Consider the following 72,089-nt stretch of genomic DNA (forward strand, 5'->3'; position numbering starts at 1 on the left):
ATTCTAAGATAGCATACTCCTGTTTCAACCTGTTGTTAAGTCTCTTAACAGGTTCAACCTGAAGCTTATAAGTTCCTTCGAGAGAACAAACCATAAGAGACCACTGATTTCCAACACCCATTCCAGACAGGCGACTATGTCAACAGCACAAAGGTGTCTGCTAAAAAATAAATTAATTAATAAATAAAACAAGAAAAAGAAGAAAGATAGGAAAAAAAAGAGAGAGAGAGAGAAAAGAGAAAATAGATCTCAGAGGCCCCAGCCATCCTCTAAATATAAAAATAAAACATGTTGCTCATGTTTTGTCTATTACTCAGACTGTTTTATAAAGCCCTAGCTGCTACAATAACATACTTTGTCAGTCAAATTATTATATATGCTGGGCAATTACAAACTCTTACTGGATTCAAAAGGTAAGTCAAGGGTTTGATTGTTTCTATATAAAATTGGAATATTATGGGCAAAACTACATGTGTCTTGATCAGAAAAACTTCATTGTAACTTTAGACTCCATATAAGAGAGATTTATCCCATGAGAAACCTCTGCCTCTACCACTTCCTACCAACCACACACTGTGTGGAAAAACCATGGTGGTTACAAAATGTTTTTATTATTCTTATACAATGTATTATCAAGACATACAATTGTAAGATACTGTCTTTTAGTTGATATTTCTCATGAGAAGTATACTGTACCCTGAACTGGGTCATTCTGACCTACTTCCTACATTGCTATGGTTTTGAATTACTGGTAGTTTGCAGGTTTGGTCTACAAAAGAGATATCCTACTTTCTGCAAGGGGTTGAAATATGCAGAGGCAATGTGGTCAGTGGCCGTTGACCAGCCAGTGAATAAATGTCCATGTCTTCCTTCAAACCTAATCCAGTGATTTATCTAGAATATGCCACAACACAGGCTCCACTATTCACTAAATCAGTACCAGAGGCCATGAGCCTCATTAGTGACCTAAGAAAGCCCTGAATTCCAGTGATACACTGGGAAAAGCTCTGAACACCAATTAGACACCAGTAAAGGCCTGAATGCCAAGAGACATATTTGAAGGCCTTTAAATCACATGAAATTATGAAAAGCATTTGAGTATCCCTGAAATAATTTGGACAACATTGAATCATAGACAAATCCTGGAGAGAACTACTGATATACCACTGAAGGTAATGAGTCCCACTAAAGAATATGGAAAAGCCTTGAGTTTTCTTGTTGAACAGCAAAAACAAAGAGGAATCAGGAAAATGTCCACAATCACATTTAGAGCTGGTGGAATCCCAAAAACCCACTGAAAGTTACTAAAGGTTTTTACTCTCACAGAAGCCCTGGGGGAAATCTAAGTCCAAATAATATCTGAGATTAAAAAAAAAAAAAAAAAAAAAAAAAAAAAACAGAAAAAACAAACCTAGAAAATACTCTGAGAGAAAGCCCTCAGCTTACACTAAGAAACATGGAGTAGCCCTGAGTATCACTGACAAGAGTGGGTAGGCCCCAAACAAAATATGACAATGTGAATATCCCTGAGTTTCAGTTGCACACTAGGCAAGGAACTAATCCCTATTTAGACACTAATGAATGCCAAAATTTTCCAAGAAATTGGGGAAAAAAATCTAAGCATTACTAGATATTGTGAAGCATCCTAATGACACTGAGCTTCACAGAAACACAGGAAAAATCCCAAGGATTCAGTAAAAAATACTGAAATGTCCTGAACCCAATGTTTCCATTAGGAAGATTCAGTGTCACTCTGATGCTGGAAGAAACACTGAACATCAACTGATACTCTGAGAATAGCACTGAGCCTATGGAGAAACTCTATAAAACCAAGTAAAAAAGAGACACTGTGGATGGCTCTGAAGTCCAGGGAGGTCTATAAAAGGCAATGAGACCTATTAAGACCCTAGCAAAGAACCTGAGGAAAAGGTGATCATGGGAATGGTGCTCATCATTACACCATTACAACCTGTGAAGGTCATGAGACCACAAAGACTCCTAGGAAGGCAGGGAATATATCCATCAACCTAAGGAAGGCCTTTAGCATTCTTAAGACTATGAAGAAATTTTAATACCATTGAGCAAACAGTGATCAAAACACTGAGACATTTATTGAGGCCATCAGCCTCGTCTAAGCACTGGGCAATAATCTGGGCACCATGAAGAACATGTGGAGGTCTCTAAACATGACTGAACTTTTGAGGAAGGCCTTGAGCCCTCCTGAGACCCTAGAATAGGTCATGAAACAAACTGACAAAAACAAAACAAAACAAATTAAAACAAAAGCCCCTGAGCTCCTCTAATATCATGAAGAAGGCCCTGAGTGTCAGGTAGACAATGGGGTAAACCCTGGTCATCAGTGTAACCTAGAAAAACTATAGCATCACTGACTGCTTGGAAAGGCAATGTCATCAATATGACTGTGAAGAAGGCCCTGGGAACAACTGTGACCCTGGGAATGGCAATGAACTGCACCGAGGGCCTGGAAAAGGGGCTGAGATTTACTGACACAAAGTCTACCTTTGGGGAAATATTTAAGCCGAGGTGAGACTCTGGAAAATAGCACTGAACATAACTGAGACACTACAAAGTATTCTGAGAAAAACTGAGGGCCTGGTAATGATAATGAGTTCCACTGAAGATTTGGGCAATGCTTTTGGCTCTGTGAAGATTTAGGGAACATACTGAACCACACTGAGATTCTGGGAATGTTCAAGAAATCCACTGAACACCTGAGGAATGGAAGGAGAACACTGAAATTCTGGGAGAACACCCTGAACATGACTGTGAAAATAGAGGAGACCATAAAACTCATTGAGATTCTGGGCAAGGCCAGAATCACACTCCATTGAATGCATATGAAAGGTCATGAGTCTCATAGTGACCTGGAGAAGTTTTAAATTCCAGTGATTCACTGAAAGAATCCCTGAATCCCATTTAGACATCAATGAATGACTGAATTCTAAGAAACACTTTTAAAGGCTTTTAAATGACACACTTGTTAAAAGCATCTGAACATCCTTGAAATACTGTGGACAGCCTTCTGTCTCTCTGAGACTCTGGAGATGATTATAAGAACTACTGATATACTGTGGAAGGCATGGAGGCCCAGTAAAGAACAGAAGAGAGCCATGAGCTTTCTTGTTGAGTATGAAAAGCACTGAGACACAAAGATATCCTGGGAGAGGTCCACAAACCCACTTAGACCCTGGTGGAAGCCATAAACCCCACTGAGAAGGTATTTCACAGCTTTAGGCATACAGAAGATCTTAGGGAAAATCTGAAAACCAATTATACTTGTGAACTCAAAATAAACAAACAAAACACCCCTAGAGAATTCTCTGCACCCAGTAAGTCATTGAGGAAAGCACTGAGTGAGAGTTAAACTTTGAAGAAAGCCCTGAGCTTACACTCAGAAAAATGGAGTGGCCCAAATGCCACTGACACAGTGGGGAGGGAACTGAGCACAACTGTGACAATGGAAATATTTCTCTGTTACAATAACACACTGGGCATGGAAGTATTCCCCTTGGAGACCCTAGTAAGAGCCATTATGTTTCCAGAACACTGAGGAACAGTCTAAGCAATACTATATATTGTGTACAGTTTCTAAACCTGCTGAAAGAAGAGCGTAGATCCTATGCCTCATCATGACACTTAGGAATGCCCTGACACAATTAATCAAACTGTTGGAAAGTTTGATTAATTGCTGAGCACCACTGCAATGCTGGGAATGACACTTAGCTTCACAGAGACCTTGGGTAGTGCTCTGGCTTTATTGAGAAATCCTGAATGGCACTAAACCCAGTGTTTCCTTGGAGAAAACCCAGAACCTCATTCTGATCCTGGAAGAAGCACTGAACATCATTGAGACTCTGAGACTAGAACTGAGCCTCATGGGGAATTTGTAAATACACAGGAAAAAAAGGAGACTCTGGGGATGGCTCTGAAACTCAGTGAGCCCTGGAAAATGTGATGAGAACTATTGAGACCCTCAGTAAGGCCATGAGCACATGGTGACCTTCGGAAGATTGCTGAGCTCAGTGAGAGCCTGGGAAGGCAATGGGACCACTAAGACTCTTGGGAAGGTTGTGAATACATCTGTCACCCTAAGAATGGCTCTTAGCCTTCCAAAGACTTTGAAAAACATTTTGAACACCATTGAGACAACCATGAATAAATTTGTCAACTCTGTGAATCTTGTTGAGACCTTTGCCTTTCTAAACACTGGGAAATTATCTGAGCACCATGAAATCCATGTGGACCTCTCTGCTGCAGTCCAGCTGGGCAAATAACCAGGAGGTGACAAGCAACTTGAAGGTTGAAATGGGAACTACTTTATCGCAAGTGAACTCAGCGGGAACTGAGCGAGAACTCAAAGTAGCGGTCTTCTAAGGTAGTGGAACCGCTTCTCTGCCGGACAGCAGAGGTGTATATACCTAACTAATTACACACAGCTTGACTTAATTAACATCATATAGACACAGCAGCCTGCCAATAAGGAATTCTCACCATCTTAATGGTTCACTGGCATTGCCTCACAAACCACTCCTCCTGGCAAACTGCCAGGTGACATCTTGACTTAATTTGCATCCCCAACATCTCCTCCCTTTTGTTTTATTAAACAACAAGTATGTGGCTTAGGGACTGTGCCTGTTTTAGGTTGTCCAATACTACATATGGTTCTTACCCATCATTGGATGGTCTGACCTCAAATTGTCAGTCTCCTGTCTTAGGTTGGTACCATTGTAATTGGATCCTACCCGTCTTTGACTACCAGCCCAACACACTTAGCCATACTTGTGGATACTGACCATAGTGGTTTTTAAACAACCTGCTGCAAACAGAAGGAGGAGGATACAAAATGCCACGATATAAAGCCATTGATGGCTGCAAGTGAGAAATCCCTGGAAAAACTGTACCACCAATGACACCATCAGCAAAGATACCGGGTACTATTACAATTTGTTGTATCAGTTCATAATGCATATAAGTGATACACAGTCCAGGTAAGTTCTTTAAGCAGCTCAAAGCAGATAATCCATTAATATGTCTATTTCTTCTCAAAGCAAATCAACTCTTTGAGCATTACTTGTTGGGCTACATTATTCATTGCTGCATCAGTTTACACAGTTTGTGTGATAGTTTTCTCAGAAGCTGTAGTGGCAGCAGCAGAAACAGCAACAACTGTGATGATGGTAGCTGTAATTCCGAAGTCTCATTTAGTTTTTCAGTAATACTGGAAATTCTTCTATTTTTGTCTTAAGGTAGGAATTCTGGCAATAATGGCTAAAGAAAATTCTGCAGCATTCCAGCAAGCACTAAAAAAACAATTTTCTGAACAATTTAGTACATTATTCTGAACAGAATTATTAGATATAATGAAAAGGAAAGGTGAAAGAAAACAAACAGATCTGTTAACCTCCTTTTTTTGTTCACATATCAAAACAATACCCAATTTAAATTAAACTGTTTAAATCACGTGAATAGAAGATATTTGGATCCATTTTTTCATGAGTGCTCCTGATATATGGACATACGCACATACAGACATGCAACACATAACACAAGTGTGCACACATAACATAATAATAAAGGCCTTGTAGCTTTTAACAGGTGAAATCTCCATTGCAATGTTTAAAAACTCTACAGTTGATTAAAAAATGAAACTGCTGGGGATGTGGCTCAAGTGGTGGCGCGCTCGCCTGGCATGCGTGCAGCCTGGGTTCGATCCTCAGCACCACGTACAAAGATGTTGTGTCTGCCAAATACTAAAAAAAATAAATGTTAAAAAATTCTCTCTCTCTCTCCCTCTCTCTCTCTTTCTTTAAAAAAAAATGAAACGGATCAGAAAAACATTAACCTAGGTCTTTATGAGCTCAAAAAATAAAATAGAAAAAAGCATCCTGGCTACCACCTGGATTTGACTCTTCTTTTGACATCCATCCTTCTTCCTGTAACTTGCATATGGGTTTGAAAGTATTTCCACAAGTAAGCCTCAAGGTTTTTTTATATTTGAAATAGGCCTTAATGGTGCTCATTAGCCTCCAGGGGTATGAGAACCATTGTCGCAGATGTAAGGATAGCTGAACTGGAGTTCTGGATATCAGCTGTTATGGATTTGAGCCAAATCATCTTCTTTTTGTTCTGTAAAAATTGCTTTAGTTAGTCTCTCTGGAATCCAAATCAGCTGCTGTTCTCCCTGTGGAAACACACAAACAGACCCCTGACTCCAGAAAATCACTGGGTCAGGACCTTTCCATTGTCCAGTTAGAATATCCTTCCAAAGTACCTTTGGCTTATGTACATTTTTTGGACACATGTGCCTTTCCGCAGCACTAAGACCTGATGAATCCAAATTTAAAAAGTTTAATGTAAAAAGGGTTATGTTAAGTTTATCTTTGGGGGATTTATATCCCCTCCCAATTCCCTCTTTTTGTTTTAATAAGTACATTTTAATAGTTTGATGATCTCTTTCAACTATGCCTTATCCCTATGGATTATACGGGATTCCTATTATGTGAATAATCCCAAATGATGAGCAAAATTGCTTGAAAGAAGTAGAAGTATAGCCAGGGCCATTATCTGTTTTTAACAGTTTTGTAATGCCCACAGTGGTGAAATTTTGTAAACAATGAGATATAATATCTTTAATTTTTTCTCAAGTTTGAAGGGAGCCCATCAAATATCCGGAAGAAGTATCAACTGTAACATGCAAATATTTTAATTTTCCAAATTCTGGCAAATGTGTGACATCCATCTCCTAGATATGATTAGACCTCTAGGATTAATTCCAAGATTAACTTGTGGTAAAAAGGTCACACAATTTTGACATTGTTTTATTATATGTCTAGCTTGTTCCTTAGTTATTCTAAAACACTTTTGCAAGGTATTAGCATTGACATGGAAGGATTTGTGAAAATTTGTAGCTTCTTCTACTATAGAGAGAATATGTATGTCATGTGTGGTTTTATCTGCTAAATCGTTGCCGAAACTAAGGGCTCCAGGCAATCCTGTATGTGCCCTGATATGACCTATAAAGAATGGATCTTTTCTGTCCCAAATTAAACTTTGTATAGCAGAGAACAAAGAGAAAACAGTAGAGAAATGGGAAATCCTACCAGCATCTTCAAGGGAATTTATAGCATTAACTATATATAAACTGTCAGAAAATAAATTAAATACGGAATCTTTAAACATCACAAAAGCTTGTAATACTGCATTAAGCTCTACCTTTTGAGCTGATAGTTCAGGTACTAAAAATATAAAAGCTTGATCAGGGGTAATTACTGCTGCTGTACCATTATTTGACCCATCAGTGAATATATTTGGAGCATTCATGATAGGTGTTTTTCTGGACATTTTTGAAAAACTACAGGTTGTGAGGACCAAAAAGACAACAAAGGATTAGATGGTAAGTGGTTATCAAATGAACAAATAGATTTGCACGTAATTATTGCCCAAGTATTTAACTCATTGTTAGACCAGGATGCAAGAAAAGACCACAGACTCCAATTAAAATCAAATTAAAGCAAGCTTATTATTTCGACCGGCCGGGCTTCCTCTCCCACTCAAAACCATAGAAACAAGACAGCAGCAGCAGCTTTCCTGTAGCCCAGCTTTATAGCCCAGAAAGTTACACAAAGTGGGGGGAGTTACAGATAACAGGACTCTGATGAGTATCACACGAATGGTAGTTTACATTTTTTTGCTGGCCCTGACATCAGAATTTATGAAGCTCATTAGAGCCTCAGAGAGGGTTGGTATCTTGCCAGGGAAGGCCAAGATTTGTGAGGTGTCACTAAGGTTTCAGAGAGGGCTGCTATCTGGTTACAGAGCCAGGCATGGGTGAGTTCAAGACACCGGCAGGCATTCCAAGCAGGTTCAGAGTTTGCAGTAATTTATAGTAAAGCCGAAATTATCTTTTCATAGCTTTGGGGTGAGATGGCTCCCAATTTTAAGAAAAGATCAGGTTGGGTCTATCATTCATTAGCTAACTCGTTAATTTGATCCATAGTATATGCAGTGATAATTTTGTTAGGAGAAATTCCAAACACTCCCTTTGCTGCTTTTATTCCTTTGAGTATTAATTGTCCTACAGCCTCAGGATACCTAGTAAGAATAGTGATAGGAGAATAAGATAAATGTATCCATCATAATGAACCTTCTTGCCAAAATACTCCTGTAGGAATATTTTTTTGTTGGTAGTACAATAAATAATAAAGGCAAACATATCAATTCTATCCAAATGCATATTTTCCATATATATTTCAATGAGTTTTAATGACTTTCTTGCTTCAGATGTTAACATGCAGGGTGAATTTGGATCAGATGGACCTTTTAGGATATCAAATAAAGGTCCCAACTCTCCTGTTGGTATGCATAGATAAGGTCTTATCCAATTTATGTGTCCTAACAACTTTTGAAAGTCATTAAGTGTTTTAAATTGATCTACTCGTATTTGAATTTTTGGTGGGTGGACAATGGTCGAGGATAATAGAACTCCTAAATAATTAATTGGAAAATTCAATTGTACTTTATCTATTGCTATCTCTAGATTATAATTTTTAATAAGTTTACAAGTGTGGCATAACATTCTAGCAATGTGTTTTTATCTTTGTGTGCTAATAATACATCGTCCATATAGTGAAATATTTGTAACTCAGGATTTTGATTTCTAAGTGGCTGGATTACTTTGTTAACATAAATTTGACACATAGTTGGGCTGTTAGCCATCCCTTGAGGGAGTACTTTCCATTCATATCTCTGATCAGGACCTTCATAATTCAATGCAGGGACAGTAAAATGCAAAACGTGGACTATCCTCAGGATGAATTGGAATGGAAAAAAAACAAACTTTAATATCTATAACTAAAACATACCAGGTTTTTGGCAAAGCAGACAATTGAGGAATCCCCAAATGAGCAGGCCCCATGATAACCATCTCCATATTAATAGCTCTTAATCTTGCAATAATCTCCATTTACCAGATTTCTTTTTGATGACAAAAATGGGAGTATTATGGGGAGACACAGAAGGTTGTATATGTCCCTCCACTAATTGTTGTCTGACCAGATCATGGGCTGCTTGTATCTTTTTTTTAGTCAGGGGCCACTGAGGAACCCATACTGGTCTTTCTGATTTCCAAGTAATTTTTATTGTCTCAGTGACCCCTCCCGAAAACCCAATCCATGTTTATCTGTTTATTGATCTATTTGTATTGGTGCCACTATACCTTGTCCTTGTTCTCCTAATCCTTTTTCTTTCCGCCTGGGCAAATAACCGGGAGGTGACAAGCAACTTGAAGGTTGAAGCGGGAACTACTTTATTGCAAGTGAACTCAGCGGGAACTACTTTATTGCAAGTGAACTCAGCGGGAACTGAGCGAGAACTCAAAGTAGCAGGCTCCTAAGGTAGCAGAACCGCTTCTCTGCTGGACAGCAGAGGTATATATATCTAACTAATTACACACAGTTTGACTCGATTAATTAACATCATCTAGATACAGCAGTCAGCAATAAGGAATCCTCATCATCTTAATGGCTCGCTGGCATTGCTTCACAAACCACTCCTCCTGGCAAACTGCCAGGCACGATCTTGACTTGACTTACATCCCCAACACCTCTAAAACAAGGTTGAAATTCTGAAGAACACATTGAGTCCTCCTGAAACTCTAGGGTAGGTCCTGGGGTCCATTGGCACTGGGAAAGACCCTGAACTCCTCTGATACCCTGAAGAAGGTCCTTAGCATTATTGTAACCTAGGAAGACTCTAGCTTCACTGAGAGCCTGGAAAGAAAATGGCACCCCTCACACTCTGGAGAAGTTTCTGTGCACCACTGTAACCCTGGGAAATGCCATGAGACTTAAAAAGATTCTGAACTGGCCTGAGCAACCCTGTGACCCTGGGAATAACACTGAACTCTACTGAGGACCTAGTAAAGGTGCTGAGATTTTCTGAGATCCTGGCAGAAGCCCTGAACACGATACCCTTGAGGAACTACCTAATTCCAGCTGACATCCTGGGAATAGCACTTAATATGACTCAGACACTTCAAAAGGCCCTGAAAAACACTGAGAGCATGGTAAGGGCCATGAGATTCCCCAGAGGCCCTAAGCAGGGCTTTTGGTTCTTGAATTACCTGGGGAATATTCTGAACTGCATTGGAACACTGGGAATGTCTAAGATCACTCCTGAATACCCAAGGAAGGGAAAGACAACATTAAGACCCTGGGGAAAACACCCTGAGCATGTTTGTGAAACTGGAGGAGACCATGAAACACACTGATGCCCTGGGCAAGGTGCCACACTCCATTGAATCAGTATGAAATGCTGTGAGGCTCTTTAGAGATCTACAAAATCAATTCCAGTGATACACTGGGAAGAGTCCTGCGCCCGAATTAGATACCCGTGGAGACACTGAATGCCAAGAGACACTTTTGAAGGCCTTTGAATCACACTAATGGAAAACATATGAACATTCCTGAAATACTAAGGACAGATATGAGTCACACTGAATTTCTACAAATGGCCCTGAGCACTATGGATATTCTGTAAAAGGCATTGAGGACAGCTAATGAGCATGAGAAAGCCATGAGCTTCATTGTTGATCTCAACAAGCTCTGAGACACAAGGAGACCCTGTGTAATTGTATAACTCTTGTTATAATTTTGATGTAAGGTATACTCCAAACCTTTACACATGAGACAATGCAAGAAAGTTCAGAGAAGAAATGATTGTGTCTTAAGAGCCTTAAAATATTCAGTGATTCAGTCCCCTCATTTGGATTAACTGAGTGGTCACTGAAGACTGTTGGGGTGTGGCTGGAGGAGTTGGGACTTTTGGGACATAATTTTCTGGTATACATTTTGTATATAGTGAACGGAGTTATCTTCTGCTTTATGTTGGCAATGTGAGTTACTTCCCTCTGCCACACCCTTTAACCATTGTCACGCGGGGAAAAAATTGAGATATATGCAGTCGAGGGGAGAAATAAAGGATGCCCATGCACTTTTGCCCATTTCAATGCTTTATTCACTCAAATTACTCACCACAATTTTATTCTATAGGTTTTTAATCAAGAAAACAACAATCTGTAGTGCTAGACACTGCAATACACATAATCAATTCACAGCAAACAATTCTAGATTAATTAATTCCCAGCAAACAATTCTAGATTAATTCTAAGAATTGCAAAACACACTTAATCATGATAGTCTAATGACAGACATTTCCTCTACAAGCCTTAGGCTTTAATTCCAACAGATGCACTCTCACTCAGACCCAGTGATCAGGTCCAGAACCAAGGCAGGCTTTTCCTGGCATGGAGTGGATGACCAGTTGAGGAGAAGGGTCGTAGAGAGAAGTTGTGGCTCTCACCAAGGTCCTGATGAGGTGGTAGAGTTTGAGAGTGGTGAGGATCACACAGACGCTCAGGAAATGATGACAAGTGATGGGATGACAGGTCCTCATCAGGCTCTCCAGTCTGATTGCATCCTTGTTTTGGCTGGCTGAATTCCTGTTCATTTGTTCTATTATTTCTACAAAATTTGGGGGCTTTTAACTACCCTTTCAATCCTTATCAGTTACCACCAGATTTCTCAGTGAAATCATTTACCTTGGGGTCAGAAACATCTGGTCTGGTGGTCTCCACCCTGATGATCTCCCAGATTTCTCTTATCAGGACAGCCTGCCAGGGGCTTCACTCTGTTTATCAGGGTGAGAAATGTAACTTGTTTGTGGCCATACTGCAGTGTTCTGTAGGTGTGCCTGGTGAAACTGTAGGTTTCAAACATGAGTTTTTAAAATGATGTTGCTTAGGCTCAGGCCTAAGGCCATCCTAACAACCAAGATGCCCTGCCTTGCCTTAGTTATGAAGTCTGGAGCCAGCCTTCTATAGACTAAGACCTCTGAAACCATGAGCCCTCAAATAAACTTTTCCTTCCCTGAGATTGTTCTGGTGGGTTATTTTAGTCACAGGAGTGAAAAAGCTGACTAAAACAGACATTGGTACCAAGAAGTAGGGTAATTTATGTGACTAAGTACTTATAAAACTCATGATTAATAAGCATTGGCTTTTTGTAATTGGTGGGAGGAATTTTGAGAAGTTTAGCAGTGCAAATGGAAATGTTTTGTTGTAAGCAGAGATTAATGGCTGATTCTGGTGGGAGCTCAGAAGACCAGAATGGCAACAGGACACCAGTCAGTGAAGACCAGGCTCAAGAGGGTTTAGAAATGGAGGACATTATTGAAATTTGGAGTCAAGGCCATTCTTGTTATGCTTGGCTGAGAAGTGTCTACATTTTGCCCAGGTCCTGAGACTTTCAGTGGGGGTGATCTTAGAAGTGGTGGACTTTTTTTTTTCTTAGTTGTAGATGAAGACAATACCTTTACTTTTATTTATTTATTTATTATTTACTATTATTAATGCGATGCGGAGGATTGAATCTAGTTCCTCACACATGCTAGGTGAATGATCTACCACTGAGCCACAACCCTAGTCCCAGAAGTGACTTCCTTATGTGGTGGAAGAAATGTCTAGGCAGCATAGCATTCAGCCCATGACATAGATATTGCTGGCACCTTTTAGCAAAATTTATTTTAAGATTCAGAGGCAGAAAGCATGGAAGAAATATTTGGAAAAATTTAACTTGAAAGTGCATAAAACTAAGGCTAAGGATGTTGCAGTTGTTAAAATTATTACCACCACTACAAAAATGCTAAAGACTTTGAACAGAGACAATTAAAAGATGGCTTAAGGGCTTCTCAAAATCTGGCAAGTCTACACTTATCTCAAGATCCTGGGAGTAAAGGTGAGAATTTCCTTAACAAGAGACCAGAGGGAAACCTTCTCACCCAAGGGGGCCTAGAAAGTGTTTTCCACAGGCTCCACTACACAAACACTCAGAGGCTGCTGAAGCCAGTGTCCCTTGAGGCTTGGTTGTTGCTCAACCTGGTGCCAGTCCTTGGGACCAATCATGAGGTTCTTGTTCTGCATTAATGAAGGATGCTGGAGTTAGGGATTTATGGAGGGTTCTTCCATGAGCAAAGGAAGGCCTGGGAAACCAAACAAAGTGAAACAGGATTGGAATCCCTGTGGGCACCTTAGAAGTCAAAGTCTTCAGATATGAGGAGGAAACTGAATCTGCAGTGGAGACAAACCCTTCTCATTAAGAAATGCCAGTAACATGGATGTCATTGTTGGAAAGCTGCAGGAATTGAGTAGAGACAAATGAACAGAACAACCACTTGAGCTACAAGCAACAAGGCCACAGGGGCAGGGATAACTAAGACCTTTGGGAAGAACATCATGATGCCATGTGTTTCAGATGTGGACACAGAACTAGAGGACCTGTTCGACCAGTTGGATTTTGGTCTTGCTCTGATCCTATCCCTTCTTTCTATGCCCCTAATTTTGTGAATGAAAATGTTTACTTTGTACCTATTATATATTGGGTAATTGTAAATTGCTTTTAATTTTATAGAAGCTCAGGATGAAAGATTGTATTGAGCCTCAGAGAAGACTTTGGACATGAACTTTGAGCAGTCTTGGAACTCTTGAGACCATGGAGACTCTTGGAAATGGACAAAATGTACTTTGCATTGTGAGATGGTTGTGAGCTTTTGGGGGCCAGGTGTGCAATGTTATGTTTAGGATGTGGGGTGTTCCCCAAAAGCTCACATGTGAGACAATGTAAAAGGTTCAGAGAAGAAATGATTGGGTCCTAAGAGCATTAATTCAATAAGTGAGTTAATTCCCTGATTGGAATTAACTGAGTGATAACTGAAGTCTGATAGGGTGTGACTGGAGAGGTAGGACATTGGGGGCATTTATTTGGGGTATATATTTAATTTAATTTTTATTTTTTTGTAGTTGTAGATGGACAGCATGTCTTTCTTTAATTTTATGTGGTGTTAAAGGTCGAACTCAGTACCTCATGTGTGCAAGACAAGCACTCTGCCACTGAGCTACAACCCCAGCCCAGGGTATATATTTTATACCTTGTGAATGGAGTTTCCTCTCTCTACTTCCTTTTCATCCTGTGAGCTGCTTCACTCTTCAATCATGATTTCTGCTTCACCTCAAGCCCTGAGGAGTGGAGCCAGTCTTCTATGCACCAAGACCTCTAACTATGCACCTTCAAATAATCTTTTCCTCCTCCACAGTTTTTTTGTTCAGGTCCTTATATTAAACCAGCAAAAAATCTGACTAAAACAACTCAACTTAGATGCTAAAGAAGTCCCCAAACCCCACTGAGAAACTGTTGAAGGCCTTTAGCCTGGGAAGACCCAGGGACAAAAAAATAAATAAATATAAATAAATAAATAAATAAATAAACAAACAAAGATTCATAGATTCCCTGAGCCCCTATAAGCCATTGGGGTAAGCACTGAGCAACACTGAGACCCCAGAGAAAGCCCTGAGCTCACACTAAGAAACATGTGGTGACCCTGACATCCACTGACACTGCAGAAGGCCCGGAGCACCACAGTGACAATGGGAATCTCTCTGAGGTTCAGTGACACACTGGGCAAGAAATTATTCCCCACTGAGACACTGGTGAAGGCTATTCTTAACTCAGGATACTGTGGAAGAATCTAAGTACCACTAGATAATGTGCAGAGTTCATTAAGCAACTGAATCAGTAGGATAAGCCCTAGGCCTCACTAAGACTCTTGGGAAGGCCTTGACACACAGTCAACCTCTAGGGAAGATGCTGAGCACCACTGTGAAGCTGGGAATAAAACTTAGCTCCCTAGAGACCCTGGGCAATGCCAGGATTTATTGAGGAATCCCTAAAGAGCCTGAACCCAGTAATTCCTTTGGGAAGATTCAGAGACTTGCTCTGAGCCTGAAAGAAGCACTGAGCAAAACTGACACTCTGAGAACAGCACTGAGCCTCATGCAGAACATGTAAAAGATCCTGAAGACAAAGAGGACTCTGAGGATGGCTCTGAAACTCCATGAGTCCCAGGAAAAATCAATAAGACCTATTGAAACCCTGTGAAGTCCCCGAGTATAGTGGTGCCCCCTCCTCCACCAATGAATCTTAATTAAGCTTCTCCAGATACCTTAAACATATGTGTTCTTATTAAGAGAATATCAGAAAAAAATTTCTGAAAAAAAACCCAAATGTGGTTAGATTTCCTATTTCCTGTTACTTAACACTTGCAAAAGGCTTGAACACTAGTGAAGGCCCTGACTATCAAGAGACACTTGAGTAGGTTTTTGAATCACACAAACTCATGAAAAGCATTGGAACACCCTGAAATGCTATATAACACTTTAGTTACAATGAAACCCTGGAGATTCTCCTGAGAACTGAAGATGCCCTGTGGAAGTCACTGAGGCCCAATAGAAAACATGAGAGGGCAATTACCTTTATTGTTGAGCTGGAAAAGCACTGACAAACAAGGAGAGCACGAGCAAGACCCCAATGCCAATGACCCTGGTGGAGGACATGACACCATTGTAATGCTATTTATTGAAGAGAATTAGTCTGAGATCCAAGTATACCTGAGATCTTAGAAAAGACCAAGAGAATCCCCTGAACCTGAGGAAGTCATTGGGGAAAGCACTGAGCCAGACTGAGACCCTGCAGAAAGTCCTGAGCTTATCCTAAGAAACAGAGTACCCTGAGTGCCACTGACACAGTGGGGAAGTCCCTGAGCAATGGGAATGACAATGACAATGACAATGGGAATATGTCTCAGTTATAATGACACACTGGCAAGCTCTATTCCCCAATAAGACACTAGGGAAGGCCATTATTTCCCAAAACATGGTGGAAGAATCTGAGCAGTAATAGATATTGCACAGAGTACTTAAATCCACTGAAAGAGTTCTGTAGGCTATACACCACACTACTGTACTTGGAAAGTCCTAACAAAAAATTAAACACCTTGGAGGATGCAGAGCACAAATATGATGCTGGGAATGGCACTTAGCTTCACAGAGACTCTGGTCAAGGTCCTAAGAAAATTGAGAAAACCCGTGTGGCAGTAAACAGTGTTTTGTTTGAGAAGATTTAGAGCTTCTCTCCAAGGCTAGAAGAAGCACTGAGCATCATGAAGACACTGAGAATAGCACTGAGTCTCAAGAACAACCTGTAAAAGACTTAAATAATTGGATACTGAGCTTGGTTCTGAAACTTAGTGTTCCACAGCAAATGGCAATAAGACCTGTTGAAAAACTTGGGAAGGCCCTGAGCACAAGGTAAAATTGTGAAAGATGCAGATCTGCACTGAACATCTGGAACAGAAATGAGACAGGTAACACTCTTGGGAAGGTTGTGCACACATCTGTAAAATTTAAAAGGACTTAGGCCTTCCAAAAATTCTGAAGATCATTTTAAACACAAGTGACACCATAAAGAAGAAAATTAACAAATCTGAGACTCTTGTGGAAGCTTTGAGCCTCTTCTAAATATTGGGCAATATTACATACACCATGAATAATATGTAGACCTTTCTAAACAATATTTTAATTTTGGGGAAGGCCTGGAGCCCTCCTCAGACTCTAGGTTAGGACCTGAAGCCCACTGATGCTGAGAAAGATGCTGAGTCCCTGTCAGTGAGAATTTGGCATAAGCCATGATCATCAGTATTTCCTGGGAAAACTATACCATCACTGAGTGCCTAGGAAGGCAATGACACCATTAATATTCTGAAAAATGGCCTGGAGATCACTGTAATCCTGGGGAATGCCCTGAGACAAAGACTCTGGGGAGGACCTGAGCAACACTGTGACCCAGAGAATGGCAATGAACTCCACTAAAAACCTGAAAAAAGTGCTGAGATTTACTGAGACACTGACAAAAACTCTGAATGCCAGAGACTCTTTTTTTTAATGCTTTTGAATCACACAAACTTCTGGAACACCCCTGAAATTCTATGGATAGTTGTGAGTCATGCTGAAATCCTAGAGATTTTCCTGAAAACTGAACAGCCATGAAAACTGTATTTTTATTGGAAAGATTTAGAGCATCACAACAAGGCTTGACTAAGCATGAGCATCACTGAGACTTTTAGGAGAGCACTGGGATTCTTAAACAGGAGACTCTGAAGTTAGCTCTGAAACTGAGTATTCCTCTACAAAAGGAAATGTCACCTATTGAGGCCTTGTGAAGGCCCTGAGAAAATGATGAAATTGTGGATGGTGCTGATCTGCACTGAGAGCTTGGAAGGCAATGAGAACACTAAGTCCTTGGAAAGTTGTGCAGACACCTGCCAATGTACGGTGGGTCCTTTCCCTCCTTAAAAATCTAATGAATATTTTTAACACCACTCAGACAACAGTAAATACAATTAACAAACCTGAAATCCTTGTTGAAACCTTGAACATCGTCTAAAAACTAGGCAATATTCCAAGCACCATGAAGACAATGTGGAACTTTCTAAACAAGATTGAAATTCTGGGCAAGGCCTTAAGCCCTCCTGATACTCTAGGGTAGGCCCTGAGGAACACTGACACAGAAAAGATATTCAACTCCTCTACACCATGACTGTTACTGAAACATCGAAATAGGCCCCGATCATCAGGATAACCTGGGAACAGTATAGTTTCACTGAGTGCCTGAGAAAAAAATGGCAGGCACTGAGACTGGAGAAGGCCCTGGGCACCATTGTGACTGTGGGGAATGCCTGGAGTCTCAGTAAGACTCAAGGCTGACCCTGAGCAACACTGTGACCCTGAGAATGGCAATGAACTTCACTGACAAATTGGAAAAGTTGCTGAGATTTTTCTGAGACCTGGGCAGAAACTCTAGAATAGTGTGTCTCTAGGGAACAATAGAAGCCATGGAAACACTTTTTGAAACAATACTGAACATGACTGAGGCACTCTAAGGCACTGAGGAAAATCTGAGAGCCTAGTAATGGCCATGAGTTCCACAGGAACTGGCAAGGCCTTTGTTGCTTTGACTAACTGGGGAATATTTTGAATCACACTGAGCTGTGGGGAATGTCCAAGAGCTCAACTGGATGCATGAGGAAAAGAAAGAGAACACTAAGACTCTGGAGGAATGTGCTAATCATGACTCTGACAATGGAGGAGACTATGAAACCCACTGAGATCCTGGGCAAAAACCTACAATCCACTGAATCACTGCCAGACTCAATGAGACTCCTTGATGACCTGCAAATACACTGAATTCCAGTGATATACTGGGCAAAGCCAATTAGGATACCAATTAGACTGAATAAAGGCTCTTAATGCCAAGAGACACTTTTGAAGGACTTTGAGTCACACAAATTCATGGAATGCATCTGACCATGCCTGAAATTTTATGGGTTGCCCAGAGTCACACTAAAATCTTGAGATTGACCTGAGAACTACAGGCACATTGTGTAAGGTTGAGGCCCTCTACAGAGTGTGGGAAAGACAGGAGCATTGTTGTTGAGCTGGAAAAGCACTGAGGCACAAGGACACCATGGAAAAGATTCACAATCTCACTGAGACCCTGGTAGAGGGCCTGAAGCCCACTGTCAACTGCTCATTCAAAGCTTTTACTCTCACAGAAATTCTGAAGAAGAAAAAAAAAAAAAAAGATGCAATCATACCTGAGCTCTCCAAAAATATTCCAGAGAATTCCCTGAGCTGCTATATTTATTGGAGAAAGAAGTGAACCAGACTAAGACACTGCAGAAAGCCAAGAGCTTCCACTAAGAGACATTGGGTAGCCCTGAGTGCCACTGACACAGTGGGGAAAGTCTGAGCACCACTATGACAGTGGGAATATCTCTGTTACAAGAACACACTGAGTAAGGCTCTATTCATCAATACCACACTGGACAAGTTCATTATTTTCCCAGAATACTAGGGAAGAACTGGAGCACAATTAGATATTGTGCAGAGTTCTTAAATCCACTGAAATAGTAGGGTAGGCCCTGGATCTCACTATAATATTTTGGAAGGCTCTAACACACAAACTGTTAGGAAGATGCTGAGCACAACTGTGATGCTGGGAATGACATTTGCTCCACAGAGACCCTGGGCAAGGTCCTTGGACTCAATAAGAAACCCTGAGAGGTCCTGAACACTGTTTATCCTTTGGGAATATTCAGAGCCTTACTCCAAGGTAGGAAGAATAACTAAGTATCACTGAGACTCTTAGAATAGCACTGGGTGTATTGAAAACCTGTAAAAGACCTGGAAATACTAGGAGCCTCTATGTTTGGCTATGAAACTCGGTGTTCCCCTGAAAAAAAGAAATGAGACATATTGAACCGTCTGGAAAGGCCCTGAGCATGTGAGGAAATTGTGAATCATGCTGATCTGCACTGAGAGCCTGAGAAAACAGTAAGAATACTAAGACACTTGGAAGGGTGTGCACAACTATGTCTACATAAGGAAGGTCCATTCATCTTCCTAAGATTCTGAAGAATATTTTAATACCATTGAGATTACAGGAAATAAAATTAATGAATTTGAGACTGTTGTTGAAGCCTTGAGCCTCTTTTTTAAAAAGGGATAATACTTGAAACACCATAAAGACCATATGGATCTTTCTATACAAGATTGAAATAATGGGAAAGACTTTGAGCCATCCTGAGACTTTAGTGTAGGTCCTGAGGCCCACTAACACTGGAATAGTCCATGACCACATCTGATATCCAAAGTGTCTCTAAGCCTCTGAGATAGGCACTGATTGTCAGTGTAACCTAGGAAGAATGTAGCTTTACTGAGTGCCTGGGAAGGAATGACACCACAATGACTCTGCAGAAGGCCCTGGATATCACTATCACACTGCAGAGAATGCCTTAAGAATCAGTGAGATTGTGTCCTGGCCCTGAGTACCACTCTGATCCTGGAAATGGCAATGAACTCCACTGAGAACCTGGGGAAAGTGCTGAGATTCATTGAACCCTGGCAAAAACTCTGAAACCATTGCATCTTTAGGTAACTATATAAGTCATAAAGAGACTCTGGGTATAGTACTGAACATAACTGAGACAGTGGAAAAGGCCCTGCAAGAAACTGAGAGCCTGGTCATTGTCATGATTTCCACAGAGGCCTAGGTAAGGCATTTGGCTATACATGGGGAATATCCTGAATCACATTGAGATACTACAAATGTCCATGAGCTGAACTGAATGCATGAGGGAGGGAAGGAGAACACTAGGATTCTGGAAAAACACCCTGAGCTAAACTGTGAGACTGTAGAAGATAATGACATCCATTGAGACCCTGGGCAAGAACCTACAATCCACTGAGTCATTACCAGAATCTGTGAGCTTCCTTAGTGACCTGCAAAAAACCTGAAATCCAGTGAAACAGTGGGAAAGCTCAATTAAAATATCATAAATGTTCTGAACGCCAAGAGACACTTTTAAAAGCCTTTGAGTCTCACAAACACAAGGAAACCATCTGAATACCCCTGAAATTCCATGAACAGCTCTGAGTCACAATAAAACTTTGGAGATTTTCCTGACACCTACACATACACTGGGAAATGCATTGACATCAATTATATAGCATGGGGAAATCATGAGCTTCATTGTTGAGCTTAAAAAACACTGAAACAAGGGAACCCTAGGAAATATCAATAACCCCACCTTGACCCTGGTGGAAGCCCTGAAAAAAGGTGTGAAACTATGTATTCAAGGCCTTTAGCCCACATAAGTTCTGGGGGGAAACTCAGAGACCCAATCATACCTGGCATCTCAAAAAAAAGACCCAAGAGAATTCCCTGAGCACCTGTAAGTCATGAGAAAAGCACTGAGCCAGACTGAGACCCTGGAGAAAGCCCTGAGCTTACACATGTGATCATGGGGTAGCCCTCAGTGCTGCTGACACATTGGGAAAGACCCTGAGCACTGCTACAGTAATGGGAATGTCTCTCTGTTATAGTGACACACTTGGCAAGGATCTATTCCCCAATTAGACACTAGGGAAGGCCATTTATTTTGTCAAATACTGTGGAAGATTCTGAGCACCACTAGATATTTTGTATCCACTGAAATAGTACTGTGAGCCCTAGACCTCACTACAACACTTGGAAAAGCCCTTACACACAATTAAACACTGATAAATATGGTAAGCACCACTGTGATGCTGCAAATGATACTTAGCTCTAGAAAGAACCTGTGGAAGTCCCTGGGATCCATTGAGAAACTCTGGTCAACCCTGAACTCAATGTTTCCTTTTAGAAGATTTAGAAACCTGCTCTGAAACTGGTAAAACATTGAGCATCACTGAGACTCTGAGAATAAAAATGAGCCTCAGGGACAACATGTAATAGACCTGAAATAAAAAGATAACCTGAGGTTGGCTCTGAAACTCAGTCTTTACCCACAAAGTGCAATGAGACCCATAAACCCTTGGGAAGGCTTGGATTAAATGGTGAATTCATGAATGGTCCTCACCTGTACTGAGAGCCTGGAAAGGCAATGAGACCCCTAAGATTTTTAGGAAAATTGTGCACAAATCTGTCAAAATAAGGAAGGACCCTCTCCTTCCTAAGAATCTGAAGATTATTTTGAACCCAACTGAGACAATAATGAATAAAATTAATGGAGCTGAGACTCTTGTTTAAGGCTTAGGCCTCCTCTACACACTGGGAAATATTCCAAGCACCAGGAAGACCATTTGGACCTTTCTAAACATGACTGAAAATGTGGGGAATGCCTGGAGCCCTCTGAGACTCTAGGTTAGACTCTGAGGCCCACTGACATTGGGAAAGACCAGATTCTCTCTGATACTCTGAGTGTCACTAAGACTGTGGGGTAGGAACTGATCAATACTGTTACCTGGCAAGGCTATAGCTTCTGTGAGGCCTTGTGAAGGCAAAGATACCATTAAGATTCTACAGAAAGTCCTGGGCACAATTGTTACCAAGGGGAATGCCCTGAGACTCAGTAAGACTCTGGTCTGACCATGAGCAACCCTGTGATGCTGGAAATGACAATAAATTCCACTGGCAAACTGGGAAATGTGCTGAGATTTATCTGGCAAAAACTCTAAGTTTATTGTCTCCTTTGGGAATTATCTAAGCCCTGGTGAAACTCTGGGATAAGCAGTAAACATGACTGAGAGACTGCAAAATGTCCTGAGTAAAACTGAGTACCTGATAATGACCATGAGTTCCACTGAGACAATAGAAAAAGCCTTTGGCTCTTTGAAAACCTAGGAAGCATCCTAAACCACACTAATATTATGGGAATGTTCAGTAGCTCAACTGAATGCATGAGGAAGGGAAAGAGAACACTAAGACTCTGGGGGAGTACTCAGACACAGCACTAAGCCTGAAAGAGACCATGAAGCCCACAGAGAACCTGGGCAAGACCCATAATCCAATGAATCAGAACCAGAGTCCATAAGCCTCCTTAGTATCTTGAAAAGGCCTGAATTTCAGTGATTCACTAGGAAGGCCCTGAACACCATATAGGAACCAGTGATTGCCCTGAATTACAAGAGACACTTCTAAAGGCTTTTAAATCACAAACACATGGAAAGCACCTGAACATCCGTTAAATGCTGTAGACAGGCCTGAGTCCCACGGAAAACATGGAGATGGACCTGAGAACTACACATACACAATGAGAAACAATGAGGCCCACTACAGAACATGGGGAGACATGAGCTTCATGGATGAGCTGGGCAAGCACTGAGACACAGGAGACCCTGGAAGAGATCCACAAGCCAACATTAACCCTGGTGGAGGCACTGAACAAAACTGTAAAACTATTTGCAGAATGCCTTTAGCCTTACAGAATCCCTTGGAAAAAACTGTTACACCCAATGTACCTGTACCTGACATCACAATAAAGATGCTAGAGAATTCCTAGGCCCCTGTAAGTCATTGCAGGAAAACACTGAGCCAAAATGAGACCCTGCAGATAGTCCTGAGCTTATATTAAGAAACATGTCATGGCCCTGATTACTGCTGACACATTGGGAAAACTATGAACATTGCGAGGGAATGTCTCCCTGATACAACGACACACTGGGGAAAACTCTATTCCCCAATGAGACACTACAAAGGCCATTATTGACCCAGAGTACTGTGGAAGAATCTGAGCACCACTAGATATTGTTCCACATTCTTAAAACTACTGAAAATTTTGGTAGGCCCTAGGTCTCACTACAATACTTGGGAAGGCCCTGAGAAACAATCAAATTCTAGGGAAGTTTCTGAGCACAACTGGGATGCTTGGAATGGCACTTAGCTCCACAGACAAGCAGGGCAAAACCCTGGGATTCATTAAGAAACCCTCAATGACCCTGAACATACTGTTTCCTTTGGAAAGATTCAGAGCCTCATTCCAATAATGATAGAAGCACTGAGAATAGCACTGAGCCTCATGAACACCTTACAAAAGACCCTGAAATTATACTATGCTCTGACATTGGCTCTGAAACTTAGTGTTCTCTACAAAAGGCAATGAGACCTACTGGGATGCTTGGGGAGGCCGTGGGCACATGATGTGTTTGTGGATGGTGCTGATCTGCATTGAGAGCTTGGAAGGCAATGAGATCACTAAGTCTTGGGAAAGTTGTGCCTACATCTGTCAATGTAAGAAGGGCCCTTTTTCTTCTTAAAACTCTGGTGAATATTTTGAACAGAACTGAGTCAACAGTGAATGAAATTAATGAACCTGAAACTTTTTTGAAGACTTGAGCCCTTCTAAACACTGGGCAATATTACAGGCACCATGAAGACCATGTGAAACTTTCTAAACAAGATTGAAATTCTGAGGAAGTCCATGAGCCCTCCTGAGACAGTGGGGTTGGCCCTGTGGCTCACTGACACTGGAAAAGACACTAAATTCCTCTGATACCCTGAGTCTCACTATGATTCTGTGGTAGGCACTGATAATCAGTTTAAGCTCAGAAAACTCACTGAGTGCCTAGGAGGACAATAACACCATTAACTCCATGGAGAAGAGCCTGGCCACCACTGTGACTCCTGTAATGTACTGAAACTCAGTAATACACTGACTTGCACTGAACAACACTTTTACCCTAGGAATGGCAATGAATTCCACTGACAAATGGGGATAAGCACAGAGAGTTTCTGAGACCCTGGCAAGAACTCTAAACCCAATGTGTCTTTAGGGAAAAATGTAACCCTATTTAGTCTCTGCAAATAGCACTCAAAGTAACTGAGACATTGTAAATGGCCCTGAGGAAAAAATGAGAGTGTAGTAATGGCTAAGAGTTCCATTGAAGCCCGTGGAAAGACCTTTGGCTCCTTGAAAACCTGGGAAATGTCATTTCCCATGCTGGGAATGTCAAAGAGCTAAACTGAATGCACAAGGAATGGAAGCAGAGCACTAAGACTTTGAGGGAGCATCCTGAGAATGACTATGAGCAGGAGGAGACCAAGAAACCCCATGAGCCCCAGGGCAAGGACCCACATCCCACTGAGTCAGTACCAGGGTCCATGATACTCCTTTGTGACCTTCAAAAGCTCATAATGTCACAGATACACTGAGAAAATGCTGAACACCAATTAAAAACCAGTGAAGGCCCTGAATGCCCAGAGATAATTTTGAAGACCCATGAATCACACAAACTCATGGAACATCTCTGAACAGACCTGAAACTCTGTGGACAGTCTTGAGTCACACTAACATGCTAGAGATTGTCCTGAGGACCACATGTACACTGTGGAAGGCATGAAATTATTCAAGAAAATATGGGAAAGCCATGAACTTTGTTGTTGAGCTGCGAAAAAAAACAACAACAACAACAACAAAAAAAAAAAAAACACTGAAATCCAAAAAGTTCCTGGGAAAGATCCACAACCCTGCTAAGAGCCTCATGTGCCCTGTGCACAACTCTCAGCCTGTTCATTGACAGCCTTTAGCCTCATAAAAGCTCTGGGGAATAATCTGAGACCAAATAATATCCAAGATCTCAAAAAGCACACTAGAGAATTCCTTGAGCCCATGTACATGAGCAGGGAAAGGACAGACCAAGACTGAGACCCTGGAGAAAACTCTGAGCTTACACTAGCACGGGGTAGCCCTGAGTTCTGCTGACATGGGGAAGTAGGTCCTGAGCACCACTATGACAAAGGGAATATCTCTGAGTTTCAATAATACACTTGGTAAGGCTGTATTTTTCAATGAGATACTATGGAAGGCGACCAGAATGCTGTGGAAGAATTTAACACTACAAGATGTACCCCAGAGTTTGGAAATCCACTGAAATGGTGCATAGGTCTCAATACAATACTTGAGAAAACCCTCACACACAATCAAACATTGGAGAGACGTGGAGCACAGGTGTGATACTGGGAATGACACTTAGCTCCACAGAAACCTTGGGCAAAGCCTTGGTATTTATTGAAAAACCCTTAATGGATTGAACCCAGTGAAATGTTTGGAAAATATTCAAGCCACACTCCAAGACTGAGAGAAGCACCAAGAGACATGAGGAGACCAAGAGATTCTGAGATTTTGAGAACAGAACTGAGCCTCATGGACAATCTGAAAAAGGCCGAGAAATAAATAAGAAACCTTGAGGTTGGCTCTGAAACTAAGTGTTCCCTTGCAAATGCCCTGAGACCTATTGAGACCCTTGGAAAGCCCCTGAGCACAGAGTAAACTGTGAATGTTGCTGCTCTGCTTGGAAAGGGAAGGAGACCACTAAGACTCTTGGGAAGGTTATGCAGACACCTGTCTATCTAAGGAAGGGACTTTTTACTCCCTACAAATCTATAGATATTTGAACACCATTGAGACAACAATGAAATTAATGAATCTCTTGTTGAAGTTTTCAGCCTCGTCAAAGACTGAGAAAAATTCCAAAAATCATGAAGACTATGTGGACATTTCTAAAGAAATTGAAAATCTTTGGAAGGCCTTGAGCCCCCCCTGAGACTCTGGGGTAGATGCTATGGCCCACTGATACTGGGTAATACTATGAGCCCCTCTGATACCCTGACTGTTAGTAACTCTGGGATAGGCCCTGATCATCAGTGTAACCTGGAAAGACTGTAGATTCACTGAGACTCTGGGTAGGCACTGACACCACTAAGATGTCAAAGAAAACCCTGGGTACCACTGTGACCCTAGAAATGCTCTGAGAATAACTCAGTTTCTGAGCTGACCATGAGCAATTATGTGACCCAAGGAATGGCAATAGACTTCACTAAGAACCTTGGAAAGGTGCTGAGAATCACTGAGACCCAGGCAAAAACTCAGACACAAATGAATCTTTGGGGAACTACCTAAGCCCTGGCAAGACACTGGAAATAGCAGTGAGCATGACTGAGATATTGCAAAAGGCCATGAGAAAAACTGAGAGCCTGATAATGGGCATAAGTTCCACTAAGGCCCTAAGCAAGTCCATTGGCTCTTTGAAAACTTGAAGAACATCGTGAACCACACTGAGATGCTGGGGATGTCTAAGAGCTCAACTGAATACACAGGGAAGAAAAGGAGAAATCTAAACTCTGGGGGAACACCTTGAGCCTGACTCTCAGACTGGAGAAGACCATAGAACCCACTGAGATGCTATATTGGAAGCCAAAATCCACCAAAAAAGTACCAGTGTTTATGAGCCTCCATACCATCCTTGAAAAGCCCTGAATTCCAGTGATACTCTGGGAAAAACCATGAACACTAATTAGAAACCAGAGAAGGTCCAGAGTGCCAAAAGTCACTTCTGAAGGTGTTTGAATCACATTTACTCATGAAAAGCATCTGAACTCAAATAAAATACTGTGGACAGATCTGAGTCTCACTGAAATCCTGGAGATTGTCCTGAGAACTACAGATACATGGTGGAAGGCATTGATACCCACTAAAAAACATGGGAAAACCATGAACTTCATTGTTGATATTGAAAAGCACTGAGACATGAGGATATCCTGGGAAATATCCACAATCCCACTTAGACCCTGGTGAGGGCTTGAACACCACTATAACCCTATTGAAGGCCTTTTGCCTCACAGAAGTTCTGAGGAGAAATCTGAAACCTGTCAACCTAAGGTGTGGTCCTTCACCTTTCTAAAATCTGAAGAATAGTTTCAACATCATTGAGGCAACAATGAGTGAAATTAACAACTCTGACACTCTTGATGAAGCCTCTTCTAAACACTGGGTAATATTTCACACATCATGAACACCGTGTGGAACATTCCAAACATGACTGAAATTCTGGAGAAGGCCTTGAGCCTTGGAGAGAATAGGGGGCAAAAAATCTCAACTGGATGCAGGAGGAAGGAAATGAGAACATGGAGATACTTTGGGAACAACATAAGCATGACTGTCAGACAGGAGGAGACCATAAAACCCACGGACATCCTGAGCTGGGACCCAAAATCCAGATACACTGTGAAAGGCCTTGAAGTCAACTAAAGAACTTGGGAAAGCCATGAGCTTCATTGTGGATCTTGAAAATCACTGAGACACAAGGACACCCTGGGAAAGTTCCACAATCCCACTTAGACCCTGGTGGAAGTCCTCAACTCCACTGTAATATACTGAAGACCTTTAGCATCACAGAAAATTGGGGAAATAATCTGAGACTCAATAATATCTGAAATATCAAAAAATACCCTAGAATATACCCTGATACCATGTAAGTTACTGGGGAGATCACTGAGCCAGAATGAGACCCTGGAGAAAACCCTGAAATTACAGTAAGAAATATGGGTAGCCCTGAGTGCCAGTGACACCATAGGGAATGCCCTGAGCACCATTATAAAAATGGGAATATTTCTGTGTTACAACACCACACTGGGCCAGGCTGTATTCCTCAGTGAGATACTAGCAAAACCATGTTCCCCTCCCAAATGCGGTGGAAGAATTGAAGTACAACTAAATATTGCGCAGAGTTCTTAATCCAGTGAAATAGCTAGGGTAGGTCTTAGGCCTCACTAAGATTCTTGGGAAGGCTGAGCTACTCAGTCAAACACTGAGGAGGATGCTAAGCATCTTCATTTGCAGCTGTGAAGCTGTAAATGGCACACACCTCCACAGAGACACTGGGCAAGGTACTGGGATTTATTTGGAATCCTTGAGTTCCCCTGAATCCAGTGTTTCCTTGGGAAGATTCAGAGACTTACTTGAGACTGAAAAAAACACTGAGCTTCCTGGAGATTTTGAGAATGGCTCTGAGCCTCATACACAAACTGTAAAAAAAAAAAAAAAAAATGAAATAATAGACACTCTGAGGTTGGCTCTAAAACATTGTTTTCTTCTGCAAAATGCAGCAACACCAATTGAGAATCTTAAAAAGACCCTGAGCACATGGTGATATTGTGAATTGGGCTGATCTGTACTGAGAGCCTGGGAAGGCACTGAGATTACTAAGACTTTGGGAATGTTGTGTATACATCTGTCAACCTAAGGAAGGACCCTTCACCTTCCTAAGAATATGAAGACTATTTTGAACACCATTGAGACCACAGTGAATGGAACTAACCAATCAGACATTTGTAGAAGCCTTGAGTGTCTTTTAAACACTGGGCAGCATTTTATGTGCCTTGAGGCTCACTAAGACTCTTATCTGGACCAGAAATAAACTGTGACCTTGAGCTAACAATGAAGTCCACTGAACACATTAGGAAGGTGCTGATATTGACTGATACTCTGGCAAAACCTCTAAAACCAGTGGGTCTTTGAGAAACCATGGTGACACACTGGGAATAGCACTGAAAATGACTGAGACACTACAAGAGGCCCTAAAAAATATCTGAGAGCCTTGTAATGGCCTTGAGTTCCACTAAGGCCCTGGGAAATTCCTTTGGCTCTTTGAAAACCTGAAGAGCAATGTCCTAAACCACACTGAGATGTGGGGAATCACCAAGAGTAAAACTGCATGCACGGTCAATGAAAAGAGAACACTCTGACTCTGAGGGAGCTCACAGAGTATAACTGTGAGACTGGAGGAGACCATGCAACCCACTGAGATGCTAGGCAAAACCCCACAATCCAGTGAATCTGTATCACTAACCAAAAGCTTCCTTACTCACCTGCAAAAGTCCAAATTTCAATGAAATAGTTGGGAAAGGCCTAAACACCAATTAGAAGCCAGAGAAGGCCCTGAATGCACAGAGACATTTCTGAAGGCATTTAAGTCACTCAAACTCATGAAAAGCTGGTGATCTCACCTCAAATTAATGTTCAACCCAGAGTCACACTGAAATCCTGGACACTGTTCTGAACACTACAGATATACCGTGCAGGGGACTGAGGCCCACTAAAGGACAAGGAAACCCCAGAAGCTTTATTGTTGTGTTGGAAAAGCACTAAAACACAAGAGATCACGGGAAAGACCCACAACCCCACTTTGATCCTGGTGGAAGCTTTGAAACCCACTGTCAATCTATTTATTGAAAGTCTAGCCACTCAGAAGCTCAGGAGAAAAATCTGAGAATCAATCATACCTCAGTTCCCATTAAAGGCCCCAGAGAAATCCCTGAGCCCCTGGATGTCATTTCTCAATACACTGAGCCAGACTGAGACCCTGGACAAAGCCCTGAGCTTACACTTGAAAGCCTGAGGGAGCCTGAGTGACCCCCATGCAGTGGGAAAGGCCCTGAGCCCCACAAGGACAATGGGAGTATCTCTCAGTTACAAAGACACCCTGGGCAAGGCTCTATTTCCTATTTGAAGTCTTGTGATAACCCTTGTTTTCTCAGAATGCTGTGGAAGATCCTGAGCACCACTAGATAATGTGCAAAGTTCTTCAATCCACTGATATAGTAGAGTGTGCCTGGGTTGACTAGGATTTTGGGGCAGGCTGTGACACACATTCAAACATAGTCATCTCTAGGGAAGATGCTGAGCCATCCTGTGCTTCTGCAAAAGGCATGGAAATTCACAGAGACCCTGAGAAAGCCTGGGATTCATAGAGCAAGGCTCAAGTTCCCTGGGCCCAGTGTTTCCTGGGAGAGGATTCAGAGACTCACTCCGAGTCTGGAAGAAACTCAGAGTGAATAAGATTTTCAGGAGATATCTAGCCTTCAGAGACGACCTTGAATAAATTCTGAAAGAAGAGGAGACTCTCAGGATGGCTTTCAAACACAGTGTTCTTGTGCTAAATACACTAAGAGCTTCCAGAACCTTGAGAAGGCTCCAAGCACATGGGGAAACTGTGAATGGTGCTGATATGCAGGAGGGCATGGGAAGGCTAGAACACTGAGAGTCATGGGAAGTTTGTACACAAATCTGTCATCTTAAAGAAGGGACCTCAACTTCTGAAGAGTTGTAAGAATGTTTTGAACACTATTGTGACCACAGTGAATAAATATGATCCATCTGAGACTTTTGATGATACTCTTCTGCATACTGGGTCTATTCAAGGTTTCATGAAGCCCAAGTAGACCTTTCTAAACAAGACAGAAGATCTGGGGAAGGCCTTGAACACTTCCTGAATTTGAGGGTAGGCCCAGAGGTCTACTGACACCAAGAAAAACCAGGAGCCACTCGAATACCTAGAGTAGGGTAGGCCCCAATCATCCATGTGACCTAGAAAGTGAAAAACCAGCCTCTATCTCAGAGCAAAGCCTGTCCAAGGAAGGGACATGACGTTTGGCCTTGGAAAAACCAACAGAGCACTCCTAAGCACATTCCCACCCTGCTAAGCTATTTATCTACAAATAACAGGAGAGATCTGCTATGCCAGGTGTCCCTGACTCAGTCAGGCTAGGTGGGGATCCATAGCAACCCCCTAGCAGCCACCAATCAGCATGAGACAGGGAAATATCTGGGATGCCAGATAACCCTCCCAGTAGTTTATGGTGGTTGATAACATGTTGGGAAACCATGTAGTTCAGCATGTACACCCCTCTTGGCTTAAACCAATCAGTTCAAATGAATACCCCTTTTGTACTGACCAATCACCCCTACCCAACTTGTTCCCACCAGTGAATATGCTAATCATGTTTTAGAGTTGTTATTTGATTTTCCTGTGGTGTGTGATGATTTGCTAAAAGAGGCTATGATGTATGTGAAGTCCCTGTCCTCTCCAAAGAATGTATAAAAATGCTGCAAACCCTGGGCTCGGGGCCTCTCAGCATCACCAGTTGCTGTGTGTGCGTGTGGAGGACAGAGCTAGCTCGCAATAAACACCTCTTTGCTGCTTACATCGATCTTGGGTCTCTGGTGGTCTTTGGGGGGTCCCAAATTCGAGCATAACAGAAAGACTAGAGTTTTAATGTGTGCCTGGAAAGGTAATGACAACACTAAGACTCTGCCCACACCCCTGGGTACCCCAGTGACCCTGGAGAATGCCCTGACACTCACTTCAACTCTGAAATGGCCCTGAGCAACACCATGACCATGGGAATTGCAAGAAACTCCTCTACAAACCTGGGAGAATTGCTGAGATTGACCAAGATCCTGGCTGAAACTCTGAAAACAGTGCATCCCTGGGGAACTATCTCAGCAGAAATGGAACTCTGGGAATGGCATGGAAGATGACTGCGACTCTGGAAAGTCCCTGAAATCAACTGACATCCTGAAATGTCCATGACTTTCACAGTGGCCCAGAACAAGGCCTTTGGCTTCTTCCAAAGCTGAGGAACTTCTGGAAGTGGACTGAGATGTGGCTGTGTCCCAAAGCTCAACAGAATGCATGAGGCAGTTTAGGAGAACCTTCAGTCTCTGGAGAGACACCCAGACCATGAGTGTGAGATTGGAGGTGACCATGAAAGCCACCAAGACCCTGGGAAAGGAGACACAGTTCATTGAATCACTTCTCAGAGTCCAGCAGCCTCCTTAGTGACCTGCCAGCATCCTGAATTCCAGTGCAACAGAGTGAAAATCCCCAAACAACAATCAGAACCCAGTGAGGGCCCCAAATGCCAAGAGACAGTTTGGGAGGCCTTTGAAGCAAACCAACTCACAGAAGGAATCTGAACACCATGGTAATTCTACAGAGAGCTCTGAGTCACAATGAAATCCAGGTGATGATGCTGAGAAGAACAGACACACTGTGGAAGTCATGGAGGCCCTGGAAAGAACATGGGAAAGTCATGTTCACCATTCTGGAGTGGGAAAATCTCGAAGACACAAAGTGACCCTGGGAAAGCTCCAGAAAACCTTTTAGGATTTTACAGGGGCTCTGAATCCACTGTCAATCTCTTGAAGGCCTTTGGCCTCACAGAAGCTCTGAGGAACAATTTGATGCCAGCCTTCGCTCCAGGGCTCGCGGCTGGAGAGCTACTCTAGGGGGTGCGCACCTTGAGATGTTCCAAGGCCTCAGAGTGAGCCTTCGGTCCCCGGAGCACTGCAGTGAACTGCTGCACTAAAACTATCAGCAAGCACCTGGTGGAGGAGGCCTCCATAGGTAAGTGGCGCCTTATAACATCTGGTATCCAGTTAAGGGAGATCTCTTCTGATGACAGAGAGGTGGCCTGGTGAGGCTCACATATACTCCTGTCTGGGACAGTAACGAGAAATCATTCTGTCCTCTGTTCTGTTCTGTAAGGAATTCCTTTGGAAGGGTAGAGAGGTGCTGACGGGCACGCACATGCTCCTACCCCGGGAGCTTTAGCAAGACATTGCATTGCTCCTCTTGTTTTTCTGTTTCAGTGCTGGGTTTCTGTTTTCTTGTGTTTTGTTCTGTGCTCTATATGTTTTTTGTTTGTTTGTTTTTGAGCGTTTTGTTGTGTGATTTCTGTGGTAAAAACTTAAGGATATTGGAGGTGAAAATGGGTAGTAAAGCAAGTAAGCCTGACACCCCTTTGGACTGTGTTTTAAGGAACTGCGATGAACTTTACCCCCCTTTGTTAAGCAGGATAAGAGAAGTCCCTAGCTGGCTGCTGGAGCACACCCACTGCAGAGAGCAATGCCTGCTGGGGATCTAAGAACTGAGTATCTTCCAGGTTAACAAGTGAGACTCCTTTAAAACCCCTTGTCCCTCCAGATCAAGAGAGTCACAACCTTTGGGCAGAGTCCCCTGTGTTTCTCCTTTGTTAGCAAAGCAATAAACTTCCTTTTATCTTTTTCTCAAAACCCTGTCCTCATTATTAAGTTGGCATTAACTGGCTTCAAGGTCAGGAACCAAACTTTCAGTTACAAATTTTGATACCACCCCCCCCCCTGGAACTTTTTGAGAGCTGACTACTGAAATGTTAGGAGATGGAGCATGCCTGGGGTGGAACTGAACCAGAGGAGCTAATCCTGTAAGTAAAAGGAGGGACTGAGGGACTCCCAGCAGCTGCCAAAGCCCTGTTGCTTCGGGGAATTCCCTCCTTCCTTCCCTGCACTGTAAGGATTATGCCACCTCTGTCTTCTTTAAAAAAGAGAAAAAGAAAAAGGGGACACTAAATGCAGTAAAGTTGCCACCGAGACCCTTAATTTTACATTTCAGGTTGCCCCTCTGTGAAAACATCTTGTCCCCTTGTGGGGGCATCTATGGTGCCACTGATGTAGGAAATTTTTCTCTTATCTGCTCTGTTTTAAAGGTTTCTGTCTGTCAGCCATAGTCTGGAGCTCCTTTCTGTCTGTCTGTCCTGTGTCTTTGTTTCTGGCTCTTTAAGACATGTGCAATAGTGTGTTGATATTATAAATTGTTTCTTGGGAATGATCTTGACTGAATGTGTGTCTAAAAGATGATGTTTATTGTAACAATCTGGTATCTGAATGGGTTTTTGAAGCATTGCACAATCTTGCAGTTAAAAGTTGGGTTTAGGTAATTGTTTAGTTTATGATTTCAGATAATTCATGCCAGAGAACTTAAATACTTAGGATGGAAAACTAAAGAACTCTACTTCCAAGTTGGAAAGTAACTTCCCAATCATTCAGTTTTTTTTCCACCAATTTTAAATTGGGTAGCCTGGGAAAATGTCACTGTGTGTACCAGTGCATTAATTTGGACAAGGATAGTAAATCATAGTATGATATCTGTTGACAAAACAAGACGTAAAGATATAAAATTTGGAATTGTATCTTAAACTTGTATCATAATTTTCAACATCCGAACCTGAAAATTATGACTAATGGTTAAAATGCCTTAGGCCTGAGGTGTCTGCTCAGAATAGCAGTTTTTCCCTGCTACTTCCAGACCTCAGCCAGGACTTATGTTGAAATGCAAATGAAAGAAGCCTGTAAGCTCAGTAGGAGACTGATCTGAGACCTAAGGAAAAAAAAAAAAAAAGGTAAATTGTATGGTATTTACTATTACTGGCCAGTCATTTTTTCTAGGACTCTTGTTTTTTTCTTAGATTCTGTATTTTTTTGAGCTCATGATTTTGATCCTACAGATGTAGGTTAATGTTTTTCTGATCAGTTCTATCTTTGACCAACTGTGGAGTTTTTGAAACATCGCAATGGAGATTTCACCTGCGAAAAGCTATAAGGCTTTTACTATTGTTATGTGTGCACACTTGTGTTATGTGTTGTATGTCTATATATACATATGTCCTGTCCTTATATCAAATATATGATATACAAATTAACATATATAAGGAGCGCTCATAAAAACAAATTTAAAAAATGGATCCAAAGATCTTTAATTCATGTGATTTAAATGGTTCAATTTAAATTGGATAAACAGATAAAAATAAATGTCTTTAAATTTAAGCTTACAAGTTTTCCTAGGTGTTCAAAAAAAATTCATAAAATATTAATTTCTATACAATGTCTAATATGCCTTGGTTCTAGGACTTTCCCTTCAACAACAACAACAAAAAAGGCTAGCACTGTTCAATACACTTGTCTAATATTTTGATAAAATAAGTAAAGTAAATTTGATATGGGATTACTCATTCATGAGTACTTTTGTTAGATATATGATTGATTTACTAAGGTCTGTATAAGTTTGTTTTTACAATCAGTCACGTGTTAAAGAGACAAGAATTTCTTAAAACATAAGTTTACCCATAACATTGTGTTTATTAAGTTTTATTTTTTTCTAGAGCAAGCAACCATAAAAATTAAACAACTAGTTAAATAAGAACTGTTATTTTAGAGCATTATACTGTTATTTTTTAAAAGCTAAACTTGGTTAATATAAAAACATCAATGTAATTGTGATGCTATTAATGTGTTCATATCTTCCAGGTATACAAATCTGTAAGGTAGAAACTTTAAAATAGCATTATATCAAGCTGGTGTTCTGAAGTTGTATGGTAAAAAATATACTGGGGATTTATTTACCTGTTATCAATAAGATATGTAAAGTTTTATGTTACTTTTTACATTGGGGAACAATTTAAATGTATTTTTAAGTTAATGAGAGCCTAATCTATGTAAAGGTTAAAAACTTTCAGCCTTTCTTTAATTCATGTTTTAAATGTGATATCATATGGTGTTAGCTAATGTTCACGTGACCTCAAACAATTTATGTAAACATTGTAAAATGATATTTAAAAAACAAAGATCAGCTTTAGAACTAAAACATTAAAGATTTATAAAGAGCCCTGCCTTACCTGAGATAAGGCTCTGTGTCCCATCTTACTGCATGTGAGAATGACTACAAAAACAGTAGGCCAGATTTTAGTTCATTTAAAGTTATGTTCAAAAGTTGTTTTTTGTTGTTGTTGTTGTTGTTTTTTTTCTGTCAAGATTACTAGGATCTCAAACAGGGGATATAATGTATAACTCAGCCAAAAATTCAGGGTAGCTATTACATGAACTAAATATTTTTACTCTTATTAATTTTATTTTGTAATTTCCTTATAAGTGATCTAAAGATTCCCTATTACTGTTTTACAGAAGTGTTGCTTTAAGAACACAACATGGGTTAATTTAAGATAATAAGCCATCACCTACAAGACAGATAGAATAATACAGATCCCAATTAATAAAAAGATAAATAATTATAAAGTTATAGACATTAAAGCCCAGTACTCTTAATCTAAGGCTGTTAAAATTTATTTGCTGGATGTTTAAGATTAAGTTTTAAAATTAAAGTTAAATTAAAAGGGCCAGAAAAACCAATATTTGGCTCTTGCCCTCTTAGTCAGTCTGAATCCAGGGAACAGGGGACTTCTCAAAAGAGCTTTGCAACTCTGAGCCACATAACCTCCTGATCAGGGAGATTAATGAGACCACTGGAGAACAGAAAGCCAATCAGTGCATTTGCTATGAAGAGGAGAGTCATCAGAGAAGGGAGACATCCCTGATGCTTCCGAGGGAAGCCACATGGTCAAGCAAGGCCTGGACCCATCCTAGCGCAAATGGCACTAGCAAAACTGATAAGCTGCTTTCAAGTTTCCCCTAGGAATGACTCCCATAAAAGCTCAGCTGACTGTTAACAATAGATAGAAACAAAAGTCAGTTTGACTGCTTCATCTTAAACACTTAGCAAAGACAGTTGAAACCAAAATACAGTGATTCCTGGGCATTTTAAATAATAATAATAATAATAATAATAATAATAATAATTTAAGGTATACATTTTATGTTAGCCTCCCAAAATAAGTAAGAAGACTGGAGGCTACAAAGAAGGATTCTCAGACAGAAAAACCTGATAACTATAAAAAGAGACTATCACGAGTATCTGCCAGAGACAGAAGTTTTTAGTTTGAGGCCTACAGATATTCCTAACCTACACAGGTAGGCTTGGTGTTTGCTAGTATGATTATTCATCCCTGAGTAACAGAATTAAAGGTTTCTCTATTAGACACAGAGGTCATACTAGTAAAAGGATTTTGCAAGATCAGATGACATTAAATTATTAAACTGTATCTTAGGGGGAGGGACAACTGTAACACTAAAAGTTAAATGTTAAGTTTACAGTCCTGATAACTGGGGATTTAAAGCCTGGTGAGGAAACTTCTATACAGTGACATGTTCCAGCTGCAGCAACATTTATTCAGTACTCATGGTTTTTGTTTCTCTCATAGAAGCACCCATCTCCAGATGACTTTACAACCTGTTCTTCCCCAACCAGACTTCAAACCGAACTAAAAGGAAACTCATGTCCCTCATGCCATGCCCCCTCATGTCACCCTCTCTCAGCTCAGAAGAAGCCAAAATCAGTGATGTCCCTCTTCTTACAACAATGGAGACAAAAATAAATAGACTATCAATATAAGTAATTAATTAAGTAAGGTAAAATCAGGGAGACCGGTTTTGGGTGAGTTCTAAAAAGCTGGAGACTGTTGCCTGAGGGATTAAAATTCCCTCAGTGCTCTTCCCCTACCCTATCAAAGATTTGAAAGGGACACATAAGAAAAGGGGGGAATGATAGACCCAACCTGATCTTTTCTTAAAATTGGGAGCAATCTCGCCACAAAGCCATGAAAAGATAATATTGGCTTTACTATAAATTACTGCAAATTCTGAATCTGCTTGGAATGCCTTCCTGTGCCTTGAACTCACCCATGCCTGGCTCTCTGACCAGAGAGCAGCCCTCTCTGAAACTTTAGTGACACCTCATAAATATGGGCCTTCCCTGGCCAGACAACGACCCTCTCTAAGGCTCTAATGGTCCTCATAAATTCTGATGTTGGGGCCAGCAAAAAATGTAAACTACCATTAGTTTGATGCTCGTCAGAGTTCTGTTATCTGTAACCCCCTTTGTGTAACTTTCTGGGCTATAAAGCTGGGCTGCAGGAAAGCGGCTGCTGCTGTCTTGTTCCCGCCATTTTGGGAGGGAGAGGCAGCCCAGCCAGTCAAAATAATAAGCTTGCTTTAATTTGATTTTAATTGGAGTCAGTGGTCTTTTCTTGCTTCCTGGTCTAAGACAATCCCACCTGAGATTTCCAAAAGAGCCTAGGGAATTCTCTGAGTGCCTGTAAGTCTTTGTGGATAGCACCGAGCCACACTCAGATGCTGGAGAAAGCCCTGAGCTTATTTTAAGAAATATGGGGTAACCCTGAGGGCCACTGACGCACTGGGCAAGGCCCTGAGCACCACAAGAACAATGGGAAGCTGTCCATGTCACGAGGTCACAAGACACAGGGCTCTATTCCACAGAGACACTGGTGAATGCTCTATGTTTCCCAGAACAGTGTGGAAAAATCAGAGCTCCACTTGATAGTGTGTAGAGTCTAAAGCTCCCTGAAAGACAAGCATAGGCCCTAGGCCTCTATGGTTTTGTGGAAGTTCTTGACAGAAAATCAGAGTGTGGGGAAGATGCTGAGCATTATTGTGAAGTTCAAAATGGCATTTTGCTTCCCAGAGGGAAGCAAATCCCTGGGAAATTCCTGGGATTCACTGAGGAACCCAGAACTGCATTGAATCCAGACTTAAAGAAGCACTGAGCATCTAGGATACCATGACAACAGCACTGAGCCTCATGGACAACCTGTCACAGAGCCTGAAATCATAGGAGCCACTGATGTGGGGACTGAACTCAGTGTTACCCTGCTAAATACCATGAGACCTCTTGCGACCTGTGTCAAGGCCCCGAGCACATGGTGGAATAGTGACTTGTGCTGATCTTCACTGAGAGCCTGGAAGGCCAGGAGAACAGTCAGACTTTGGGGAAGGCTGTGCACATACTAAAGAAAGTGCCCTTCACCTACAAATAAGAACAATATTTTGAACCCCAATGAGACCACAGTGAATAAAACTCATGAATGTGAGATGCTTTGGGAAGACCTGAGTATCTTGGGAAACCTGGGCAATAAGTCAATCAGTACCATGAAGACCATGTGGACCTTTGTAAACAAGACATTGTAAACAGGAGAGAAATCTTCAGGAAGGCCTTGAGCCCTCCAGAGGGTCTCGGGTGGGCCCTGGGGCACATGACAATGCAAAAGACCCTGAGCTCCTCTGATCCCCTCAGTGTCCCCAAGACCCTATGGTAGGCCTTTATCATGTGAGTAACCTGGGAAGATGCCCCAGTCTGCCTGGGCACAAAATAACCGAGCTGCCACGAGGCACTTGTAGGTTCAAACAGGAACTCCTTTATTGCCCGAACTCCATCAACACTCCATGCGCACTTCCCGGGAACTCCCTCACCTCCACCGGGCTCCACGCAAACTCAACGGGAACCCTGCAAGAACTCAACAGGAACTCGAAAGTAGCGGGCTCCTGAGGCAGCAGGAGCCGCCCTATTGCCGGAGAGCAGTCCATATACAACTCAATACACAGGCTGTTTCAATCCAGCATCATCCAGTCACAGCAATTATACACAGCTTAACTCAATTATCATCATCTTAATGGCTCCCTGGTGTCACTTCTCAACCATTCTTCTGGCAATGCCAGGCATCATCATCCTGACTCAGCTGTGGCTTTCAACAGGAAGCCTACAGCTTCTTGAGTGCCTGGGAAGGCAAAGGCACCACTAAGATTCTGCAAAGAAACTGAATATCACAGTGACCATGGGAAATCCCCTGAGGCTTACTAAGACTCTGATCTGGACCAAAGATACACTGTGACCTTGGGTGAGAAATGAAGTCCACTGAGAACCTTAGAAAGGTGCTGAGATTGACTGAAACTCTGGCAAACTTCTGAAACCAGTCTGTCTTTGAGAAACTATCTGAGCCATGGAGACACTCTGGTAATAGCACCAAAAATGACTGAGACACTATAAGATGCCCTAAAAAACATCAGAGAGCCTCTCCCATAAGTTCCACTAAGGCCTTGGATAAGTCCTTTGGCTCTTTGAAAACTCAGGAGCATCCTGAAGCACACTGAGATGCAAGGAATGTCCAAGAGTACAATTGCATGCATGGTGGATGAAAGAAGAACACTGAGACTCTGGGGGAGCTTGCAGAGTATGACTGTGAGACTGGAGGAGACTATGCAACCCATTGAGATGCTGGACAAAACCCTACAATCCAAGGAATCTGTACCAGTGAACATGGCTTTCTTACTGACCTGCAAAAGCTCTGAATCCCAGTGAAAGAGTCAAAAAAGGCCTGAAAAACTATTAGAAACAAGTGAAGACCCTGAATTCCCAGAGACTTTTCTGAAGCCTGTGAGTCACCCAAACTCATGGAAAGCTGGTGATCTCATATCAAATTAGTTTACAACCTAGAGTCACACTGAAATCCTGCACACAGTTCTGAGCACTACAGATACACTGTGCAGGGCACTGAGGCCCACTAAAGGAAAGGAAACCCAGGAGCTTTATTGTTGTACTGGAAAAGCTCTAAAACACAGGACACCCTGGGAAAGACCCACAACCCCACTTTGATCCCGGTGGAAGCTTTAAAACCTGCTGTCAATCTATTTATTGAAAGTCTTTAGCCACTCAGAAACTCAGGAGAAAAATCTGAGAATCAATCGTACCTGAGATCCCCTTAAAGGCCCCAGAGAAATCCCTGAGCCTCTGGATGTCTTTCTCAATACACTGAGCCAGACAGAGACCCTGGACAAAGCCCTGACCTTACACTCAAAAACATGGGGGAACCTGAGTACCACCCATGCAGTGGGAAAGGCCCTGAGCCCCACAAGGACAATGGGAATATCTCTCAGTTACAATGACACACTGGGCAAGGCTCTATTTCCTATTTGAAGTCTTGTGACACCCTTTGTTTTCTCAGAATGCTGTGGAAGATCCTGAGCACCACTAGATGGCGCGCAAAGCTCTTCAATCCACTGATATAGTAGAGTGTGCCCTAGGGGTGACTAGGATTTGGGGGAAGGCTGTGACACACATTGGAATACACTCACCTCTGGGGAAGATGCTGAGCCATCCTGTGCTTCTGCAAAAGGAATGAGACATCACAGAGACCCAGAGAAAGCCCTGGGATTCATAGAGCAAGGCTCAAGTTCCCTGGGCCCAGCATTTTCTGGGAGAGGGTTCAGAGACTCACCCTGAGTCTGGAAGAAACACAAAGTAAATGGAGATTCTGAGAAAACATCTAGCCCTCAAGGACAACCTCAAATAGATTCTAAAAAAACAGGAGACTCTCAGGGTGGCTGTCAAACACAGTGTTCTTGTGCCAAACACACCAAGAACTTCCAGAACCTTGGGAAGGACCTGAGCACATGGGGAAACTGTGAATGGTGCTGATAGTAAGGAGGGCCTGGGAAGGCTAGGAGAACATGGAGACTTGTCGGAAGTATGTACGCGCATGTGTCCACTTAAGGAAGGTCCCTTGTCTTCCAAAGATTAGGAAGAATATTTTGAACACTACCCAACAGTTCTACCCAACAATATTTATAAGTAAAAATTCCTCATCCATACTTTAACACTAGATTTGATGATAATGGAAATATTTCCAAAATTAGTAGGTGAAAAACTACTTGTTCTTCAATTTCATTTTTATTAGTAGTAATAATAAAATTTTTTATACTAACTAAATATATACTAATTATTTTTTAAATGTGTCTATTCATATCTTCCAGGGTACTTTATAGAGGTCACCACTCCTAAGTTAAAAAAGTCTGCCTCTCACTACCTTCCAAGTAAAAATAATCAAATTCATTTAAAGTTAAGTTCAAAAAAAAAAACTTTATTATATGATTCCATATATTCTTTAACAAAAACTACTATATGTGGGGATTAGTTATATAAAACTATATTTCTTAACTCATAGCTATTATAATAATTAAATATATTCTTACTCTTCTTAATTTTGTATTGTATTTTTCCTACAAACCTTATGAGTATTTGTTGTTAATACACAAATAATACACAACTATCAATTCTAATATAATGAGTTAATTTAAAATAGTAAGGGTATTACCTATAGAACAAACAGGCTCTAAAACTCACTTTCAGCATCTATACTAACTCCATTTTATAATTCTCTTGCTCAGCCTATTATTAGAGACAAAATCAAATCTCTTGTTTAGTTACAGACTTTCATGTACTGTAATGCCTTTTTCAGTTCAATAATATTAACTATAATGATTTTCACAAGCCTAACAAGTAACTTTTGCCAATTTTCTTGCCCAGACAAAAATATTTATTCAGTCACTTCTTCTTAATTAAATACTTGTACAATGCCAGGCCATTGTCTACAATATAAGGCTAATTATCCTGCAACTTATATCACTGATTTTCTTCAATTTTTGAAAAATTATTTTTCAGTTGTAGATGAACACAATATCTTTATTATTTTTTTAATGTGTGGATGAGGATTGAACCCAGGGCCTCATGCATGATAAGCAAGTACTGTACCACTGAGCCACAATCCCAGCCCTTCAATTTTTAAATATGGAAAAAAAAAAAAAAAGTGTGTGTGTGTGGGAGAATTCTACATAACCCCACTAAATCTCACAAAATTATTTTTACAATTTTTCTTTAAATTGTGATATTAAAAACCTTCCTGCTGTTGAGCAACACATGCAGGAATAGAACCAGCTTCCATAAGACAGAGGTTCTGTTTGTCTATTTCCAGAAAAAAACATTTCACCATGGAAACAACTGAAAAATCTGACACTTCTAGTTGAATAGAAGTGTTTGACAGGGAGGTAATAAGACTCCAACCACACTTAGTTTATAACCATGCTGATTTTTTTTATCTGTCAGGTAAGTAGTATCCATGGAGAGACTCATTATACCCAATTCACAGATCCTCCTTTAATGCACTTAACCATGTGGACTAGGTATTCATCTCAGTATTTTCTAGTGATACATAGATAATGGGGGATTTTACAGAAAACATTACACTGCTTCATGCCGCTAGATTTAATTATATGGACTACACTGGAAACCTACCTATATTATGGTCCCATGATTAACATTCTGGCTATTTAAAGGCAACTTTGAGGAAAAGACAACTTAGAAGGACCTAAGCAAGCCAATCATACTGGCCCTTGGAATATAGATTATATAGAATATAGTTATTGAAATGGGACAATTATTGGAATGGAACTTTCCCATAACTAGCCATTCATTTCCACAAAATCTCCACCAATATTTGACAGCCCTAATCATTCTGCAATAGAATTTGGCATCTTTTCTAAATGAATGAAATGTACAAATACTTTGGCAGCACAACATAAAATCTCTAGAAGTGATGCATATGTTTTGGATTGATCTTCAAAATTTGATTTAAAAAACAGGCTTGTGAAGGTGCCACTTCCTACCAAAAGCCAAAGCCAGGAGGGTGACATGGAAGAATCACCACTGAATGTGTTTTGCTTTTACTTCTTAAAAAGAATTTGCAGGCAATCATGTTTAATTTGATTTTTAATATAACAAAATATCTAAGACATTAGGAAAATAGTTATCTAGAACAATTTTCAGAGTACAAAAATACAATTAGATATACAATTGTTCTGAGTCTTTAAAAATCCATATGATTTGGATTACTCCCTATTGTTTAGGTATTGCTTTGCCACCATGTAATGAAGGCCAAATTAAGGCCTGGCAAACTGATTGGTGTTACACTAGAAAGATCAATAATTTGTATTTGGGTTTATAGCAGTTATTCCTTATTTGATGATAATTTGGGTCCTGTATATCTTAATTTACTCTTTCAGGATTTTATCTGTTCCCATATTCACTGTTTCTATGGACATAATCCACTCTGTATGACAGAACAGAAAATCCAAGGAACTACAGGAACTACAAGGAACTACAAAGAACTACAAGGAGGGTTTCTGCTGTGGCCTGCAAGCCTATATTCAATCCTCTTATGTTCTAATTATTAGAAATGTAAAATTAAGCCAAAATGGATGATAGATGTCCTGTAAATTGTAAGAAATGTAATCTAACTAAGCTCATTTTCTTAATAATTTGGCTCAAAGTATTTCCAAAGCCCTATACAATGAAGTATTGAGAAAGAGATTGAAACTAAATCAAATGCTTTTAAAACTAGTGTTATAAATATTGATAATGAGTTTTCTGCTCTCAGAATTTGAACAAAGGCTTAAACGCCATGTTAACTATGTCTGTGTTACTATAGCCAAATATCGTACTTCCCAATAAAATTTGGAAAAACTCAGAAATCATCTGTTGGATGTTTGATTTACTAATAATAATGGCTTGAGCCTTGTGGATCTACATCAGAGTATTCTAGGTATTCAGAAAAGCAGAACCAATCTCATGTACCCTGCATCTCTAGCTAATGAAATTAATTGGCTTTCCATCCTTGAAACATGTTGAAACATTCTACATGGTATATTACTGAAATGATATGTTTGCTACTAATTTTTTTTATATCATGATAATAGGTTGTCTTACCCTTAGAACAAGGATACATAAACTCAAAGTAATTACCCCTCATTTGCATTTAAAAATTAAACATGGGGGAGATGTCAAGGCTCATTCACGGACAGTGTATGGAGCAAACTGGCATCATAGCCAGTGAATAAAAAAATTTGTTATCTGGGACCTTCCAATGGCCATATTGATGGGAAAGACTGCTCAGATACATGTGAGCTCTATTCAGCTCTGCCAGGTTCCACACACCACTGGACATGGGGTGACATGTTGAAGCCACCTAGCCATACAGACTCCCATAGAGGATGTGGCCTCCTAAGATTCAAATGAACTTGTTTTCTGCAAGACACCATGAAGCAAATCTCCACTCACCTTATCCTTGCCTTTGATTTACCCTCCTAAATAAACAAAAAGAGCCATTTATTAAAAAGTAAAGCTCCAGCTTCTCTGTGAACTGGACCTATCAGGTGCTCTTTGCTTTTCAAAAATAATTCTGATAATCTTTTCTTTCTTCACCATTACTTTAGATGTTAACTTTTCAGATGGCTTATCCCTTCCTGCACAAGATGAATTACCCTGGTGAGGTGCTGGCCACCTTGTGTAACTGAAGAGACTCTGGGAATAGCACTGAAAAGTACTGAGACACTGCAGAAAGCCCTGAGTAAAACAGAGAGCCTGCTAATTGCCATGACTTTTGCTGATGGCTTGGGTGAGGTCACAGCTCTTTGAAAACCTGGGGAATATCCAGAAACACTGAGATTGGGGGGAATGTACAGAAGGTCAATGAAAAGCATAATACAGGGAATGAAAACATGAAGAATCTGTGGGAAGGCCCTGAACAGAATGGAGAAGACCAGGAATCCTAATGAGACTCTGGGCAATGATCCACAAGGCACTGAATAAACCAGAGTCCATGAGCCTCCTTTTTGACCTGCAAAAGTTCTGATATAAAGAAAACAAAAGGAGACAGAAGCAAGGTACAGAGGCAAAGTGGCAAAATAGCAGGATGGAAGAGTGGCAGAAAGGCAGCAAAGGCCCCTTGTCAAGCTGGAAGCTTTATTGATATCAAAAGGCCACATTAGATCACTGGCATCAGAGTTACATTACTGTTCATTGTGCCATTAGGCAGTTACAGAGTCAGCAACATTATGCAGCTTATTTCTCAGTTACATACGTTAGTTGTAATGTGCAAGGTTAGGAGTTTCATGTAGCTCTCAAGAAAGTCCATTGTTTAAAGTTACTGTGATGTGGACAGGTTCAGGCTCAGTTTAGGTTGGTGAAATATTATGGTTGTCTAATAAGAGAATTCCTTTATTCCCAGGAGCTGAGCACCTAAGATCAAGGTCAAGGCTGATAAGATTCTAGCACAGAGCCTCCTCATGCAGGGCATGGCCACAGCACCTAGGCATTGCACATGTATTGTTTACCATATGAGCTACTGTGGGAAACTGCAGAATATTCTAAGTGGGGAAAAAAGGGTGCCTGTTACCAGCTGAGCGTTTGCTCACCAGGAATGCTGTCCTGTACATCTCCACAGCCAGAATCCTTACACTCTGAATTCCAGTAATGTCCCAAGAATAGCTGTGAACCCAAATTAGAAAAAAAGTAAAGGCCTTGAATGGCAAGAGACACATCTGAAGGCCTTTGAATCTCACAAATTCACGGAAAGCATCTGAAGACACCTGAAATACTATGGACAGTCCTGAGTAACATTGAGATCCTGGATATTGTCCTGAGAACTACAGATACAACATGGAAGGCATTGAGTCATACCAAAGATCATGGGAAAGCTATGAGCTTTATAGCTAAGCTGGAAAATGACTGAGACACAAGAAAAATCTGAAAAAGATCCACAACACCACATTGACCCTTGTGGAGGCCCTGATCCCACTATAAACTACTTATTGAAAGCCTTTAATCTTACAGAAGCTCTCAGAGAAATCTGAGACCAAATAATAACTATAATCTGAGTGAAAATACTAGAGAACACTGTGAGCCCATGAAAGACATGGAGAAAAGCACTGAGTGAGACTGAGACTCTGCAGAAAATGATGAGCTTACATCAAGAAACGTGGGGTAACCCAGAGTTCAACTGCTATGGGGGAAAGCCCTAAGAACCAGTATGACAATGAGAATATATCTCTGTTACAGTGACAGAGTAAACAAACCTCTATTCCTCATTGAGACCCTGTGGAAGGCCATTATATTTCCAGAATACTGTGGAAGAATCTGAGCATGACTAGAAATTATGCAGAGTTCTTGAACGTACTGAAAAAATAGGGTAAAACCTAGGCCTCACTGTGAATCTCAGGAAGAACCTGACACAAAATAAAACTGTGAGAAAGATGCAGAGCACCACTGTGATACTGAAAATGACACTTAGCTCAATAGAGACCTTGGGAAGGGCCCTGGGATTGATTGAGAAACCCTGAATGGCCCTGAACACAGTGATTTCTTTAGAATTATTCAGAGCAACACTCTGAGGCTGGAAGAAACACTGACACTCTAAAAATATAACTGAGCTTTATGGACAACCTATAGAAAACCCCACAACAGTAGGAGACCCTGAGGTAGTTCCTGAAATTCAGTGTTCCCCTCAAAAAACAATGAGATCAATTGAGATATGTGGAATGGCCCTGAGAAAATGGTGAAAATGTAAATGTTGCTGATCTGCATTGAGAACCTGGAAAGGCAATGAGAACACTAAATACCTAGGGAAGGCAGTGCACACATCTATCAACCTAAGGAAGAGTCTTCTGACTCCCTAAAAATCTGAGGAATATATTGAACAACATTGAGAAAATAGTGATTGAAATTAATGAATCTAAGACTCTTGTGAAGGGCAATATTCCAAGGACCATGAAGACCATGTGGACATGTTGAAACAACAGGAAATTCTGCAAAAGGCCTTGAGCCCTCCTGATACTCTAGGGTAGGTTCTGAGGCTCACTGACTCTGGGCAAAAACAAAAACAAAAACCTGAGCCACTCTGATACCCTAAGTGTCACTAAGGCAGTAACATATGCCCTGATAATCAGTGTAACATGGGAAGACTACAGCTTCAGTGAGTATCTGAGAAGGCAAGACAAGAACAAGACAATGCAGAAGGCCCTGGGCACAATTGTACCCTGGGGAATGCCCTATGACTCAGTAATATTCTGGTCTGAACCTGAGCAACACTTTGGCTCTGGGAATGGCAATGAACTCCACTGACAAGCTGGAAAAGTGCTGAGATCTACTGAGACAAGGGAAAAACTCTAAACCAGTGTGTCTTTGGGGAGCTATATAACCATGGTAAGACTCTGGGAATAGCACTGAACATTACTGAGACACTGCAAAAGGACTTGGACAGTTTGATGAACTGGGGAACATCCAAACCCAACTTAGATGTGGGGAATGTCCAAAAGCACAACTGAATGCAGGCGGAAAAGAAGCAGAACACTGAGACTCTCGAGGAGCAGACTAAGCATGACTGTGAAATGGGAAGATCATGAAATCCTCTGAGGACCTAGGCCAGGACCCACAACTCACTGAATCTTTACCAGAGTCCATTAGACTACTTAGGCAGCTGCAAAAGCCCCGAAGTCCTCTGATACACTGGGAAACCACTGAACACCAATTGGAAACCAATGAGGGACCTGAGTGCCAAGAGACACCTTTGAAGGCCTTTGAGTCTCACAAACTCATGGAAAGTGTATGAAAACCCCCAAAATTATACGGACAGCCATGATTCACATGGAAATCCAGGAAATTGTCTGGAAAACTACAGACACACAATGGAGGGCACTGAAGCCTTCTAAAGAACACAAGAATGCAGGAGTTTCATTGTTCATCTAGAAAAGCACTGAGACACAGCAGACATTAGGAAACATCCACATCCCAACTTACACACTGGTAGAGACCATGATGTCCACTGACAAAATATTAAAGGTCTTTAGCCTCACAGATGCTATGGGAAAAGTCTGAGACCCTGAGATCTCAAAAGAACCCTAGAGAATTCTCTGAACCCTGTAAGTCCTTGGGGAGACCACTGAGCCAGACTGAGACCTTGGAGAAAGCCATGAGCTCACACTAAGAAAATTGGGCTACCCTGAATGACTACAATGAGGGGGAAAGGCCATGAGCACCACTATGACACTGAGAGAATCTGCATGTTACACTAACACAGTGGGCAAGGCTCTATTCCCCAATGACACACTAGGGAAGGCCATTACTTCCCCAGAATATGGTGTATTATCTGAGCATCACTAGATATTGGGCAGAGTTTTTTTTTTTTTTTAAGAGAGAGGGAGAGAGAGAGAGAGAAAACATCTTTCTTTGTATGTGGTGCTGAGGATCGAACCCGGGCCGCACGCATGCCAGGCGAGTGCGCTACCACTTGAGCCACATCCCCAGCCAGGGAAGACTTTTATATTCACTTAAATAGTACTGTAGGTCCTAGGCCCCACTGCACTATTTTGAAGGCCCTGACACACAATCAAACACTGAGAAAGATGGCAAGAACCACCATGATGCTGGAAATAGTACTTAGCTTCAAAGAGACACTGGGCAAGGCCCATGGATTCTCTGAGAAAATTTGAGTGACCCTGGACACAGTGTTGACCTTTCAGAAGGTCCAGTGCCTCACTTCAAGGTTGAAAGAAACACTGAGCATCAGTAAGACTCTGAGAATTACATTGAACCTCACAAACAATCTGTAATATACCCAGAAATTTAAAAAAAAATACCTTGAGGTTGGCTTTGAAACTCAGTGATTCCCTGTGAATCACGCTGATCTGCACTGAAAGCCTAGGAAGAAAACGAGAGTCTAAGAATCTTGGGGAGGTTCTGCACATACCTGTCAAAGTAAGAAAGGGGCCTTCACCATCCTAGGAATCTAAAGATTATTTTGAACCCTATTGAGGCAACAGTGAATTAAATTAACAAATCTGTGACTCTTGTTGAAATCTTTAGCCTCTTCTAAGCACTGGGTAATATTACAAGCATATGAAACCCATATGGATTTTTTAAACAAGATTAAAATTCTGGGAAAGTTCTTGTGTCCTCCTGAGACTCTAGGGATACCTTGATGCATACTGACACTAGAAAAGACAGTGAACCCCAGTGATACCATGAGTGTCATTAAGAATCTCTTAATGACAATGATCATCAGTGTAACCAGGGAAGATTGTAGCTTCACTGAATGCTGGAAAGGCAATTATACCACAAAGACACTGTGGAAGGACATGGGCACCACGGTTCTGAGCAACACTTTGACCTTTGGAATGCTAATCAACTCTGCTTGGAACCTGGGAAATGTGCTGATATTACTGAGATCCTGCAAAAAACTCTAAACCTATCGTGCCTTTGGGAACTATCTAAGCCCTGGTGAGACTCTGGGAAAAGCACTTAACATGACTGAGACTCTGCCAAGGCACTGAGAATAACAGAAAGCCTGGTAATGGCCATGAGTTCTACTAGGGTCTGGGCAAGGTCTTTGGCTCTTTGAAAACCTGGGTACATCCTGAAGCACACTGAGATGGTGGGAATGTACAAAAGCTCGATGCAAAGAACAAATGGAGTGAAAAAGATCACTAAAAATCTGTGGGAAAATCCTGAGCATGACTGTGAGACTGGAGAAGACTAGGATCTTAGCCATGACCCACAATGCACTGAATGCACACCAGAGTTCATGACCCAGCTTAGTGAGATGCAAAAGACCTGTATACCAGTGATACACTGAGAAAAGCCTCAACACCACTTAGAAACCAGTGAGGCCCAGAATGCCAAGAGACACTTTTGAAGGCCTTTGAATCATACAAACCCATGAAAATCATCTGAACACACATGGAATGTTAAGTACAGTCCTGAGTCAACTGTAACCCTGAAGAACACTGTGGAAGGCATTGAGGCCCACTAAGGAACAAGGAAAAGCCATGAGCTTCATTGAAAATTGGAAAAAGTATCCAGACACATGGAAAAACTGAGGGAAATACCACATTGACTTTGGTGGCGGCACTAAAGCTCATTGAAAATCTATATACCTAAGTCCTTTTGATTCACAGATGCTGTGGGTTAAATCTGAGACCCATTCATATCTAAAAATCTCAAAAAAGACCCTACAAAGTTCTGTTGCCACTTTAAGTCATTGGGAAAAGCACTGAGCCAGACTGTAACCATGGAGAAAGCCACCAGCTTATACCAAGACACATGCGCGACCTTGAATACTTACAAATTAGGGGAAAGCCCTGAGCACCACTATGACACTGAGAGTAACTCCATGTTATATTAACACATTGGGCAAGGCTCTATTCCCCAATGAGACACTAGGGAAAGACATTATTTTTCTAGAATACCATGGAAGTATCTGAGCACCATTGGATGTTGTGCACAGTCTCACAGTAACTGAAATAGTTGCAAAAACCTGAAGCCTCACTACAATATTTAAGAAGCCCCTGACACGGAAACACACTGAGAAAGATGGAAAGCACCACTGTAATGTTGGGAATGACAATTACGTCCACAGAGACCCTGTGGAAGGTCCTGGGATTTATTGAGAAAACTTAAACAACAGAGAACCCAGTATTAACTTTCAGAAGATTCAAAGACATACTCTGAGGCTGGAGGAAATATGAAGGATTTATTGATACTCTGTGAAATGCACTGAACTTCATGAATAATCTGTCATATTCTCTGATATAAAAGGATACTCTAGGGGAGAGGAGGGGTAGGGGGAAAAGGAAGGAGTGTAGAATGAAATAGACATTATTATTGCTGTGTTTATATACGTGACTGCATGACCAATGTGATTCTGCAACCTGTACACTCAGAATAATGAGAAATTATATCCCATCTGATTCAAATGTTAAAAAAAAAAAGATACTCTGAGGTTGGCTCAGAATCTCAGTGTTCCCCTGAAAAAGCCCATGAGAACTATTGAGACCCTTGGGAAGACTCTGAGCACATGATGTAATTGAAAATGGTGCTGATGGGCACTGAGAGCCTGGGAAGGCATTGAGATCACTAAGAACCCTGGGAAGTTTGTGCACATATCAGTAAACCTAAGGAAGGGCACTTTGCATTCTTAAGAATTTGAAGATTATTTTGAACAACACTGAGACAACAATGAATAAAATTAATAAATCCGAGACTTTGCTGAAGGTTATAGCCTATTCTATACCCTGGGCAGCATTCCAAGCACCATGAAAACCATATGGATCTTTCTATACAAGATTGAAATTCTGAGGATGGCCTTGACCTCTCCTGAGAATCTAGGGTATGCCCTGATGTTCACTTATACTGAGATAGTCCTTCAGCCCCTCTGATATCCTGAGTGTCACTAAGACTCTGTGGTAGTCCCTGATCATCAGTGCTCCTTGGAAAAATGTAGCTTCACTCAGTGTCTGGGACTGCTTTGACACCAATAGACTCTACTAATGGCCCTGGGCACCACTGTGATCCTAGGGAATGCCCTGAAACTCAGGAAGACTCTGGGCTGCCCCTTCATAACACTGTGACCTTGGGAATGAAATAAATTACAGTGACAACCTAGGATAGGTACTGAGATTACTAAGACCTTTGCAAAACTCTGAACCAGCAAATTATAAAAGCCCTGATGAGACTCTGAGAAAAGCACTGAACATGACTGAAACTCCGCCAAATGTTCTGAGAAAAACTGACAGTCTGGTAATTGTCATGGGTTCCACTGAGGCCCTGGGCCACATTCTTAGCTCCTTCAAAACCTTGGGAACTTCCTGAACTACATTGAGTTGGTGTGAATGTACATGGGCTCAATGAAATGCATGATGAAGGGAAGGCGAACACTAAGTCTCTGGGCAAATAACCTGAACAGGATATTGAGATTGAAGAAGACCATGAAGTTCACTGAGAACCTCAGCAAGGACCCACAATACATTGAATCTGTAGCAGAGTCCATGAGCCTCATTAGTGAACTAAAAAACCTAAATTCCACTGATACACGGGAAAAGGCCTGAACATCAGTACAAATCAAGTGAAGGCCCCGAATGCCAAGAGGCAATTGTGAAGGCCTTTGAATCACTTAAACTCATGGAAAAAAATCAGAATACCCAGAAACACTATGGACAGCCCTGAACCACACCGAAATTCTGTAGATTGTCCGGAGAATGACAAATACACTAAGGAAAACATTGAGATCCAGTATAGAACATGGGAAAGCCAGGGGCTTCTATTGAGCTGCAAAAGCACTGTCATAAGGAGACCCTGGGACAGAGCCACAACCCAACCTTGACCCCTGGTAGAGGCCCTGAACCCAGCTGTGAAACTATTTTTTGAAAATCTTTAGCCTCACAACAGCTGTGGAAAAAACTCTGAGACCTAATATTAACTGGCCACTCAAAAAAGACCCAAGAGAATTCCCTGAACACCTGTATGTCATTGGGGAAAGCACTGAGCCAGACTCAGATCCTGGAGAAAGCCCTGCACTTTTATTCTGTAATATGGGGTAGCCCGAGTGCCCCTGACACAGTGGGAAGGCCCTGAGCACCACTGTGATAGTGGAAACATCTCTGTGAAACAAACACACACTGGGCATGGCTCTATTCCCCAATGAGACACTAGGGAATAACATTTTCCAAGAATACTGTGGAAGAATCTGAGCAGAACTAGATATTGTGAAGGACTGTTAATCCACTGAAGTAGTGGGGTAGGCCCTAGGCCTCACAACAATTCTTGAAAAGGTCCTAACACAAAATCAAACTCTTGGGAAGATGCTGAACACAACAGTGATCCTAATAATGACACATAGCTCTACAGAGACCTTGGGAAATACCCTGGAAATCATTAAGAAAGCCTTAGTGGTCCTGAACACAGTGTTTTATTTGGTGAGATTCACAGCCTAAAACTGAGTTTGGAAGAAGCACTGAGCATCACTGAGACTCTTGAGAATAGCACTGAGCCTTATGGGCAAACTGTAAAATATTCTGACATAACAGGATATGGCTGTTGGCTCTAAAATTCAGTGATCCTGTCAAAAATGTAATGAGAACTATAGAGATGCCTGGGAAGGCTCTGATCAAGTGGTAAAATTATAAATGGTGCTGATGTGTACTGAGAACCTGAGAAGGTAATGAGAACACTAACTTTCTTGCAAAGGCTATGAACACATCTGTTATCCTAAGGTTGGGTCCTTAGTATTCCTAAGAACCTGAAGAATATTTTGATCACCATTGAAACAACAGTGAATGAAATTAATAAATTTTAGAATTTTGTTAAAGCCTTGAACCTCTTCTAAACACTGGGCAATATCCAAGCCCCCTTCTTGACACTAATTTTCTGTGGTACCCCCTGATCATCAGTGTGACCTGGGAGGACTATAGCTTCACTGAACTTCTGAGAAGGTAATGACACCACAGAGACTCTGCAGAAGACCCTGGGTAACACTGTAACACTGGGAATGACAATGAACTCCACTGAGAACCTGAGAAACATGCTGAGATTTGCTTAAACTCTGACAAAAACTCTGAACCCAGTGTGTCTTTAGGGAACTATCTAAGCCCTGGTCACACACTGGAAAGAAAATGGGATGTGAATGAGACATTGAAAAAGGCCCTGAGAAAAAATGGAGAGTCTGGTAATGGCCATGAGTTCCAGTGAGGCAATGGGCAAAGCCTTTGGCTCTCTGAATACCTGAGACACTTCCTGACCCATACTGAGTTGCTGGAAATGTCCAAGACTCAACTGAATGCACACACATGGGAATGAGAGCACAGAGACTCTGGGGAACACCCTGACAAAGGCCATGGTACTAGAGGAGTCCATGTAAACCACTGAGACCCTAGACAAAGACCCACAATCCACTGAATCAGTACTAGAGACCATGAGCATCCTCATTAACCTGCAGAATCCCTGAATCCAAGTAACACAGTGGGGAAAGCCCTGAATGCCAATTACAAACCACTGCATGCCAAGTGACTCTTTTAAAGACCTTTGAATCAAATAAACTCATGGATGCCTCTGAATAGCCCTGAAAATCTATGGACAGCCCTGTGTGATACTGAAACTCTAGAAATTGTCTGAGAAGAGCAGATACACTGTGGAAGGCATTGAGGCCCTCTAAAGAACACAGGAAGGCCATGAGCTTTCTTCTTGACCTGAAAACCACTCAGACAGAAGGAGACCCTGAGAAAAGTCCACAACCCTTCTAAGAATGTGTTGTAGGTCCTATACCCACTGTCATTCTATTTATTACAATTCCTTAGAACACAGATGCTATTTGGAAAATCTGAGAAAATCATACCTGAGATCTCAAAAAACACACTAGAGAATCCCTTGAGGCCCTGTACATCAGTGGGGAATGCACTAAGCCAGACTGAGATTTTAGAGAAAGCTCTGAGCCTACACTAAGAACCATGGAGTAGCCCCAAGTGCCACTGACACATGGTGGTAAGCCATGAGCACCATTATGACAATGATAATATCTCTCTTTTACAATGAAACATTGGGCAAGGCTGGGTTCCAAAATGAGACTCAGGAAAAGGGCATCATTTTCCCTGAACGTGTGGAAAAATCTGAGGACCACTAGATATTGTGCAGAGTTGTGACATCCACTGAAATACTAGGGTAGGCCCTAGGCCTCAATGGGATACTTGAGAAGGCCCTCACACACAATCAAATTCTGAAGGAGATGCTGAGCACCACTTTGATAATGGGGATGGCCCTTAGCCCCACAGAGACCCTGAGCAAAGCCCTGGGATTCATTGAAAAACCCTTCAGTGCCCAGAATTCAGTGATTCTTTGGGGAATATTGAGAGCCTCTCTTGGAGGCTGGGAGAAGAACTGAGCATCATTGAGACTCTGAGAAGAGCACTGAGCCTCGTGGACAACCTGAAAAAGACTGTGAAATAATGAGAGACTCTGAGGTTGGCTCTGCATTCAGTGTTCCCCTGGAAAAGGTGATAAAACCTATTGAGACTTTGGGATGGCCCTGAGCACAGGATGAAATTGTGAATGGTGGTGACCAGCACTGAGAGACTGGAGAGGCAATGGGACCATTAGGACTCTTGGGAAGGTTTTTGTGCAAACTTCTATCAAACTAAGGAGGAGCCCTTAGCATTCCTAAGAATCTGAAGAATATTTCCAACCCAATTGAGAATAATGAATAAAAATTAATGAATCTTTGGCTCTTGTTGAAGCCTTGGGCCTCTTCTATACACAGGGAAATATTTCAAGCACCATGAAGGCCATGTGGACATTTCTAAACAAGATTAAATTTCTGGGAAAGTTTTTGAGCCCTCCTGAGATTCTAGAGTAGGCCTTAAAACCCAGTGACATGGAAAAGACCTTGATCCCCTCCAATACCCTGAGGGTCACTAACACGCTGGGTAAGTATTTGCCATTATTGTTTCCTGGGAATAGTATAGCTTTTCTGAATGTCTGGGAATGCAATGATGCCACTAAGACTCTGATGAAGGCTCTGGGCACAACTGTGACCATGGGGAATGCCCTGAGACTCAGTAAGATACTTGGCTGTACCTGAGAAACACTGTGATCCTTGGAATGGCAAGGAACTCCACAGATATCCTGGAAACTGGGCTGATATTTACTGAGGCCCTGGAAAAACTCTGAAAATAGTGTGCCTTTGGAGATCAATCTAATCCCATCTGACACTCTGAGAATAGCTCTGAACATGACTGAGATACTTGAAATGGCCCTGAGGGGGGAAAAAAGCCTGGTAATAGCCATAGGTTCCACTGATGTGCAGGGCCTCGAGGGCCAAAGGCTCTTTGAATATCTGGGAAACTTCCTAAACCACACTGAGTTGCTGGAAATGTCCAAGAGGTCAACTGAATGCAGAAGCATGGGAAGGAGAACACTAAGATTCTCAGGGAACACGCTGAGCAAGACCCTGGGACTAGAGAAGACCATGAAAACAACTGAAACCTTGACAAGGATCCACTGAGTCAGTACCAGAGTCCATAAGCCTCCTTAGAGACCTGCAAAATCCCTCAATTCAAGTGATATACTGATAAAAGCTCTGAATGCCAATTACAAACCAATAAAGGCCCTGAGGCTAAGAGACTCTTTTGAAGACCTTTGAATAATACAAACTCATGTGTCAAGAGCTGTCATGTATGAATCAAGTGCCCCTTAGCCTTGAGTGGTGACAATGTGGAGATGTGGCAAAAGCCAGCAGTGGGCTGTGTGTGGGGGGGAACTATGGGCACTGAGCACACAAAGTGGACTAAACCAATGTTTGCCATTTTGGGGGGTAGGCCTCATTCTGGTCTTTTTGCTTGCTCCCTAAATGTCAGTGAATTTGCTGACAGCAGACATTAGAAATCTACACTCAACTCTCTGAAATCTGACCCCTTGCCTCATTTGAATTTCTTCTCCCCAGTAAAAGGGTTCATTATGTGTTCTCTCTCTTGCTCTTTCCATGGATACCTAAGGTTAGAGGAAAAAATCACAGGACTCAAAGAAAATGATATCTCTGTCTCTATTGTGATTATTTCATGCAGCCCAGTTCACCTTGAGTGACCTTGAGTGTTTAGTTGTGAGATGCAACACTCATGGAAGCTTGTGAACACCCCTTAAATCCTGTGGAGAGACCTCTGTCACTCTGATATCTTGAAGATTGTCCTGAGAACTACAGATACACAGTGTAACTTTTTGAGGCCCAGTAAAGGACATGGGGAAGCAATGATCTTCATATGTGAGCTGGAAAAGCACTGAGACAAAAAGAGACCATGGGGAAGAGCCACAATTTCACACACACCCAGGTGGAGGCCCTGAATCCCACTGTAAATCTATTTATTGAAGTTCTTTACCCTTACAGAAGCTCTGGGGGAAAATCTGACACCAAATCATACCTGAGATCTCAAAAAAGACCCTAGAAAGTCTCCTGAGCCCCGGTAAGTCATTGGGGAAAGCACTGAGGCAGACTGAGACCCTGGAGAGGCCGACTGAGGCCCTGAGCTTTCACTAAGAAACATGGGGTATATTTGAGTGCTGCTGACACCATGGTGAAAGCCCTGAGCACCAGTTTGACAAGGGGAATATCTCTCTTATACAGTAACACACTGGTTAAGGCTCTATTCCTCAGTGAGACACTGGGGAAGGACATTATTTTCCAAGAATACTTTGGAAGAATCTGAGTACCATTAAATATTGTGCAGAATTCTTAAATCCACTGAAATAGAAGGGGCTGGTCCTAGGCCTCACTAAGATACTGGGGAAGGACCCAACACACAATCAAACTGTGGGGAAAATGCTGAGCACAGCTGTGATGCTGGGAATGACACTTAGCTCCACAGAAACCCTGAGCAAGGCCTGGGATTCACTGAGAAACCCTGAATGGCCCTGAACCCAGTGTTTCCTTTGGGAAGGTTCCGAGCTTTGCTTTGAGGCTGGAAAAAGAGCTGAGCATCACCTAGACTCTGAGAATAGCACTGAGCCTCATGGACACCTATACAATACTGAAATAATAGGAGCCTTTGATGTTGGCTCTGAAACTCAGTGTTTCCTTGGAAAATGGAATGAGCACTATTGAGACCCTTTGGAAGACCCTGAGTAGATGGTGATATTATGAATGGTGCTGATCTGCACTGAGATTCTGGGAAGACAATGGAACAGAAAGACTCTAGGGAAGGTTCTGAACACATCTGTCCAATCTAAGGAAGGGCCCTTTGCCCTAAGAATCAAAGAATATTCTGAACACCACTTAAGCAACAGTGAATGAAATTTATAAGTGTGAGATCCCTATTGAAGCTTTAGCCTCTTCTCAACACTAGGCAACATTTCTAGCATCATGAAGATCATGTGGACCTTTCTAACAAGAATAAATTTCTAGGGAAGGCCTTGACCACAATATCATTTTTTTCCAGGAATTTTGTTTTTAAAATTCTGGGTTTTTTTAGTTCATAATTTTAATCCATTTAACCTAGGTTTTTCTAATCAGACCTATTTTATCCAGTTATAGACTTTATATTTATATATATTATATATGTATACATATATACTCTGCTTTTTTTAGTGGCCAACTTATAAGGGTTAGCTCTCAATCTAATATATTTTTAAAAAGGTTCAGAGCTTTTTTTTTTTTTTGGAGTGTGCATGTATGTTCACTGGTGTATTGTCATGTCTCCATGTTTGGTATCAAAATTGGCATATAAACTCATAGGCTAAAGTGTTTAGAAATGGATCCAAATTCCTTTGGTTCACATGATTTAAATAGTTTGATTTAAATTAGGTAAACAAAAAAATATAAATATGTGTTTAAAATCACAAGTTTTTCTAGGTGGCCAAACAACTAATAAAATGTTGATGTTTATAAAATCTCTTATATCCATTGCTTCTAGGATTGTTTATCAACAAGGAAGAGATGACTAATGATGTTGATACAGTTCTCTGATATTTTGGTTTTTAAAAATAAGTAAATTGAATTTGGCATATATACATGGAGTTGGAGAATATCATTCAAAGTGAAGTAAGCCAATCCCCCAAAAATGTGTAGGACAAAAATGTAGCAAAAAGGTTCACTATAAACTTGCTGAGTATTCACAAAAACAATAGAAAAATAAAATTCACTCCTCTACAGGTAAAGAATCCTAGTATCAAGTCTCATCACAAAATCATTCATTTCTTTTTCTCACTTTCCAAAGCACAAACTTCTAGTAGATAAACCCCAAAATATTTTATCTAATATTTCAAAATATAAAGATTCATAACAATAATCCAAAAAAGTCCACAGAACCACTTTTTTCATGGCAGAGGACTGAACTTAACAATATATCCCATTAATCATCTTAATAATTATTTGCATTTATTTAAGAGTCTCTAGAATTGTAAAAATATTTTTTTTCTCTCTTTCTAAGGACAAAGTATTCCCAAATATTAAAAAGTTTAACATCACAGATTTTTATTCTGTTTAATTCACTTGCTTTTTACAATTTAGCTGGCAATACTCTGAAATCCTAAGAGCACTTAACATTTAAACATAAATTCCAAAAGTACTAAATTTCTAAAATTCACCCTGGAATCCTTGTAGGGATCACAAATTGTCAGGTCACAGATTGTTGTGTTTCAACACTAAAACACTCAAGGTCACTCCAGGTGAACTGGGCTGCATGAAATAACCACACAGAGACAGAGAAATACCTTTATGTTTGGGTTTTGTTAAGGTTCCTGTGATCTTAGGTGTCCATGGAAATAGAGACGAGGCCCTGAGCAACACTTTGACTATGTGAACATCCTTGAGTTTCAATGACACACTAGGCAAGGAACTAATTCTCATTGAGACACTAGTGAAGGCCAATATTTTCCAAGAATTCTGGGAAAACAATCTAAGCATCATTAGATATTGTGAAACAACCTAAAACCCACTGAAAGATTAGCACAGGCCCCAGGCTTACTATGATATTAGGAAGGCTCTGACACTCAATTAAACACCAAGAATATCCTGAGCACCACTGTGATGCTGGGAATGACACTGAGCTCCACAGAGACACTGGAAAAAGTCCTTGGGATTCAGTAAAAACACAAAACAAACAAATAAACAAACAAAAAACCCTGAAAGGCCCTGAACCAATGTTTCCTTTGGGAAGGTTCATTGTCACTCTGATGCTGAAGAAGCACTGAACATTAACTGGAGACTCTGAGAATAGCACTGAACATATGGAGAAATTCTATTAAACCAAGAAAAAAGAAGACACTGAGCACAACTGTAATAATAGAAATATCTCTGTTAAAATAACAAACTGGGCACGGCACTGTTTTCCTTGGAGACTCTAGTGAAAGCCATTATGTCCCCAGAATACTGAGGAAGAGTCTAAGAACCACTAGATATAGTGCAGAGTTTGTAAACCCACTGAAAGAGAAGTATAGGCTCTAGCCCTCACTATGACACTTAGGAGTGCCCTGACACAGTTAATCAAACTTGGGAAGATGCTGAGTACCACTGTGATGCTGGAAATGGCATTTAGCTTCACAGAGACCTTGGGTAATACTCTGAGTTTTATTAAGAAACTCTGAATGGCCCTAAAACTATGGCCCTCAGCCTTCTAAAACTTTGAAGAAGATTTTGAATATCATTGAGAACATCCAGGCCTCATGCTGAGTCTGGAAGAAGCACTGAACATCACTGAGACTCTGAGAATAGCACTGAGCCTCATGGAAACCTGTAAATAACACAAAAAATAAAAGAAGACTCTGGGGATGGCTCTGAAACTCAACCCTGGAAAGGGTGATGAGACCTATTGAAACCCTCAGAAGGACCCTGAGCACATGGTAATCTTGGGAAGGTGGCTGAACTACATTGAGAGTCTGGGAATGCAATGAGAACACTAAGACTCTTGGGAAGGATGCGAATACACCTGTTAATCTAACTATGGCCCTTAGCCTTCCAAATACTATGAAGAAGATTTTGAATACCTTTGAGACAACAATGAATGAACTTGACAACTTTGTGAATCTTGTTGAGACCGTAGAAATTTCTAAACACTGGGCATTAATCTGAGCACCACAAAGTCCATGTGGATCTTTCTAAACAAGATTAAAATTCTGGGGAACACCTTTAGACTCTAGGGTAGGCCTGTGTCCCACTGGCACTGGGGAAGATTCTGATACCCTGAAAATGGCCCACAGTATTACAAAAACCCTGGAGAAGGCCCTTAGCATCATTGTAATCTGTAAAAACTATAGTTTCAATAAGAACCTGGAAAGAAAAATGACACCATACAGACTCTGGTGAAGAGTGACCATGGGGAATGCCCTGATATTCAATAAGATTCTGGACTGGCCCTGAGCAATGCTGTGACCATGGGAATGACACTGAACTCCACTGAAAACCTGGGAAAGGTGCTGAGATTTTCTGAGACCCTGGCAGAAACCCTGAACATGGTGTCCTTGAGGAACTACCTAATTCCAGCTGACACTCTGGGAATAGCACTTAATATGACTGAGACACTGCAAAAGGCCCTGAGAAACACCTAGAGTCTGGTTATTACCATGAGACCCTCAGATGACCTAAGCAGGGCTTTTAGCTGTTTGAAAACTGGGGGAACACCCTGAACCACACTGAGATGCTGAGATTGTCTATGATTGCCCCTGAATATCCAAGGAAAGGAAAAAGAACACTAAGACTCAGAAAAACACCATGAGCATGACTATGAGACTGAAGGAGACCATGAAACACACTCATACCTGGGCAAGGTGCCACACTTCATTGAACCAGTATGAAATACTGTGGGCCTCTTTAGACCTGCAAAATCTTTCAATTCCAGTGATACACTGGGGAAAGTCTGAATCCAAATTAGATACCAGTGAAGACCTTGAGTGCCAAGAGACACTTTTGAAGGCCTTTGAATCACACTAATGGAAAACATATGAACATTCCTGAAATACTATGGATACTCTGAGTCACACTGAAATTCTTCAAATGGTGCTGAGTACTATGGATATTCTATGGAAGGCACTGAGGACCACTAATGAGCATGAGAAAGCCATGAGCCTCAGTGTTTATCTCAACAAGCTCTCAGACACAAGGAGACCCTGGGAAAGTTCAACAACCCTTGTTATAGTTTTGAAGTGAGTTGTACTCCAAATCTTCATATGTGAGACTATGCTAGAAGATTCACAAGAGAAATGATTGTGTCTGAAGACCCTTAGCATAATCAGTGATTCAGTCCCCTGAACTGGATTAAACTAGTGGTCACTGAAGGCCATTAAGGTGTGGCTGGAGGAGTGGGGCTTTTTAGGCATGGCTTTCTGGTTTATATATTTTGTGTCTTGTGAATGAAGTTATCTTCTGCTATATGTTGGTCATGTGAGTTTCTTCCCTCTGCCACACTCTTTCACCATGATGTCCTGCCTCACCTCAAGCCCTGAGATATGGTGCCAGCCTTCTATGGACTAAGACCTCTGAAACTATGAGCCATAAAATAAACTTTTCCTCCCCTACAACTGTTCTGGTGGGATAATTTTAGTCACAGTAGTGAAAAAGCTGAATAAAACAGATATTGATACCAAAAAGTGGAGTCATTTCTATGACTAAGGGACCACATGTTTAATAAGCATGTTGAGCTTTTTGGAATTGGTGGGAGGAATTTTGAGATGTGTAGCAGTGCAAGATGGAAATGCTCTAGATTGTTGTAAACAGAGATTAATGGCTGATTCTGGTGGTAGCTCAAAAGACCAGAGTGTCAATAAGACAATTGTCAGTGAAGACCAGGCTCATGAGGGTTCAGAATTGGAGGGCTCTATTGAAATTGGATTAGCAGTGATTCCTGTTATGTTCTGGCTGAGAACTGTTTGCATTTTGCCCAGGTTCTGAAACATTCGGTGGGGCTGATTTTAGAAGGGATTTACAGGTGGTTTTTTTTTTTTTTCCTTTTAGTTGTAGATGGACACAGTACCTTTACTTTTATTTACGTATTTGTTATGTGGTGCCTCACAAATGGCAGGTGAGTGAACAACCACTGAGCCACAACACTAGCATCAGAAGTGACTGGCTTCTTTATGTGGTGGAAGAAATGTCTATGTGGCATAGAATTCAGGCAGTGGCATAGATATAGCTGGCACCTTTTAAGCAAATTTGTTTTAATATTCAAGAGCAGAACACAGAGCATAAGATTTGGAAAAAGTGAACTTGACAGGCAACAAAATTAGGGCTAAGGAAGTTTCAGTTGTTAAAGTCATTACCAGCACTACAAAAATGCCAAAAACTTTGACCAGAGACAATAAGAAAGATGGCTTGAAGGCATCTCAAAATCTGGCAAGACCACACCTATCTCAATTTCCTGGGAGTCAAGGTGAGAATTTTCTTAAGAAGAGACCAGTGGGGCATCTTTCTTACACAATGGGGGCTAGAAAGTGTAGAAAATCATGGTGGAAGAGTGTGGCAGAGTGTAGCAGCTAACTCAATGAATAAAGAGGAGAGGGAATTCCACTCAGAAAATATAAAATATATAGCCCAAAGCCTTGCCCCCAATGTCACACTTCTTCCAGTCACACAACCAGCCTTCAGTTACCACTCAGTTAATCCCTAACAGGGAATTAATTAAAAAACAGGCTCAGCTGCTCATACACTCAGAGGCTGCTGCAGCCAGGATCCCTGGAGGCTTGGCTCAAGGTGGCAGACCTTGGTGCCAATATGTTGTTCTGGTCTGTATAAATGTAGGATGCTGGAGTGAGGAACTTAAAGAGGGTTACACCAAGATTTCAAAAGAAGGCCTAGGAAGCCAGACAAAGTACAACAGGATTAGAGTCCCTGCAGGCACCTGAGAAGTCAAAGTCTGGAGATGTGAGGAGAAAACAGAAGTTGCAATGGAGACACCCTCCCCTCCCCCATTAAGAAATGTCAGTAACATGAGACATCATTCTTGAGCAGAGACCAGTCAACAGAATGGCTCCTTGGTCTACAACCAAATAGAAACAGGAGCAAAGATACACAAGACCTTTGGGGAGAACATCATGTGTTTCAGATGCTGACACATAACTATAGAACCTGTTTGACCTGCTGGATTTTAGTCTTGCTTTGGTCCTATGCCTGTATTCTATGCCCAAATTTTGTGAATGAAAATGTTTAGTCTGTACCCATTATATATTGCATAATTGTAAATTGTGCAATCTTTTCATTGAGAGTGAAAGATTGCCTTGAGCCTCAGAGAAGACTTTGGACTTGAACTCTGAGCAGTCTTGAGAACATGGAGACACTTGGGAATGGACAAAATGTACTTTGCATTGTGAGATGGTTGTGAGATTCTGGGGCCAGGTGTGGAATGTTAAGGTTAGGATGTGGGGTGTCCCCCAAAATCTCACATGTGAGACAATGCAAGAAGGCTCAGAGGAGAAATGATTGTGTCCTAAGTGCCTAGTAAATTCATTCCCTGATAGGGATTATTTGAGTGGTAACTGAAAGCTGCTAGGGTGTGACTGAAAGAGGTGGGACATTGGGGGCATCACGTTGGGGTATATATTTTATACCCTGTGAGTGGAGTTCCCTCTCTTACCCCTGTTAATCATGTGAGCTGCTTTACTTTGCCACACTCTTCCACCATGATTTCCTGCTTCACCCCAAGTCCTGAGAAATGGAGCCAGCCTTCTATACACTAAGACCTCTCAAACTGTGAGACCTCAAATAAACTTTTCCTTTTCCACAGTTATTATATTTAAGTCTTTACATTAAACCAGCAAAAAAAAGCCGACTAAAACCACCCCACATAGACCCTAGAGAAGGCGTCAAACCCCACTGAAAAGATGTTAAAAAACTTTAGCCTCACAGAAGCTCTAGAGGGAAAGAAAACAAACCTGAAAGATTCCCTGAGCCCCTGTAAGACATTAGAGTAACCACTGAACCACGCTGAAGCCCCGGAGAAAGCCTTGAGCTTATACTAAGTAACACGTGGTGATCCTGAGATCCACTGACACTGCAAAAGGCCCTGAGCACCACAATGACAATGGAATTTCAAAGACACACTAGTCAAGGAATTATTACCCTCTGAGACACTGGTGAAGACCATTCTTTACCCAGGATACTGTGGAAGAATCTAAGTACCACTAGAGAGTGTGCAGAGTTATTTAAGCCACTGAATCAGTAGAGTAGGCCCTAGGCTTCACTAAGACTCTTGAGAAGGCCCTGACACACAGTCAAACTCTGGGGAAGATGCTGAGCATCACTTTGATGCTGGGATTGGCACTTAGCTCCAAAGAGACCTTGGGCAAGGCCCTGGGATTTATTGAGAAAGCCATGAAAAGCTTGAACCCAGTAATTCCTTTGGGAAGAGTAAGAGTCTTATTCTGAGGCTGTAAGAAGCACTGAGTAAAACTGACACTCTGAGAATAGCACTGAGCCTCATGAAAAACATGTAAAAGATCCTGAAGACAAAGAATACTCTGAGGATGGCTCTGAAACTCCCTGAGCCCCAGGAAATAATCAGTAAGATTTATTGAAACCCTATGAAGTCCCTGAGTATAGTGGTGCCCCTCCTCCACCAATGTATCTTAATTAAGCTTCTCCAGGTACCTTCAACATAACTGTTCTTATTAACAGAATATCAAAAAATTTTCCTGCAAAAATGTCCAAGTGTAATTAGACTTCCTATTTCTGATTACTCTGTCTTGTAAAAGCTAAGTTTTGCAATAGACTTTATGATGTTACTTCTGCTTCTGTGGTAAAACATATAACCTCTGACTAATCTAAAACCAAAAATTTTTTAAAAAACTAAATCAAAAGCACTCTCTAAGAATTCAAAGAAAGAAGACAATTTTAGGTAGACTCCAGCAAAAGTGGAAATCCAAGCACCTCCTCCTGGTGGGTATAAAGTTCAAAGAATTTCTAGACTCATGGTTCATAGGAGGAAATTTTAGGATATAGCCACACTCTGAACCAGCTGTAGCCAATAAACATGTTTTCTGCTAATTCCACAGTTGTCCAGCCTCATCTGTCCTGCAACATTCTGCAATCCACTTGAGATGGTAATGGTGAAGTTGCCTCTCTTGTCTCTCAGGTCTGGCTTCTCTGGAATGTTGGAGGACATTGCTTTCCCTTAGCACACCACAGAGGCAACTCTTTGGCTGAAGAAAAACAACTCACCTAACATCTCAGAACTTCCACACTGAAGCACAACAGAACCCATGAGGAACAGTAACCAGAAATAGGAAATGAGAAGCACCACCTGACCAAAAATGTAGGTCCTGGTCCCTCAGTGGTAGCCAGTCTGACCTCCCCCAAGAGAACTAAGTAGGGGGGACAGAGGATTGTTCAACATTTGAGGATCCTGAATAACCTCCAAAAGGAGTTGGAGTCAAAAAGGATCCAGGGAGTCACCTAATTAGTCTCTGTTTGGGGTCAGCAAGCATAAAGGAAACTGTGACTCCCTTTTTGTTTGTGTAATTTGGGGGTTTTGAAATTTTGCTCTGACCATTGTTATAGTGAGATTGAAATAAATTACTGGGTGTATCTTAAGCAGGAGATGAAACATTTATTCACCACCTGGCACTCCAGATTTACAGCTGATAAGCTAAGGGTAAGACTGCAAGTTTGCACCCAGAAATTCACACAGCAAAGTTGTGTTCTCTCTGTGAATTAGAATGGCCAAGCTTTGGTGTCCACTGGCCACCAGAAGGATCTTTAATTGAAAGTATTATTGCTGAGGTCTTTTTAATAGTTGCTGGAATCCCTGGACACCCAGAATAGTTTCCTTGATTGCTCACAAGAGATAGTCTAGAAACACCCCATTGGTTGAGAGCCTGTCTAGATGGACAATCCAAATTGAGGTTAGCTCAGATTGTAGCAGCCTCTAAGACCCAAAAAAGGCAAATAAACAGAGATAATCTGACAAAGAAAAGACAGAAAAAGAACCAGTTTTACCCGGTGAGCCAGAAGAAAGCCCACCACCTTACATGCCACTCTACACAACATTTCCAAGACCACTGAGACAATGGGCAGTCCCCTCAGCCCCTAATCCCAAGAAACAGATGATTATGGCTCTTCAAAACCAGCTACTCCTTTCCCTATGAGGTGCTCAGGCCAGAGGCTTCCCAAGGGCCAAAGATTCCTCCTCCTATTTGCAGGACCAAGATGGGAACCCATCCTAAGACCAGAGCCACAACTCAGCTGCAAGTTCTCCAAATGCCCCTGTGAGAGAATAGAGGACCTGCCTATGTTGACCAAGAATAAATTGTCTGAGGGGCCCAATGCATTTCCAAGTATCAGTCTTTTGCCTCCAGTGATCTCTGAAATTGGAAAAATCATACTACCTCCCACACACAGAAATCTCAGACCATGAATCATATGAAGCTATCTGTTATCCAGACCCACTAACCTACCTGCTTGTTAAGGTTTGGATGTGAGGTATTTCCCAAAAGCTCAAATTTTAGACAATGCAGAAGGTTCAGAGGAGAAATAATTGGGTTGTAAGGGCCTCGACACAATTAATTATTTAATCCCCTTAATATGGATTAACTGAGTTATAAATAAAGTGGTAGGGTGTGGCTGGAGAAGGTGGAAATTGAGGAGTGGCTTTAGATATATATTTGTATCAGGTAAGTGGAATATCTCTCTCTCTCTCTCTCTCTCTCTCTCTCTCTCTCTCTCTCTCTCTCTCTCTCTCTCTCTCCTTTCTGATCAACAGGTGAGCTGTTTCTCTCTACCACATTCTTCTGCCATGACATCCTGCCTCACTGGAGCCCCAAGCAACAGAGTCACCTTCTATGAACTAAGACATCTGAAACTGTGAGCCCTAAAATAAACTTTTCCTCCTTTAAAATTGTTCTGGTCAGATCCTTTAGTCACAGCAGCAAAACAGCTGACTAAAACACTGGGGGAACTGCTGCCAGCTACGCCTTACTCTATCAATACAGAAGAGGGCAAATGGGTGACCCAAGCACTTTAAAATGGATAGAAGTACATGCCCCAGATGCACAAGGCAACATCCAAGCCCATGCCCAGGCCCAGTTTCCCAACACAGACTCAGGGTGGGACGACAGCAAAGATGAAGACCTCCAAAAGAAAAAGAGATATCAAGAAGCCCTCATAGGAGGTCTAAAAGAAGGACAAGGATAGCCCTAAACATGAACAAGATATCAAAGATATTCCAAAATCTTGATGAAAGCCCCAGCCAGTTCTATGAACAACTTTGTGAAGCCTCTGACTCTTCACTCCCTTTGATCCAGAGGCACCAGACATCCAGCAGGTGGTCAATGCAAGCTTTGTGGGATAGGCACAGAGTGACAGTCACCCAAATTACAAAACACTAGAGGGTTTTGCTGGGAAGATTGCCAGTGAGCTGTTTGAAGTGGCCATCACAGTGTTTGTCAATCAAGACCAAGAGACCCAGCAAGAAGCAGACGGAAAGATGATGAAGATGGTTTTTCCTTGCACCTGCCCTTACTATAAACCCAGAAGTCACCCAAAGGGTTTCCCACCAGGAAAAAGCCAAAACAAATACCAAAATCAGACCAGATGCAGGGCACAAGGATGGTCTCCACCAACCACCTCACCCTGAGACTAGACTGAGACTAAACCCACTGCCATCTAGAGGGCCACTGGAAAAATGAATGCCCCAAACTGAAGAAAGCGCACTGACTTCCTGCTATTCCTTACCAGGATAAGAGAGGCCAAGTCATTCAAGGATGATACCAGTTCTACGAATGTATCGCCCTTGATGCTCAATGCCACAGACACCCCTATAATGCCCATGAGAAAATTTTTGTGGGACTAGAAGCCAAGGAAAATTATGATGAGAACTAGGATTGACTGGGCTTTATCCTTTTGGGCCCTCAGAAGCCTATGGTTCAAATGCTTATAGGGGACAAACCTGTGGACTTTATGGTGAATGCTGGGGCTCTACCATTTGGTTGTGACCCAACCTGTGGAACCACTTTCAAAGAAAGAGGCCACAATTTTGGGGGCCCCAGGAAACAAAGCTCATCATCCTTTCCTGTTACCACAGTATTGAAATTTAGCAGGCCATGAAATAGTTCACCAGTTCCTATACAAGCCATATTTCCCAGTTCAATTGATAGTTTGAGACCTGGTAGGAAAGCTCCAAGCTCAGATAACTATTGATGCAAAAGACCAGTCACTGGTATCATTGAGAAAACCTAAAGCAAATATTTTAACCCTCACAATTTCTGGAAAAAGGAGTGGCACCTCTTCAGCCTAGTAGAAACAGCACACAGAAACCACACATCCCTTTCCAAATACAAGGATATGGACAGAGGCCAACCCACCTGGACTAGCTAAAAACTTTCTCCCAGTGGTGATAAAATTTAAAACTGAAGCCATACCAGTACACCTGAGATGACATCATATTCCTTAAAAGGCATAACTTGGAATTCAAAAACATTTAATCACACTTTTACAATGTGGAATTTTCAGAACTCACCAATTACCATGAAATACACCTCTTTTGCCTGTCCAGAAACCACAAACTGATAATTATTGGCCAATCCAAAATTTCTATGCAGAAAATCAAGCCACAGTCACCTTACATCCTGTGGTCCCCAATCTACATAATCTCCTAAGTCTGCCCCCAAATGAGGTGGGCTATTTCACATGTCTGGACCTTAAAGATGCCTTCTTCTGCACGCAACTTGTACCACAGAGTTAGCCACCCTTTGCCATCCAATAAGAAGACTCCAATGGGAACAAGGGCCATTTGATCTGGACTAGGTTACCAATGTGGATGCACATTGTTCCAATATGTAGATGATCCATAGCGGGCTGGAGCAACCAGAGAAGATGGCAAAAGAGGAACACAGCTGCTTCTCACTCTCCTATGTAAGGCTGGTTACAAAGTTTCAAAAAAGAAAACCCAGATATGTCAAAAAAGTAAAGTACCTTGGTTTCTGTATGACTTGAGGACAGTGGCGACTGGGCTACAAGAGGAAACAGGTGACCTGCTCAATTCCTGTTCCTTCAACCTGCTGTCAAATCAGAGATCTTTGGTGCCACTTAATTCTGCTGTGTATAGATCCCCAACTTTTCAGTTATGGTAAAACCCCTCTCTGAAGGCCCAAATAGGGGGAGAACAGGATCTGCTGTTTAAGGGGCCAACAAAACAAAAGGACTTTGAGGACACTAAAGAAGCACTCACCAATGCACCTGGACTAGGACTTCCTGACCTCACAAAGCCTTTCTTCCTGTGTGTCCATGAATGGTATGGAATAGCTGTAGGGGTCCTGACTCAAATGCTGAGAACATGGCACATCCAGTGGCCTATCTATCTAAACAGCTGGACTCTGTATGTAGCCCAAGGGTGGCCACCTTGCTATGGGCCCTTGCAGCCATGGCTCTTCTTGTGTTGGAAGCTTATAAACTGGCTATAAAACAAGAATTAGGTGTCCGTGTTCTTCTTAATTTTGACATTATTAGAGTAAAAAGGATAATGTTGGCTGAATAACAAAAGAATTGTCAGTTACAATTTAGTCACAGCAGCAAAACAGCTGAAAGCAAACCTTTTTCTTAAGATGGCAGCCGATGCTTAAGATGGTCATCCAGATGCTAAGCTAGGACCTTCCACTGGGTAAGAGACTCTTTATGTAGTAAAGTTGTAATACATCTAAATTAAAAAAAAAAAAAAGAATATAATTAAGTGTTAAAAATGTCTATAATAATGAAAGGTAAATTTTAAAAGGTTTGTGTGCGATTAAGTTGGTTTTACATAAGTAACACAATCAGTAAAATCTACTCAAGGTTTTTCCCTAAAGTCAAATATTAATGTATTGATATAAACTGAAGTTTAATATATCTGTTGAAATGTCAAAGATTTCTTCAAATATTAATTTACTGTTAACATTGAGTCTGTTGTTTTACAATCTAGAGCAGTTAGTGTTAAAAATCAGGGTTTATATTGTTATTTTAGAGTATTTCACTAAATTACAGTCTAGATTTTTGTTTAAAAGCTAAACTTGATTAATATGTAAACATCTATGTAATTATGACTCTGTTACACTTCTTTGTATATTAAATGTGTTATTATATTTTGGGTATAGAAGACTTTAAAGTAAAACTTTCAATTTTTTTATATGTTTATTTTACTTATATGTGATGCGAGTTGAACCCAGGGCCTCCCTCCCACATGCGAGGTGAGCGCTCTACTGCTGAGCCACAGCCCTGACAGTAAAAGTTTTGAAAGAACATTTTATCAAGCTAGTGGCCTCCAAACTAAAGTTGTCTCTAATGGTAAATTTAGACTTATAATGATAACAAATTTTGGGGGGGATTTATTTATATCATTTAATATTCTGTAACCTAACATAAACATTATGTTACTTGTTACACTAGGATAAAAATGTAAATGTATTTCTAAAAGATAATGAGGGACTCATCTACTTAAAGATTAATCTTATAAAACATAAAAATGTTTTGCCACTTTTTTCACAAAAAGAAAGTTAAACCTCTCTTAGCCTTCCTTTAATCCTTATTTAGATAATGTCATATTGTGTTAACTAACACAATAAGTTAGGCCAGACTCATCTCACTTAATGTTTTATTCAAGAGATTGATATTTATTTTAAATACTTCTGTGGTCAAAAAACATACAATATAATCTATAATTCAGCTAAGGTTTAAGATTACGTACAAACTTTTTTTTTTTACTCTTGTTAATTTCAAGAGTTTTTACTCTTGTTAATCTCATTTTAAATTTTCTTTTTAAATTTTAACTGCTATATATTAGTGTCTTACAAAATAAAATTTCAAAGATAACAACCTAAATTAATTTGAAATATAAGACTATCATCGATAGACAGAGAGTATATAATGCTAAATTCCAGTACTAATAGAGACCCCAATTAAATAAAAGGGGTAAAGATGAGTGTAAAGGTATAAACATTAGAGTTAAAGCCCAGTACTCTTACTTTAAGACTGGATTGCTGGATATTTAAGATCAAGGCTTAAAGATTAAGGTTAAAAAAAATGGGGTGGGGGGCAAGAAATTCAATATTTAGTTCTTGCCCTCTGAGTCATCTTGAACCCAGGAACAAGGGAAATTCTCTAAGAGCTTTGCAACTCTGGGCCACATGACCTCCCAATCAGGGGGATTACTGGGACCTTAGAAACAGAAATCCAATCAGTATACATACTGTGAAAAAGGAGAGTCATTGGAAAAGAGAGATATCCCTGATATTTCCAAGGGAACCCACATGGTCATTGAGACCTTGACTTATCCTGGTGGATGGCACTAGCAGATCTAAACAGCTGCTCATTAGTTCCCCAACAGAGACCCCAAGAGAACTCAGTTGACTCTTAATGATAGATAAGAACAAGTTCACTTTGACCAGCTTGATCTTGAATATCTAACAAATACTCTTAAAATGAAAACAGAGGTCATTCCAATAAAAAGATATTTTACAAAAATCAGGTGGCATTAAGTAGCTTAACTAAATGTTGTGTTTATAATCTTGATAACTCTGACCAGGTTAAAGATTTACATTCCCAAATTTAGCTTTGTCCTCTCAGGCCTTTTAGGCCTTATTATGAGGACAACTTCTCAGCTCTGACACCAGCTCATGAGAGATTATTGATTTCTATCATCTTCATGATATTCATTGACATGTTCCAGATGATGAAACATTTATCTTGTATTAATCTCATATAAGCACTCATATCTTTATCTTTCTTTCATAGACCCATGCCCTGTCCAGTCTCACGACTAAACACTTAAGGTCACTCCAAGTGAACTTGGCTGCACAAAATAACCACATA

Source organism: Callospermophilus lateralis, chromosome 2 (genome assembly GCF_048772815.1).
Source record: "Callospermophilus lateralis isolate mCalLat2 chromosome 2, mCalLat2.hap1, whole genome shotgun sequence".
Classification (NCBI taxonomy): Eukaryota; Metazoa; Chordata; class Mammalia; order Rodentia; family Sciuridae; genus Callospermophilus; species Callospermophilus lateralis.